Raw genomic sequence first — 72,089 nt, 5'->3', positions numbered from 1 at the left:
GTGTGTGTGTGTGCGTGTGTGCGCAACTATTTGAAGATCAAAGTCCCACTTTGACACACATACCCAGTCCTTTGACATGATACATTTTCTTGTGACATTAGCTGCAAACTGAGGCCGCCCCTTTTGTCCAAATAACTGCCAACAAGTGAGCCTGATCATAGTCAAAACATCCCACTAAGTGTTCCTCCTTCCTCTAGCCACACACCAGAGGCCTGGGCTCCTCCTGCCCCACAGACGCCCCCACCCCCCTCAACCGGGCCCCTCTCTGCCTGCGCCACAAAGCCAAAGGACGCGTGGGGGCCTTTTGTCTGAACGGTGTGGGGGGCCCGCAGATGTCGTTCCCCGGAGATGTGGCGGAGGTTAATGATCTCACAGCCTGTGCTAAAATAAATAAATCATTTCCAGTCAGGAGTCTGCATAAATCTTCACTCAAACGGCGATTTGCTGGAGCAAAGCACCACCAGTTGCTAATGATTGTGTGTGTTTTTTTTCTCCTCATTGATTGCCCGAGGGGATAGGCTATGACACAGATGAGTTCTTTCCCTCACTCTCTCTCTCACTCCTCCCCTTCCCCTCCCTCAATACCCCCCTCTCTCTCTCTCTCTCTCTCTCTCTCTCTCTCTCTGCTGCTATTCTAATTCACTGTGTGTTTTGTCAGGGGACATTAGGTTGTTGACAGGCGTCTGCTTTGGGTGGGGGCTGCATTTGTATTGACGGGGTTAGTTGTTTCTTGTTACTATGAACAGAGTTCATAGTGACAGACGTGCATATGTGTGTGGTGGGAGTGTCACAAACACACAAACCAACATGTCACACAATACAGCACAACACAACATTATTAATGTCTCACGTAATAAAAATAATATAGATTTCTAAGTTTGATTTTCATTCAAACATGAATATAGAATACCCTGATTATAGCATAAATAAATACAGATGGAGGCATGTGCTATGCTATGGTATGAACAGTAAAATCGGAGCTTCATACATTTAATGTGTTGGGAAGTTACTCTAAATTCAGCATATATGTTTTATGTATGCCGTTAAAAATCAAGTCTACGAATGCATTTTAAAATACATGTACTGTACACAGCCTACAATATTGGCCATAATATTATTGAGTTAGGTTGTGATTCATGTATTTCGGTCGCTTCACTTGTCTAAATTACTTCTATTCCATAGGGGTTTGGATTAGTCGGATTCTATTGTACTTTAAATTGACATTAATGCATTAACTAATGAGCGGATATCACCACCTGATGATTTCCAACCCCACAGTGGTGTGTACACTCCCCGAAATGAATAGGGAATATATTTGTATTCCTAAATCAAAGGCGGTAAACACAGCAACAACTGCATGGCATCTGAATAATTCTAGATGAGTGAATGTCAATAACCAGAGAACAGGCTGGTTTTACATGCAAGCCTCTTAATTAGGATCTAATAGTTCAGCCAATAATCAATTAAACCATTCAGAGGTAATTAAGCAATAGATAACTGAGAAGATGGAGTGCTGATGGTGGCTTTTGGGCAATAGCTTATTTAGCTGAATTCAAGTAATGTAAAAAATTTAAGATTTTTTTATTGTGTTGGCTTATTTTTTGTGCATTGATAGTCAACATGTCGTATGATTCGCATATGCCAAAAATAGCAGCATTGTATGGCGAGTATGAATCAGGGTTATGAGTTAGAAAAAGCCCTGGTCATTTAGCCCCTGTACTGGAGTCTCCTATCCTATAATTTCATTTTAGATTTTTTTTTTTGTGTGCAGTATATACTGTAGGGTGGTATATAGGGCCGTAGGGCAGGGCTTAAATGGTTAGCAGTGCTAAGAGAATGTGCATGGAACCTGCCAGTGTGCATTGGCAATGATGTGAACTGTGTGTACCATTAATGTCCTTGCATACAGGTTCAGAGACTAAAGGGATGGTGGTGTTTCGGTTGGAGCTATGGTACAATGCCGTGTCAAAGAAAATGGGTGCCATGGATCTTCATTTCAAGGTGAGAGAGAAGTCAAACGCAATAACAAAGTCTACTGTAGATCAAATCATAAATATATTGACTGGTGAGGTGGTGGTGGTGGTGGTGGAGGAGGGTGGGGGATGTAGGGGAAAAAAACAGCTCACAAAGTAAATAAATAAAGTCATTACCACAGCTTAGAACAGAGGCGGACGATTTTCCCTTTTATCCCACGACAACAAAAAGGAAAAGGAGACAGAGAAGGAAGGAATAACAGAAAAAAAGGAGAAAGGGAGAAAGAATTGCACAGAAGCTTTTCTTTTCTTTAAAATGCTGCATTAGGTCTTTTCCTGCAGTCAGTTTTCATAGTTCAAAGCTGGCAGTTCAATAAATAGCTGGAACTGGCACATCTCTGTTCTTGCAAAAAGAAATCAATGTTAATCCTATTACCGGCAGTTATCACCTAGCCCAGAAACGGTGGCAAGTAAGAAAAAAGAAAAAAAAAACTGAGATGTCAAAGCAGGAAAGGGAGAGAGAGGTGGGGGAAGAGAGAGAGAGAGAGAGAGAGAGGGGGGGAGCGAGTCACCCTTCATTCACTTTCAAACACAGTTTTGATAATTTACTTCTGTAGAAAAGGGGGGGGGGGGGTGGCGGGTAGTGAGCCTCTGTCTCCAGAAGGTGTGTGTGTGTGTGTGTGTGTGTGTGTGTGCGTGCACGCTCGCTCGCTTGTGCGTATACAATGGCTTCCCTACACATGCATGCATGGCTGTGTGGGTGGGTGTGCGTGCGTGCATTCTTGTCTGTACATATACATTTGCTTACCTGCGCATGCCTGCATGGCTGGCTGTGTGTGTGTGAGTGAGTGTGCGTGTGCGTGCACGTGAGTCTTTATGCCTGTGGAGAGTGGAGAGGGGGTGTGTATGGGTGGGGGGAAGGGGTTCCGGGGCTACTGATGTATTCGTACATAATGCTTGGATCAGACCCTGCTGCTGTAAGCAAGATGTTTGAGGCACAAAACATCATTTTTGAGAAATGTTCACAGCGCTTAGCAATCCTCTTCCTGGAGCGCCCTGACATCTGGCCTTTCTCCTGCCTCCCCTTCTCCCTCCGCTGCCACTCCATCCTCTTTGCTTCTCAGTTGGGGGGTCGAGGAGGGCTGCTTCTTGTGGGACATATATATATAGTGACAGGAAATGACCACCGTGCGCTAAATGTGTAGATGCTTTCGTTCTCTCGTGGTATCTTTAAAATGTTCTTCTTTTTTATCAACTGTATATCTTGTTGCACGCCAAATAGTGGGAATAGCCGATCCTCGAGCTTGCTTGCAGATAGGCTATTTCCACTTTTTCTTTTAATTATTTGGAAACTGTTAAGGTCCTTGCAGATTTATTTTTATTTTTACGCAGCAGTGTGCAGGGACCTTTAACCCTAGAATTTAGAATTTTTGGACATGCCCAAAATAGGGGCACTGGAAGGGGTTAAAAGGGGAGGGTTACAGACGTAAAGGGTGTTCAATTGCACTGATTTATGCAAAATAATTGAAAACCTCAAAAATGGACAGCAACCATATGATACCATATCATAGCACATCACAAAAACGTAAACCATCAGTAAAAACGATTTGTGTAAAGCAAAGGAATATTCTGCAGTTAAAATGGTAATAGTAATGCCAGGTATAAAAAACTCAAAGTAATATTTAGTCCCTCCCAAAAAGAAAAAACTCTCACAAAACAAAACACGCTGCCATTGAGAAGTGCGTTTCTCAACATGAACACACCCAAACCCCTAGATTAGGCCTAATCACTGTCACCAGGAAGCAGAATCCGGTCCTCTCACTGGCGGATTAAGTCTTCTGTTGTTGTTGTCCTCATTGTTACCGCTCAGCAATAATTACAGCCCAATCTCGTCAAAGCCAATTCAACTCTTGGCAGGACTGTGCCCTTTTTTCTCCTTCTTTCTTTCTGTCTTTATTCCACAGACAAGAACCTGAGTTTGTGCACTGCATGCAAGTAAAGATTAGGGCAGTGGTACAGCATACTGTATACGGCACACACAGCGCCAGTATGGGGATACACAGTTGATCATGATGTCGGAGGAAAGACTTATTGCTTTCAAACACTCTTGTTCCGAAGGATGACAAAATGCATCTTGCTGACACAGGGTTTCACCTTGACTTGACTGACTTTATATGAATTTATTTTCCTGTGCCGTCGTGAATGCAAGTGACCCCATTCCAGCTCGCCCCATTCTATATTCTTATAATAAATTAGATGGCGACGGAGGGGCTTTAACATGTAAAATAGTGGTGACATGCTAAATAATGAGGCAGGCCAGAATTATGTAGCGCTGGTGTGCAGGCTCTGGGGTATTCCCAGGCCTCGGAGTTGCCTGGGCCTCCGTTGTGCCTGCTGCTCCAGTGGAGCAGAGGGCTGAGAACGAGGGGGTAGGGCACTGAATATGGAAATGGAATTAATATACCAACGCCCAAAGGTAGATTACACTGTGGCAACCCTGCTGGCCATGGCTGCCCCTGTTTGGGACTAACAAAAAAAAAAGAGAAACGTATCTTTTTTTAATTCATCATGGAAATTGGTATTTTTTTTATTGTGCCCCTTGTGGAATTTCAGCTGTTCTATGTTGTCGGTGTTGTTCTTTGTTTGACGTAGTAGGTCAATTCAACCCAGTGAATTCTACGATATAGTCATGTCTATGAGGCTGCCTTGCCCACGCCTGCAGGACAATTCTTTGCACGGTTTCGGATTCTGTGCAATGGAACGTAATAAATGTTATTTCTCTTTCTTATAAAGACTGCAGAGGCATTGTCACGGCGTGGCCGTGGCGACTGAATTCTAGCTGGAATATAACAATCTAATACTAATGTGCTCATTTCAGAAGCAACAGCAATTTTTTTCTTCTTTTGAACAGTTCTGGGTATTTGGCTGTTGGAGTCTGTGCAACCTTCAAGGTCTGTGATAAATGATGCTGTGCTGCCTTTGTTGCAGCAGAAGCAAGGTTTTACCAGCTTTAATACAGGCATTTTGAGACTGCAACAAATATCCTTGTAAACCTGCTTTACAACCCCCATGGCTTTTTGTCCAGAGGGGGATTAACTGATGAGCGTTGCTTGTCCTTCAGGTGACATACTAGACATTGCAATCCAAACTCACATCAGAGTTTATTGCCGTCTCAATACATACATGAGCAGAGCCCGACCTATGCCAGATGTTTGGTTCTGATGCTGATCCTGATTTTAAAGAGTCCTAGACCAATAGTTTGTTTTGTTTTGAGAATTTATACGGTATGCAAAAAGGTACAAAAATGATGTTCATAAATATTTAATCTACAAGCTCACAATGCGTGCTTGTAGATCTACTAGTTAGAAAAAGTCCTACTGCTATCATGATATGCAAAATATGGATGCCATGTGGAAAGTGATACAAAATTGGTACAAATCGGCTGCATAATTTCCAATACCGTGACAAACAAATAATAACATCAAATAATGGTCGATATATCAGTACCGTTATATGAGTCTAGCTTTAATAAATACACAAGTAACTGATAACTTGTTAGTTTGTTACTAAATTTGCCAGAGTAATCTCTGTCAGCATCTGAAACACAAGCCACGGACATTCTCTTAAAATATCGCTGATGAGAAAATGAGAGAGTGATAAAAGCATGGGACGACTTGGGACTTGTTACAGGGATAAAATATGACCTCATCTTCTCTGATTTCTTTTCACTTTGACCAAACTTTGCTGTCCGCCTCAGACTGTCCCTCTTATAATGGCTGATCTGTTATATGTGCTCACGGCAGCTGGATTACATTTTTAATGGCTCCAAGGGTAGTCGCACAGGCCGTAAAAAAAGAAGGAAAAAAAGTGCTGCAATAGTATGAGAAAGGGTTATTGCGAATGCATTTCTGTTCTCCTCAGCGGCGATCGTCAAACACCTGGACAGCAACAGTTTCACTCGTCTTCCAAGATAAGGGCACAAATTAGAGTGCTGTCTGTTTGAGCTCAGGATCAGCAGAGCAAAAGTTGCATCGGTGCGAGAGATAAATGGAGCGATAAGAGGTCAATCAGTATTCAGGGGGCGATGTTATGAAGTAGAAGCTCACTTAAACGGTGACATGAGTTATGTTCGCTGATTGTCAGGCAACATTATGCACACTGTTTGAGGCTAAATAACCCAGTGTTGTGAATCATAAACTGTTCCTCTAGCATGCCACCTTGAAGTGAGGGAGGCACCCCCTTCATAAACAACTCTGTCATTTTAAGTAAGTATCGGCCTGCTTACCCGGCACCTTTCGCTTGTGAGCTGCACCTAATTTAGAAGCTTTTAAATCTTTCGTGTTGTTGTGAGAAATGCCTGGTTGCAAATGTCTTTTATTGAATGCTGACTCTGTAGTATTACAGGCTTGCAGATATGCCTGGTGTAATATGTCCCATAGGTTTATCTTGTAATAGTAAAGTGTATTAATTTTCCTGGACTGGAAGAGTGTGTGAAGGGTTAGAATTGACTCTATTTGGGATTGGAGCTACTTGCCACCGACTCCAAACGTGGTTTTCACGCAAGGGCTGCAAAAGATGAAGTGTGGTGAAAAAAAATACATCCTTTCATTTGCTAGATTTCCTAAGTAGGCCTACTGGTTTATCACAATCCATCACAAGAAGAGGAATCCCAGTAATTAAAGACTTCTCCAAGAGTGGCATTCTTGAAATTGGAACTGAAAGTCTGCCATGCCGTTTCCACTGTACATGTTGGTAGCTGCTTCCTAGAGTAGAATCCAACCATTTAACTACTGAATGAAGCTACAGTTTAACGCTTTGGTATCATGTCTGATTTATTGTATAATGTGAGTGCGTTGTCATGGAGGTCGGGAACTATTCACATGCTATCAGTCAGGCGTTTAAGCTACAGCCATGGTATCAGGGAAACTGATACCATGGATCTCATCTGTTATGAGACAGAGGAGTCAGCCTGTTGGCATCTTCACAGGTAATGCCATTATTTATTAGATGGATCTGTGATTTGTTAACATACAGCAGTGAAAGCAGATTTTCTGACTAACTCTAATGTAGCCTACTCTATATTTGTATATAATTGATATGATGTTTACCCAGAGTTTATTTACAAAATTCATGGGAACAATACTGTACAGTAGCATCATTTACTCAAACCTTTATGACACTGCCTGGACAGCATGCAAAAAAGAGAGTATCTGTCAATAATAAGCCAAGTTGGAATGTCATTATTGACAGCCTATTAAAATCATCAAAATGTAAAATTAGGGTCTATAGAGGTTTCAAAATGCCTTTGCTGTCATTCTGCATTATGAAAACCCTTTTGTCGCTATCTAAATGTTATGAGTTCTGAACGTTTTCATTTTTCTCCAGCAAACCTCCATTCCAAGGGGATTTGGATAAACAAGCATTCACTTTATCTACAAATTGTGTTACAGTATGTACAGTAATTCTTATACGAAGGCTTTTTCAAAACCCTCGTAAAATCATGCTGACTAAAAACTCTTTATGTTCGTTCAGATAAAAAAAAACACTATACGCCGCTCTCAAAGCTGTGAGGGAAATGGCAAAATGGAGAAGACTACTGGTGGACTCCCAAGTTTGTACAGCAGTGCCTCCTGATAATGCCACACATTCGGGTCTCTGCTTTCAGTAGCCTTCGCACGAGTGCTCCAGTCTCACACGGCACTTAAGTGTGATTAATAAGGTGCAGTCTCTGTGTGTGTGTGTGTGTGTGTGTGTGTGTGTGTGTGTGTGTAGGAGGGAAGGGGGGTGGGGAGGGGGGGGAGTTTATGTCAAGATAAACGTGGAAATGACCTAGCAGTCACCAGCTTTTTCCTTTCGGCAACCGCACAGTGCCTTAGCTCGAGAGCAGGGGAGCCTGGGTTTTTTATCAAGCCAAGGGCTCAGACCACCAGAGGCTCTTGTGAAGGAAGGAAATTACCGGGTGCAAACATTCACAATACCCCAACTCAACCCCCCACCCTCCCTCCCTCCCTGCCCCCCTCCTCTCTCTCTTTTCCTTCTCTCTCTGACTTCCACTCTCCTGTCCCTATGTTTATCAGGTTTTGGGGCACTGTATTTTGATGTCAATAAGCAATTTTTCTTGCCTGGTCTCCTGCCTGACCCCTTTAATCCATCAATATATTATTAGAGATAAAGTTTTGTGGACGCCTCCTGCAGTCACAAGATAAATGACATCTCTGAAGTCACGCATTAAAGACTAGATTAAGGCCTTGTGACTGTGTCTTCAGTGCTCATCTGTGCGCCTCTGTCCAACCTATCACACTAAGTGACAAGAAAGAAAAATAATGAACTGAGGCAGAAAAAGCAAAGAGATATTTCTTACACACACAAACCGGCGTCTGTCTTCAGCCAGGATTAGGGCGCATTAGAAGCATGCTGGAGAAGGCGAGCGCGGCAGAAAAGGGAGCGTGGCTGTTTGTGTATGTCAAGGCCAAAAGAAAGGGGGATTTCAACTCTACTCCGTTTAAGGAAAAGGAAGAAAATAAAATAAGCAGTTACTGTTTCAGGCATCTATATTTTTGCAGGCAGATGCACCTGAAGGACGGATTTTAACATAAAAAAAAGCATGTGTAAGTAAGTTGAGCTACATACAGTACATGAATCTTATGTAATTCCTTATTATATGGATATCACTGCTATAAAAGCTTTAGGGACACTCCATGGATCAGTAGACTGAGGCACGTATACAGTACAATGAGCTCAGAACATTATATATAGATATAATACACACTGTATAGGGCTGCATGTATATATGTGTATATGGATAGATAGATATTACAGATAGCAAAATCTAATATATAGATTGATAGCGAAATAATATGTATAGTATATACTGCATATACTGTATACTGAAACACGCAAAGTGCAAACATGTCCGTTACAGTTTTACACAGTCCAAGTTCAATTAACACTTGGATTTGATCTGTACAATCATAGTGATTCAGTTCAATCACTATGATTGATTATGAGACTAAGAGAGATCATGAAACTGATCATCATGTACAGTGCATAGATACAGGTAAGCACACTTTATAAACATCATACTATGCGATAATAATTTATTGTTATATTTAATTCTGGGTCTGGGGGCCAATTAGGAGAGATGTTTTTTTTTTTACTATCAGCTAACTTAGGAGGTTCTCAAAATGAATTTGCACTACTTAATTTACACTTTATTTATAAACAAGAGGTTTTATGCAAAATTATCCATCTGCTTATAAGCTAAACACTTGGTCATAAAGTAGAGGCCATCATCACGTTAAACCCTTTTTCATTCAAGGTTATTCTGCGTCATCATTTGAATTACTATCGCTTGACCCCAAAGTGGGAAGAGAGCACGGAAGCTGTAATGCTGTTCAAGGAGAAATGATAAAGGGACCTACTGTACAGTAAATGATCCTCACCACTCGCTCTTAGTGACAGTGTTAACCTAACAACTGGACCCCTTAAACCTCAGACTAATAGACAGGATTACAGAAATGAAATGGCAGTATTATGGCTTGAAGTCCTGACTAGCAGGACTAGGAAGGAGATATTAAAGGCATATCTGGTAGCACTTAGTGTTAAGTGGTACCGAGTGCTTATTAAGTTTCCGATGCTCTAAGTCCGTGTCTGTTCTGGCCTCGGCTGATACGAGTTGCTCTCCAGGCCACGGTGAATGAACGCGGGGTGGGATTTGTGCTGGACTTACGCCTGGTTATCTGCAGTCCTCAGTTAATACGGCACGGCGGTGACAATGTCACGAATACGCGGCGATCTGCAATATTAGAATTTTCCATTTAGCTGCGCCTTCTGCTTGTGTTTCCATGTGGAACGTTTCCAGCTGGATGGCCCCACTTCACCCCCTCCAAAGACACTGCCTACTGTATATATTGTACAGTAGTACACACACACACACACACACACACACACACACACACACACACACACACACACACACACCGTTTACCAGGTAGAGAATGGCATTGCAGTCTGAGAATGCCTGGATATTAAGGATGATGACTTATGCTTAGTTTATTTAGTTACAAGCTCATTGTTGACATGTAGATCTATTTTCTGTGCATGACGAACCTGGTATAAATCTTCTAGTTGTTTACTTTAGTGGCATGCAACCTTTTGGATTTTCGCCCGCTGAACTTTGTCAACATGGGCCTTTCAGAAGCATGCATCACATCAGAACTTGGCTGTAATTTAGAACGTGTACAACATTCTATGTTTTGCTCTGGAGACATCCATCAGCAGATATGGCCTCTAAAATCAATCAAAGCCTATTCACATAACACTGAAGAAGGAGATTGGACAGTGGAGGTAAATTTGAAACAGACGAGCCCTCGTAATTCAAAGTGGATCTTTCATTCAGCTTGCTTTTAGAGACTCAAGGTCTTACGATTAGTGGGAAATTATGTTGTTCCTCATTAACCTCAATCATCGTCAAGTTGGGGTTGAGTTTTGGCTAGCAATACCCTATGCACTCCCATCTCCTCCTTGAATCCTTTCCAAGGAAATGTTTTTTGGCAGGTATAAGAATTCCATCTATTAATTAAGACCTAAGTCCTCTGCCATTATTAAATAGCAAATGTTCAGCTTCATGAGATTGATATGCTCCGTAATGACAAACCTCATCTTTTTAATACAATTCTAAATAGAGCTTGAGTTGAATATTTACCGTAACACTTTACATGAACTCACCTTATAAAGCACCCACCCCGAGTCATGATTACACGCTATTAGTCTATTAGTCTACTTCACTTTTTTTTTAATGATTTTCATGCGTCTAAAGTTACATCAATCCCGTTCCTGTTCTGTCACTCTGTACAAGGACTCTCACTCTTAATTACTGTACATTTCTTTATCCATTGTTATCTTTATTTGGACTGCACATTACTGTCACCACCAGTTCTCTTGAAAAAGTGAGCATGCACAGTACACTTTATTCACTTGGTTCTAGTGAAATATGTCAGACTCTATTCAATCTTGACAATATACAATTATTGTAACACTGTTATAATTTGTAACACATTATTATTGTAATACACATTTTCAGTTTGTTGCTCTGCCTGGTTAAAGTGTCCCTTTGGAACATTGAATGTTGTTTTTGTAATGTTTAAGTTAATATGAGTAAGCTATACCCAGACCTGCCTCAAGTGCTGTCAGATGGCACCGTTGAATCACTTTGACCTATTTTCAAACGTTTGTGACGATGCAAGCTTGTCTATATCGTCTATATTCGCCACATACACCATCGTACGACTAAGTATGAAACAGGCTACAGCTTGTGTTTAAAACCATAGGAGCTCTGAGTCTGGCTTTCAGACATGATGTCATGTGGCAGCCAAGTCTACGGACTTGGTTTGTCTTATTCAAGGGAAAACCAAAAAACACAGGACCCTTGAAAATCAGCATGCCCCTGTGACGTCATGTGGCAGCCACACTGGGCACCCCTCACTTCACATGAGTGTGATTTTTTTCTGCTCTCACACTAGCCGTGTCTGTATAGCTTCCCCCACCTCCAGCAGGGCTACTCTCGCTCGGGTTCAAACTGTTGTTAACTCTTTGAGAGTTTCAAGTCAAATCAATGTAGTTGTTAGACTTCTCTATGGGAGAATTGCGTTTTTGACTGATTTATTGAAAAGTCTCTGTTGTGACTGTGCAACAACGAAAGACCTTCAGAGAAAGTTTGACTTGTCTGCTTCCAGGAAAAGAATGAACTGAGTTGATAATAATAATGATGTTAGTAATGTTTAGTTTTTTTGTTGGAAGCCATTTAAAAGAGCCTGCATTTACACTGTGTAGTGTTTCTAGGACAACAAAAAAAGTTATGGCCGGTTGAAGTTTTATTTTCCAAATAACTTTTTGTTAGCCAGATGTTTTTGTTAGCCACGTCGATCACTAGTAGTACCGATCCTTGTTATATATTCTCGGACTATGCCTGTCACGATGACTAAGCCAGTTAGATCTATCCATATGGTTCTACCACATCTATCTGATATCAGCACTAGGTTGGCTCGGGCCAAATATATTTTGACTTTCCGTTTTTTTTTTTTTTTTTGAATGTTGCCACTACTGTTGGAGCAGCCATAAACTACACAGGTTCATCCCGATGTTCTGGGCATCTTTGTAGTGTTAGTGTTAGTGTTAGTAAAAAGCAGGTAAAAGAGTAACGTTTGAGGCAGACTAACATCAGTCACTTTTCCATTCACTGTAGTAGAAGGAGGTGCGGGGAAACCGCAGATATGTCGTCTCCGCCTACAGGAAATACGTTGCCTTGAGCATGCCATGAGCCCCGTTTCTGAATGGGTCAATTGGGAAGGGTAGATGTTTAGCCTGTTTAAAAAAACAGTAACATAAAACGGCAATGGTTGGCATTCATCAGGTGTCACCTGTTGCCAAGCGGCCGATCTACCCCTGAGCCACTGCCGTCCGCCTAAAGCAGCTTTGATATAACTACAGTAACATAATTGACCTATAATATCGCTACATATTTCTAGTTTTCTCCAAACTAAAGAGAGAGGCTATAGCTGGTGCAAACCTACTGTAGCCAGATTTATTTAAAAAAAAGATCTCGTTTGATAAGTACAGAAAACACAGCGAGAGCACTCTGTCTCTGTCTCGTCTGGTGCGACAGCAATAAAATAAAAAGGTTGTCCAGGTGCCCAGTCGTCCAGGTGCCCACTTACAGTAATGCTGTGCAATGTCATGCAAATGCAAACTGAAAGGTGAATTATGCAAGTTGGAAGCATGATATGTAGTGTGTTGTTTCCTATGGCATGCATTAAGAGATGTGTGCAAACAGAGTGGTTTGGTAGAAGAAGAAGTTGTGATTTGCATCACTGTTTATATTGTAATGCATAATGAAAGAAAGATAGCTCAACTTTGTTTTGTTAGCAGTCGTTAGCTGAATGACATTTATTTCTTAAGATTATATGAATTCAGCTTCAGTTGAAGACAAATGAAATGATTTCCATTCACTACAGTACTGGGAGACTCATTGTACTGTACAGTGTGCTCATTTCTTTATCCCTCTATCCGGTCACACGTGACTTTTCTTATTCTATCCTTAAATGTGGAGGAAATGAAAATGAGGAGGGGGGTAGGAGGGGGGTTGGCGGTGGTGGCTCTGGGGAGTTACTTCTTCCTTACAAATGAATGTGATGACATATTAATAGCTGGGTGTTCTCAGGCATAGACATACAATTGCTGCTCATTGAGTGCAGTGGGCTGGGGCCAGTGGCACGGTGAGTTATGTGCCCCCACCCCCCCATAAGAACAAACCAAAATGCTGTCGGGTGGAATACTTGTATCTCGATCCTTTTCAACTTTTTTTTTAATGGTGCAACCACTCCAAGAAACAGCAATGTGTGTCCCTTTGTGCGTGTATGTCTGTTTAGAGTACCAACAGGTGACAAAGTGGCGTTGTTGAGCTTCACACTGCACAGGTGCATGATGGGAAGCTGAGTTTTTAGCAGCCATGTGGCGCTGTTGAACTTCAAGTTTACACTGCACAGCTGCATGATGGGAAGCTGAGTTTTTAGCAGCCATTATATTAGGTGATTTTCCCTGTGGGTCTGGCAGTTCCGGGGACTCCCGGGGGACCCCCACGCGTTGTTGCACCATTCACTTCACACGGGTGTGATTTTTGTAAATGAATGCCCTACTTCGTTGTACTATAACTATAGGGTAGTAAAAGTGTAAATGTAGGCCAATTACAATAGTTGTATGTTGGAAGCTTCCAGAATAGAGGAATGCTACTTTCGCTATCCTGAACATTTCTGACAGTGGAAGTGGTTAAGCCTGTCTATGAGTTTTATAAATACATTAATAAAGACTGTGTGTGTGTGTGTGTGTGTGTGTGTGTGTGTGTGTGTGTGTGTGTGTGTGTGTGTGTGTGTGTGTGAAGGAAGAGCTTGTGACTAAATAACTAGATTGAATGCATTGGAACACAGGTTTTTTTTTTCCATATCGTGGAAAGTAATGGTTTTGGACGTAAAAGGTTTCCTTCCACCCGACCCCGACAGGGACGATATATCTGTAGATTGCCTTTCTGAGCATCACAAGTGTTTATCCTCACCGCAGCACAGCGTCAGGAGCGTGATGAATCTGCGGTGATCAGTTAAAACCACATTGATGATAAACTAATGAATCAGGAGCGACATTAATCAAACGGGGGGCCCGCACAGCAAGATGAATGGAAATGCAAAAGTTCCCTGCTAATGATGAAGTGCTAACAATTTGGTGGCGGACAAGGAGAGAGGGAAAATTACGCACCAGGGTTTCATGCATAATCTCGGAAGATATTAATATTTCAACCTCCCCTGCTCAACATTGCTTGCGTTTAGAGGCATAATCAAATTTCATTACCCACCAAACCGACATGATTAAACAGAACAGACTCTGGGTTCAGAGGCTCACACTGCGGCACACGTTGGCTGCCACTCACCCACGTCTCCACCCCTTTTATCACTCACCCCCCTCGCCCCCCAGTGGAACCCACCGGCACACAGATCCAAATCTGTGTTTTGTGACCAGTCTTGCATCTTTGACCACGCGTTTTAGCCTGCTTGTGCCTTCATCTGTCAGTCATGTGAGCCCTCTGGGACCACCTTGTCTTTCACAGCCTGCATGGCCCGTGGACGGCTGCTTCGTCTTGGTCACCATCTTGTTTTCAGACAATCCACTGTTATGGTCCTACTGTTAAATACCAGATTCTGTATTTCTTTCTGTATGGAAATGGATCGTTATAGCCCCAAAACAAATATATAAACGTCATGTAAAAAAAGGTATATAGTGCATATATAAATACTGAAAATAGGCCCGTTGGAATGAACACATTGTTTCCATATTTGAACATCTGTCCTCAAGCTTGTGGTAAAACCATATACAGTACATTGTTGACTGCAGGGTCTCCCACGACTCTGTACTTTTCCCCTTACACCAAATCTCTTTGCAGAAATATAGTAGAGTTGAGACTTGTGAGCTATAGATATGGGGCTCCATCGTATGCCATTCTTTAAGTAATAAACATTGGGGAGCAGCATAACTTAGCTGTGTTGGTCGTGGAGTGGTTGGCAGAATAGTCAGATACTGGACACATAACAACCCTCTGTATCTAAAATAAATGTATTCCAGGCAGCAGCACTGTTGCTCTTCCATAAGGCAAGATCTAGGGCATAATGGATTATGGATAATAGATCTCTTAAAGGGAATGGAACCTGGCACACTGGTTGGATTAAATTGCGTAACGCCCAAACCACACCTATGCATAATGTAATGAGTAGCAGAGGTGTTTTAAGGATTTAGGTGGTGGCACAAGATAGCATTTTTTACGGGGGAACGCCTCTTACACAATACTAAATCCCAAAATGAAGGAGATAGGGCTGCTGGGCCGAGATGGAGCCCATGGTCTCTTTGCTGAATGTTGGCACTGGAATGTGATGTCCACCGTATATGGACAGAAGGGTTCATGTGGTTATTATAACACCTTAATGTTATCATTTTTTGGTCAGCTGTGTCACTGATGTTAAAGTCTCTACGTAGCGGCACACTGTTTTGTCCTGGTCTTGTTCGTTCACCAGTGGTGGAATATAAATACATTTACTTAAGTACTGTACAAGTACAATTTTGAGGTACCGTATTTGTACTTTACTTGACTATGTCCAATTCCCAAAACTTTTACTTCTACTTCTACTCCACTACATTGATCTAACTGATCATTATTACAAAACATAGTAACCACACAGTAACCCCTTCAGCCCTATATATACAGTACATTTCGACCATTTGATCTGCTATTTTCAAAAGATTGTTTTATACATTTGAAAACTTGAAATGCGACATTCTGCATAATGACTACTTTTGCTTTTATTACTTAAATAACATTTCGATGCCAATACCTTTTGTACATTTTGAATGTACATTTGTAGTACTTTTTCCACCACTGTCCTTCACCCTCTCACTCACAGCATTACAAATATTTATAACCGGGTCCACCATTTTCAATTCATCTGAACATTTAGAGTCGTACAAATATACACTTCTATTAAAAAACACACAAAGCTGCGTAAGGAAGTGGTTGCACCACTTAAAAAACAGGAAATCATCATATAAAGAAAGTAACAAAGGAAAATAAACATGTACAGTATGGGGAGAAAGGGATGGGGAGGAGCTCAGACTTAATTTAAAGGGGACAGTTTCGAATTGCAGCCGTTAAGAACGGTTTTGAAGGAGTCAAGGGATGTCTTTGGGCGTTCCACATTTCAGTGTTATGGTTTTTGTTCTTGCTTACTGTACTCTGGATTAAGAGCGTCTGCTAAATGCCTAAATAGTAAATTGTCAGGCTGGTGGGCCGAGAGGGCAAGCAGAGAGAAGCCTGGTTTGGGGGCTGGCTTCCAATCTGTTCTTCTGCTCCTGTGACCTCTCCAGTTGCCCATAATCTCCACATCATGCTTCTTCAGAATAACTGCGCCGACGACCCCATCCTCTGTTCCTCTCTGTCGCCTTCTCAGTCTTTATTTATTTATTAACTTTTATTCCTTTATTTTTCTTTATTCAGGATCATACGTGTACCCCTCCTGTGAACGTGTATGATGGGGAATGAAAGGGATATTATATATTTTTTGTATCTGTCATTTTCTTTTCTATCTCCCATATGACTTCTTAATCCATCTGAATGCATAGTAGATAATGTTTTGGGCGAAATAACATAAGAGGAAAGATAGACTCCCAAGGACCGATATCTTTATTGCTTGGAGGATAAACGGATTATGTCAGCCATTTTCTGCTGCTGACAGCTTTTCTTATTAACCGATTTTATTTTTAATCTGCCAAGGAAGAAATGCGGTTTTATGTCACAATAAAACGCTGGTCACATCTAATACTGCCCTCAAACAAACAGATTTCTCAAAGCCTTGCTGAGGAAATTTGAAATAACTTTAAAGAGGGTTTTTAGGAAAAGGAGGGGGGCGGGGGTTGTCCACAAGCTTGTTCAACTGAGGAGTAAAATATATTTTTAAAGTCCTTCACAGTTGTATTCTTCCCTTAAATATTTATTTCTTGATTTTGATGATCTCTGGTTGGGGGGGGGGATAAATGCCTCCATCACAAAATAAATTCCTTGTGTGTGGGCAGTTTGTTGTGTGTGCATGGCTTGAATAAGGATTAAAAAAAAGAATAACATGAGAGCCTCGCTTAACAACCAATAAATGCAATGGTGAGGAGATGGCTGCACTGTTCAGGGAAAACAATGCATGTTTCTGTTCACGGACATCGCAATGACAACAGCACAATTTAACTTTTGTTTCTTTACTCTAATCGGGTATTTGTTTTTTTTATCTCAGGTGGGCCCTTTTCTTGTCTGAGTGTGTGGATTCAGGTGCTGGTGGGGGATCATCTAAAATGAATCCATTTGGACAGATTAAAGCCTGATTTATAGGCCATTTCGTCCTATGACGGCGCCGAGCACGGAAAATAGCCGATGTACAAGCTCACAACGCGTTGCTTCTGCGACGCCATGTGAGCTTGTATGTCGGCGTGCGGTTCCATCATACGACGAAGCATAAATTAGGCATTATAAGAAAGGGGGTGTTGGCTATATGTGTGCCAGGCAGTTATCATTAACCCTAGGGCTTTAGCTCTCCCTGCTCTCTCATTTCATGCTCGTGATCTGAGGGTGTGAATTAGCCATTGCCCCAGGCAGCCCAACTTAGTTACCGGCTGGACAACATGAAAGCAATACACAGAGCTGCATAAAGAATCCTCTCAAAGCCCCCCTGTCCACCCCCCACACACCCAGGCCGGCATCCCCTTCCTCTTCCTGGGGGACCATGGAGGGATACCCGTGTCATGTCTATAATGGACAAGTGGCAGGTTCACCTTTGCCTGGACCGAGCGAGGAGCTTATATGGGGTGGAAATAGGCTATGATCTGCCTGGTGATACATGTATACCATTACACCATTCACGTATGTTAAAGCATGCTTACAGTAAGTTGGTGAGCATACATGTACTGTAAGTAAGGTAATGTAATGGTTATTGTCGTGGAAAAATGACACTAAAAGGCATCTTATTTAGTCAGAAATGATTCATATAGCACACCTATCAGAATAGTCCTATATGTACTGTACTGTACTGTACTGTACTGTATACCGGATTACCGGTACTATGGACAGTTAATTCAAACACACACACACACACACACACACACACACACACACACACACACACACACACACACACACGTTGGGGTATTATAAACATTTACATAACCCTCCTGATATAGGCATTTTTAATATTTTATTCAATCTGATTTAAATACTCAGTGCAGTGCAGATACTGCATTACTGATGTATTGTTCTGATTGGCTGTTTTGTGGGCACAGAATATGTATCTATATAGCATATATTACATAGTGTGATGTACGATTATATATACTGTATAATATATAGATAGATATATGGAGATGTAGAGTAGACATATAACTACATTCACTTATTGCCTTTCACCAAACTGGGAAATGGAATACTATATCCTATAAGTCAGTATATTTTTGTGTACATATATGGGGATATTAAATGGATTTGGTTTTGTACACATGCTGTACTAGCTGATGGAATAACAACACCGTTTATTCAGGATTGAATGATTGAGCTATAGATACTGTGTATTCCGTTGGTGGGGTAATACTGACACCAGTACAGATATGGAGCCAGACACCTGAACCAAACCACATGTCATTAAGGGATCCATATTCTTCTCCAAATATCCATGACTCCACGCTGACACACTGGGTTGCAGGCAACAGCTTCCCTTGAGAAGAGGCAATATGAGCTACCATTTAAATTACCGCTGGAATTCGGCACATTTGTGCAGGCAAAATGGAGCGTATAACTAGAAAAGATAACTTGCACATAAAGTGAACACCACACAGTTCAAGGCTTGTCAATTGGCAAGTTTTCCTTCCCATGCTCAAATGTCTCAACTTCATGTTGAATGAATTCCCATCAAACGAAGTCAAGTAATTACTGGCAACATTTCCAAATTGTCAGTGCAGCGTATCCTTATGCACCGATACGCTACAGTACATCAGATTGCTGGTTTATTTTATTTCACTTTTCTATCGGCATCACAGAACGGGATGCTTCCTGTGATGTTTAATAGTTTTTGCATCCTTTTTTCCTTCTCGTTCATTAATTTCAGCCTTGTCATTAGCTTTGATTGTGTGCTTTTGAATTTTGAATGCAATGCGGCGTGTGTGTGTGTGTGTGTGTGTGTGTGTGTGTGTGTGTGTGTGTGTGCGCGTGCATGCATGATCACATCACTGTTTGCTTCTATCTGTATGCATGCTGCGGTGCTTCCACACGCCTGTGTGTTGTGTCTATCTGTGTGTGTGTGTGTGTGTGTGTGTGTGGTCATTTTTAATTCATACACCGTTGTACAGTGAAGTCTAAATCAGGCGTTCCTTCTCTCTGATGTCTCCTCCAGCCACACTGGGGTGGTTCCTTTATGAGGGAGCACCAGAATGGACTAATATGCAAATCAGCTGGTGAATCCAAGGGTTGGCCTTTATAAGTATTTACAGCAGTGGTTTTCTAACTTTTTGGTGCCGAATGCAGGCACACCATTAGGCAAAGAGCGAAAAACGCCTGTGTACGACGACGAGGGATGACAAATCTATACAAGAAACACCATGTCGCAACACGTTGAGTGCTTGTAGATCGTCTTTGTTCGCTTTTTTTTTTTAATGTGACTGAATTATTATAAAGTTGTGGCCTATAATGACATGGCCAAGATAGGGACGGCAGGTTGAAAGTGGTTCCGATATTTGGGGGGGGGGGGAGATATAGAATTGGAAATTACTACGCACAAATAATGTATAATATATTAAATAAAATAAGTCTACTTTTTGTACAGGTGTAAAAATCCCAAGGCACACTTGGACTTGTCTTACCATTTGGGAACCACTGAATTGCAGAATATTCCCTCTCATTTATTTACTTTTACTGGGGTATATATAGAGTAGACCGCTGCAAGGGATCTCTAGAACTTTCTGTAATGGCGTTCTTTTCTATCTCTGCCTGGAGATCCTGCCACCTTGACCAGGTGCTTTTTGGCCGGCCTCTTTTCCACTTCTCCAAGTTGAGGGCTCCAAGTCAGAGTCTGCATGCTGGTGTGTTTGACATGTTTTTCATTTTGTGTTCGGTCTGCTGCTGCGAGTTGCTTTGTTCTCTGTCCTTCATGTCATGTCATCAGATATTATGTATGGCATGTATGCTGTGACACTGTAGTGTATATTATGAATGGCATGTATGCTGTGACACTGTAGTGTATATTATGTATGGCATGTATGCTGTGACACTGTGGGGCCGTTGTGTGCATTGAGTCTTAGCACCGCCATAGAAGAGGAAATGTGCATGCCGCTTGTAAACACCATTTGACAGAAAAAAGGAACGTGTCAATGTTCCGGTCATGAAGACCTTCCATCTTTTCTATGAATACAGTATGTCCAATCTATTCATGAGAGTTGCTGAATGCCTCTCTTTCCCAGTGGTGGAAAGTAACTACTGTATAAGTACATTTTACTCAAGTATTGTGCTTAAGTTTACTTTACTTAAAGGAGCACTTCGCCCATAATATGGTACAATTTTTGTTTACTCAGTCAAGGCTCCATCTTGCGCCATGCGCCCTTATCCCTTATCACTAAACTTATTTGCCATTTTTACTAATTTGAAGTTTGAAGACATTTTGAACTAGCCGATCTACATCGAGACATTGTGAGCTTGTAGATCGGAAGATATGGCCCTGTGTATCAGAGGAGGGTTGTGGACAGTTAAGAAAGAAACCTACCTACCAGTGACATCATCGCTGGAAGTGAGGGGCGCTAATATATTAAAGTCTAACTCATGTTGATTAGGTGATGTAATGGTGATGTAAAACAAACAGTGCAAACACAATCATTAAACGCCATTAACAATAAAGAGACAATATGATGTAAATCACACATTATGGCGTAAGTTTTCCCTTCAAACATGCTATAATGGAAGCAAGCCATTGTTCTCGCATTAATAAAAACATCTCATGTGAAGTGAAGGGCGATCTTATCATCGTACATCATCGTGTGTGTGTGTGTGTGTGTGTGTGTGTGTGTGGGGGGGGGGGGGGTGTGTTTGCACAGAGCTAATCTCCCAAACCACTGGACCGATCATCATTAAGTATCTTGTCCATGATGCCAGTAGGACAAGAAATAACATATTTTTCACATTTTATGCTTTTTAAATGTATTTTTAAAACAAATCATTAGAGGTCGGCTTTGGCTGAAACCTTTTCATGAGCACATTTTATTTATTCTGTTGTTGTTGGTTGTCATGCCTACGAGTTTCCACCTGATGTTGTGTGGAAGTTCTGATTGGTCCACACCGTACTGAATAACTGCTAATGTCTTAAACAGGTCATCCGCGGTAGTGTCATCTCCTTTCTTTCCTCCAAAGAGGATGATACGATCTCCCACAATGCACATACTATGCATTGCACGTGGTGCTTTCCCCTTGGACTCAACCTTCTTCCAGAATATGGTCTCTGGACTGAATTTCCACAGATCATTGAAATTCTGGGTGTGCGTATATTTGCAGCCACCAAATATGTACAGCTCTCTAGGTAAAGACTGAATGACCCCAGTGTCTTTCTGGAAGAAGTTGTGCAGTCATTTGTTGGTCTCTAATGCTTTTTGTATACCCCCTGGTACCAGTACCCATAGTTCCTCTGGTGTTAATTAAAGACCAGACCTTGTGCTGGTGTCCAACTTGTACATGTCAGTGTATCGAGTCAGCTTGATGTATCCTCCATAGATAAACATGACCTTCCCCAAGACACAGGCTAAGTGGCTAAGCAAGCAAAAATATGTCTCCCAATTTTTGTCCCGAACGGAAGGGCTTTACATACGAGCTTATATTATTATTATTATATTTTGAAAGAAATCCCGGTGCTGATTGTGTTAAGGTTCATGTTGTGGTTAAAGGTTCGTTGCAGAGTAAGATGCAAACCAAAGAACTATGGAGATAAAATGAGCCAGTGATTCAATGATTCTCAAACTCATTTCAAGTATACAGTAGACCTATAGTACGCATTAAGTCCACAGACCTCCATAGATAGTTGTGGTCTTATGGAGGTCCAAATGGAACACCGTTTGGTTGCGTTTGTACACTCAGAGTTACCATTCATTCAGGAACCCCCTCAAGACCCCACTTTGAGAACCACTGCTTTATGTGATACAATAGTTCTGAAATGTCTTTGGTGTTTATGTAACATTGTTCTGCTCATTTATTGTATGTTTGAGTCAAAGGAGGAATGAAGAGGCGTTGTTTGCTAACATATCTGAAGATAACATTGATTGTTCTTGCTCTGAAATTATAAGGAAGCATAATTGGAGTGAATTGGTTTACCGTACTCAGATCAGAATATCTCAGTGGTAATTATCCAATTAACATGAATAACTGAAAATAACACCCTGCATATGACGATTATCAAGTTGGCTGGGTCAATGTCATCTATAGTATTAATTTATTTTATTCCCTGGCATTTTGCCTGTTTACACTGTAGGAAAATAGTAAGTGATACCGATCAGTCTTGTTTTTTTAATTGGTGAAGTTTGATTAAACCCAGCCCCTAGTGTTATGTGGCATTAGGCAGCACCATATGTTTGGTTATATGCAGATATACATTTCCATATTCATCGTCTGTTTGAGGGAGTCGTCGTTTGATTGCATCTGCCCCAACTTAAACTACGCCTTGTGAGTTTTGCTGTGACCTTTAATCTACAACTTACAGAACGCTCCCATCTATCATGGTTGTCAGTTTGAAATTTCTAATCTCTTCTGAAAAGTCTTTACAAGTGTAGCTGGATTACTCCGTGATAATTAATCATATTCAGATGCATGAAAACAAATTTTGTTTACATATTAGTGATCACTTCAAATGGGAGTCGGGGGTGGTACATGACGCTCGATTAGTTAGGTAAGGTGTGCATTTGCATGGTATGTAGTCAAGCCACCAAGTGAAGAAGAATTTGTCTCAGCGATGGCGGAAGTATCATTTTTATGACCATTTGTCTTGTCTATGACTGGGACACTTTACCTTAAAATATGTATAATGTAATATAACAGTTATTAAAACATATTGGTATTGTTCACTGTTGTGACATTATATTAATCGTTTGGTTTGCCAGGAAGTTTTAGTTTGAGAAAAAAACATGTGAAGAAGTCATAGCAGCGATTTAATTTCCTCTGCACTTTCACAGTTGATTATGTTTATTGGTTGAATCACAAAGATGCTGCATGGTGTTACATCAACACCAAAGACAGGCATTCAATATACATGACATTACACCATATGTGGCAAAACCACCTCTTTGTGATCTATCAGGTGATCAGAATGTCCTATTCTGTTTTGATCAAAACAACCATTTTCTCCCAAGATAGTCAGAGTTTATCTTACCTTAATTATATTAAAGTTAAGTTTTTATTATTGAGTCATTGACTTATTCTATGCTTGTGTTATTCTAATTAGCAGCCTGTAATAAGATGTAAAAGCAATGGTGGTATTCACTGTCTGGTACTGGGAGATCACGGCAGGGCAGCCTTGGAAAATGTGAAAAGTGATTATGTGTCTGAAAAGGTTTCCCATCAATACCAGACGTGGAATATCAAATCAGTGGTTCTTTCATGTCAACGACCTCCAAATTGATATGTACCTGCCCGCAGACCGCCCATCTGAAATGCTTTGGTGCCAGGGACCCCTAGAAGAGAAGATCTGGATTGGTTATTTTTTAATAGACAAAGAATAAAATATGGTCAAAGTGATGAAAGTGATTGTGATGCATTGTGCTGGGGGGACCTTCTGGAACCCCTTCAGGTATCCCTGGGGTCCCTAGACCTCACGTTGAGAACTACTGATATAAAGCAACTGGAGGCTCACTTGGTAATCCCCTTAGTTCTTGCTTGCATTTTACACATTACCCTGAAATTAACCTTTACACATGGTGACCATTCAGCGTAACAGAACTATTTGCTGAATAATAAATGCACATTTCTCTCTTCTCTCCATGCCTTTCTACAGTTGCAACCAAACTGTGTGCCCGTGTTATCAGGAATCATATAATGACTAAATGCTTGTACATTGAGATGTTGACTTTGTACTAAATGTGAGGTCCCCTTAAGCTCCTAAGCTAGTTGTCAGAAATATATAGTATTATCATGTATTGTTGTCAATGATAGATGATCGATAATGATATGATATGAAGATATTAATCAAAAGGTATAATATACTGGGTCACCTATACTTATTCCCCTCTACACAAAATCACTTCTCAAAAGACAGCTGATCTACAAACTCACAGCACGTTGCAAGCTTGGAGATCTGCAATTTTCGCCTATTCAATGAAAGAGGATGGATATCTTTGTAGACGTTCTATGCTGCGGACATTCTTATAAAGTGTCTTTCTTCAGCAGCAGCGAGTGCTGGCTGTGTTTTTCCTTTGAAAAGGACACATTCTTTTCTAAAGAGGAAGGGAGAAAAAAAAACCATTTCACTTTTCAATTACCCCCAGCTCCTTCACCTCCTCTATCCACCCAAGGTCGAGTTTCCAATGAGAGAGAAGAAGAGAGGGGATGCTTTTCAGTTGCGTGGCCGTGGCAGCACCCCCTCCCTCTCATTTCCTCCCTATCATTCTGCCCACCACTTTTATGCATGAAACACAGAGGCAGATTGAAAGCATTCACCGGCCATTCAGACAATGAAGAAAGGAGATCCTCAGAGCTTTATTAGATATGAAGATCTACAATAAAAATCAATTTCTGCCCTCTTTATGCAGTTTAAATGACAAAGCGCCAACCCATTCAGCCATTGTGTGCCGGAAAGTAATTCTGCGGCACTGGGCGAGACAAGAGTGCGGTATACTTTCTGACCTGCGATTGCAGATTCTAATATGATACAGACCTACGGAGATAATGGGAGGCACTTAATATCATCTGTTGTGGAAGAAGAAAAGTTATCTCATATCTTTTGCGAGGATAAAGGGGGTGGGGGGATGGGTTAAAACTGTTTCATGGGTGGAATACTAAGAGGACGTAGATGGACAGCTGAACATTTGGCAAGCCACTATCATCCTCATCACTGTTCCAGAGATGTTCTTCTACATTTGGAAACATAGAGGCCTGAACAACATCAACCATAGTGTCCCTATTCCCTAGGCCTATACCGTATGTTCATTGTAGTATCCTAGTTTCTATTCCCGCCTAGGCCTATTGACCTGTTTCCTATGGCAGTCTTTGCGTTTTATGTGTGCATAATTTCCTCTTGCTGTGTTGCCAGATTTTTCAAGAAAACATGTGGCCAGGTCTATGAAAACAATTACAAATTAAAATAGATCTACAAGCTCACAGCGTTGTACATTTGTTATTTAAAAAGATATTGAGAAGAAATTGAAATATTCTGAATAAGTTTTAAACATTTGTACAATTTGACGTGAAGAAATGTGGGAATCACTGGTTTAAACAACATTAGCACGGAGCCCACCAGAACCATAGTAACCATAGGATTAAATTAATCGTCTAGCCTGCCAGAACCGTAGGCTACGTTTTCCGAGGCTTATATTCTTTAATCCATGTTTTGATCCGATCGAATCGTTAGCTGCCGCTCGTTAGCATAACAGTCAAAGTGGGACAGTGGCCGCGGCCATTTTGAAGATGCGCACGCATCCACTTTCACTCTATGTGCTGCTTTCAAAGGCCTGTATCTCCAAATCAGCGCAATGAAAAACAAGGTGAGGCCGACAGCAGGCACAGAACAACAACCGGTCAAGACACCACAAACAGCATTTTGTCATTGTAACATCCGGTTACGTATATTTGGCTCTTCAAAATAAGGGTTGCACGCGATAAAACCTTGGCAATGCGCGATAGATAGATTAATTAATCCTGGGGTCAAACGGTTAGGAAACAAGCCCAAATAAGCAACTACTGTACACTTTAGAAACAAGCCCCAAAAAACACAACCAGCAACTACCAATAATTTATTTACAAGTGACTTTACAGAAAAACAAGTCAAAGATTGCTGCAGACATGGCAACACTGGCTGAAGGAAGTGAAACACACACACAGGTGAATATGTTCATTGTAGTATCCTAGTTTCTATTCCCTAGACCTATAGGTTCATTGTGGTATCCTAGTTTATTTGAGGCACTTCATTGTTCTCTAATTACCTTGTTTATTGACTAGAGTTCACTCGTGCTTATTCTGATCTCGCACTTGTAAATCACTCAGGAATAGAGCATCTGCAAAACGCCTACATTGTAATTGGTTATTCTGGGCATGTCATAATCATAATAGGTGAAAATGGCAGATCTCCAAGCTTGCGACACGTTGTGAGTTGTAGAGCAGCTGTCTTTTGCGAACTGATTTTGTGTAGAAGGAAAAAAGGAGGTGAAGTATAAACCCTAGAGTCCTAGACCCTTGGGGGACTCCGGTCAAAGTATATAGGGTTTAAGCGGTTAAAGGAACACAAAGCGCAATTAATGCTCTTAGTGTGTGTGCATGTGGCCTGTGTGTGCGTGGGTACAGTATACTGTGTGTGAAATCGTGACGCGTGTGAGCTTGTGGATTGGCTTGGTGAAGAGATTTGGTGTACTGTAGAGGGTACAAAGGTGGTGACCGTGTATAGACCCTCGGGGGACACCGGTTTAAGTGGTTAAGATTAAGCGTAAAGCAGATGATGCTTCTAAATTCTAGAAAGACCATCTTGTTACCTCAAGTATCTGGATCAGCCATTAGCTAAACATTATTTTACCTCAAGTATCTGGATCAGCCATTAGCTAAACATTATTTCTGCACATCTACACATTGAGGTTTACCATATTTATAGTGACACATCTAACATTAAATATAATAAAAGAATAAATGAAGTATAGCATTGTTTTCACATTTAGATTGACTCTTTTCTAGGATCTTCCTGCCTGAGATTTCAACATTGCGATCTCTGTTTCAACAGAAACCTTAGGACAGATGACGTTCTGCGACACACAGAGAGATAAATGATCCATGGGGCTGTAATGAAAATTACTTTTGCCATGCTTTCATTCTTACCTGATGGAGACATGGATGAATTGGATGATCGTACCACATCTCCAAGGGCAGGGAGATAAATATTATGCCTGACTGCTCCCCGACCTGTCACCTCGAGTCTGGTTAGCCTCCGAAAAGCAATTGTTTTATTCCCAAAGTCTTGACTCCAAGACACGCACTATTTCAAATTAAACTTTCAAGGTCCCAAAAGTGATTTATCTGTGTCAAAAAGGAGGCAGAATAGAATTCCGAGTGACAACAATAAATCCACTATGGATGTAAGAAGTCACAATAACTTTTCAGAGTGTCTTACGGGCGTGTGTTGTTTGTGTGCAGGGTAGAATAATATCCGGAATGCAGGTCTCCTTTCAAGGCTTTAACACGTGTAACTAATCCCCCCAGAAAAGACTAGTACCTCAGCCCATTGTCTTTGGTTCAGTCTACCCAAGGTATTAGAGCCACTAACAAGTGTGTCCGCCGGGGAAAGTGTTTGAATGTGACTGTCCTCCCTTACCTCCTGTACTGTAATCTGACTGTAATGCCTAATTTATGCTTCATCGGATGGCGGTGTCACGCGCCGAACACAGCAGACCTATAAGATCTCTATGCGTCGCAGAGGTGGCACGTAGAGGGCTTGTAGACCCGCGATGTTCGGGTGCACGACACTATTATTACAACAACGTATAAATTGGACTTAACATGGAAGAGTAGGCCCTGATTCACTGATAGGAGGGAGAGAAGCCTTCTTGGAGTGTCTTGAGGAGTGTGGACCTTCAGAAAAAAACAGCTTTGCCAAAAAGAATCCTCTTGTGGCCCCAGAGACCACGGCACAGTGCTGCAGTGAAAACAAAGATGTTATAAGCTAGCTTAGCTATTATCGCGCCTTTGCACTACATCTCCCCCGACACCGCTTTCAAATCAGTGTCTATTTATTTGGGGTTTTATTTATTTAATATAGCATTTTTCTTCCCTTTTGCAAGAAAAAAAAATGCTAAAAGGATTACTTGTGGAATAAGAAAAAATAATTAGCAATGCTCATGCATTTTAATTTCGGTAAACTTAAGTTGAGTTTTCCTTTGCATCCAAACAGGGCTGTCGACATGTAGCTGCTGCACTGTGACTGCTGTGAAAAGCATGAAGGGTTTTGAGGCTGAGAAACTGCTAGACGAGAGGAGCTTGATTTGAAGGTTAGACGCAATTTACAACTGATGAGTTCAGCCAGCACTAAATAAAATAGAATGAAATATGAATATCACATTAATCTAAAATGTGGCTCTATAACCACTTCAGCTATACTCACAACATTGCATAGCCTAATGACATACCCAAAATATGGACATTAAAAATGGTAAAGAATGAAGAAGAAAATGTGATTGAGCTACAAAATAGCGCATAATTTTGTTTGGGATGTCCTTTGTGTTTGTTTCTGAGAATGTGAGTTGAATTATGCATTAATATTAGGTGAGTGTGACTACAGTTTGCCGTGCTTCACCAAAGTGCAGGTTGAACAAACAGCAATGAACTGTTGGTGCGCCTGCTGCAGTGCTGCATGCCAATACAGTAGATCCTTTTCACAGCAGCTGAAGGTAATATAACATATAAATTCTGGGTATATGTTTCATTTAGCTGTCACTGTACTGTATGCCAGCACAGTCAACACCGGTACACTTACAGTATAAGAAACACCAAAATGAAACAGACCCAGAGTTTATTCTGTTAGCTTCAGCTGCATTTATGACACGTCAAAATGTCTGCTGTGAATATACAGTAGTCCATGAGCTTCAATGTCCACCCGGTTCAATTTCAGAAATATCACTCCAAGCATCATGAACCTAAACAAACCTCAGCTTCTCAACAGAATCCATGTTTAGGAGTCCTTGTAGCTAAACCCCACCATTAATCGTCAGTAAGAAACTGTTTTCGGTCCAATCAATCACTACAGTAGGGGGTCTTCAACATTTTTCATGATCAAACTGCCAAAAATAAGTAATCAGTTGGTTATCTGAGCTTTTTTCAAGCCAGCCATATCTTCCAGTGAATTTGTTTTAAGGAATACAATGTGAATGTATATGTGAGTGAGTCACATTTACATGCAAACAACAATTAATTGCTTGCATACAAAAACAATCTTATGTGTGAAAACCAGCTGTTTCTTTAGAGTTGTCTGAATGGACCGATAAATCCTCATTTGTAATCCTTGACAATGGTTGTGATCTTGCAATTAGACACTTAATTGATGTCCTAATGTCTGGAAGACGAAGTGTAGCACAAAAAAAATATTTAGAGCATTGCAAAGACCATCAGATCATCTGTATAGGCCTCGCACCATGTTACCAAGATGAATTACATGCATTTAATATACAAGACACTATAAATGACATTGTTTCACATTCAATATATGTATTGATTATGGATTTAGCTAATTGGACAGAAATTGTACTAGTTGTAGCCACTGTGGGACCACTGTGTCATCATACCCCCTCAGAGGGGTAGAATGATTATAACTACTAGTCCTTACCCGTTCTGAATATATGAACAGCAAATGATGTTCAGTGTGGGTAATGTGTCCAGGCTTTCAGTGTGCATGTAGCCTATGGCACAGTGGTTGAGGAGGGAGCAGACAGTGGTGTCGAAACAGCGCGTGTATTCACGTTAACATTCCCCCGTCCAACTGTCAGAGCTGGCTTTCAGGTGCCTGTGCCACGCAACCCGCACGTTGGCCGCGATGCTTCCCCAAAGAAGAAGTTAAGACTTCTTCTGACGCAAGAGTAGCTAGTAGTATCAGGGTCCGAGTTGTTTTCCCCGTGTGGGTCTGTTGCGTGGAAAAGTGTGTCCCAGTATTAATCTGTGTCATTCCCAACATGCATTTCACTGCAGGTGACACGTGATTTGCGGGGAGATGATTTGTTTTTTACGCAAATTAATTTAATTAAGATGAATGTTAGCATGTTTGGCGTGTGTAATGCAGGGCAGATTGAGGTTGGAGGACAGGGCTGTGCGGCGCTAGGTTCTGTGAGGCGGTCCGTGCATCGTGGCGTTGTGAGGAGGCGCTGGAAGTGAGCAGCTGTCTTGTTCTATGCTAAGGAAGTGCGATCGCAAAATTATTGCCATTATAGCCATTAATGTATTAGTACACACTACTACGCGGCCCACACATCTAAGTCGCACAGCCGATGGGGGCTTTGTTAGCATAATATATTAACCAGGTAACACTGCTGTGCATTAACACAAAGACCGCCATTGGCGTTGATCTACTTCAATTAATAAATGTTACGCTTAGCGCCAATTCCGTAGATGTACGGCAATTGCTGTTTTATAGTGCTTTTGATTGATTAAGTTGTAATGCTACCTACGTTAGCATTGGGTTGCTAGCTGGTGGTGTCAATAACACTGGATTGCGCCATCTTGATCTGTCGTGCCCATACACACCCACTCTGTTTCTTTCTAAATTAGATTTGTCAACTGTCTGGGCACCTAGGCTGCTGAGCCAGCCTGGCGCCTTTGCCGCGTGTGTCTTCCCCCCATCTCTCTCCCCAAAAAGATATCGTTCAAATATATATAATGTATACTATATCTTATCTTCCTCAATGAAGCTGAGGTTTTGTTCATAGGTTTAAAATGTATTATTTTTCAGAGAGATCATTTGTATTCCGTCTTATGTTCTGTTTTTTGCACCTTGGGAGATAAATAAATAAACTGGACTTGATTTGCGGCCCTCTGTGCTAAGGCAGATAAGAGCGGCAGGTGTAAGGACATTACTGTGCCATTATGGCAGCACTATGAACTGTGGTTATGTAAATGATTTTTGACGACAGTTGAGAGGGTGATAGCTGTGTAAAAGCTAAACACCACATCTGTAAGCGGTATAGTCGACAGAGTTATGGCAAGCTCCCGTGTGCATCGCAACTGTTCAAAGTAATCGTCAATATACTAAACCACTTAAACCCAATATACTTTGTTGACCAGTGTCCCACAGGGGTCCGCACTTGGTCCTCTTCTTGTTTCCCTCTACACCAAAGATCTTTCTTTATTTTCGCCAAATGTTCGCCTATATGATGACATGCTCAGAGGTGCTATGGTTTATAGGAAGGTCAAGGAATGTAAACTTCCAAGTCTTTGGCGCGAAGTGAGATTCTGTATAATTCACTTAATTTACCATGCTACTTTCTTGCCACTCTTCTGCACCACCGTCTAACCTTGTTGCATGTGGGGATATGTTTTACCACTGCTCCTGTTCATACTGAATTAAATATTGTGCATTTGGTAAAGATAGTCTGATGTTTGATATTTATCTTTGACAATGTCACAATTTAACGTTAATGTGTATGTCAATCACATTAACATATGTGTCCCTATATTTGCAGCTTTTTCATTATATATTTTTTAAATAGCCAATGTACAAGCTAACAATGCGTTGCGTTGCCTTGTGAGTTATTTGCGTACGACGAAGTATATAGGGCTTAGGCTTACTGTAAGTGGTTAAGAAAATGTCCCCCTTTCTGTTTTCCTTATACGAATGGAACCCTGGATAGGAGTTGATGGGTCTTGGCCTGATAGTAGCCAGCTCTGTCTGCCACTACTACCGCACCAGTCCTCAGCCTCGCCTCTCCATGCTGCTGCAGAAGAAGAAGAGGGGGAAAAAAAATCAAAGAGGGTATTAGGCAGCAGGGTTATTCCCGACACTTTGCTGGAGGCTGGCGTTAATCTGTGCGTTTTGGAGAAACGAGGTTAGTTAAGCATTTTAATGGCCCTAGCCCTGTGATAATTAGGCCTGCCCTGGAGGGAGCTCCAGTTGAGCCACTTGGGCCTTGAAATGGAGCCAGGGAACTAAAGCCCTTTGCGCACACAATGATCCTGAACTAATTCCCTGAGTAAACATTTTCTCCCGTTCACTCCACAGCCTCATTCTCTTTAAAGTTGTCAAAGACCTGCTTCTCTTTTTCCTCTCACAACGCTTTATAGCCTCCCTTCAGCTGGAGATATTTTTGGATGGAGGCCCTTGGAGCAATTTTACGATTACATTTCTTTCTTTCTTTCTTTCTGTCTCTTTCTTTCTCTCTTTCTTTTTTTTCTTTCTTTCTTTCTTTCCTGAACACGTAATGGCATAGGCCTATACAAATAATGTGGTGATTTGTTATAGCCCTGTGTATTCAAATTAAACACTTTGAGACAGGGCCCCTCTGTTGTGTTGAGTCTTGTCTGACTGGTGTTGCCTTCCTTGCCTGTCTCTGGGCCCACAGAGGGGCTCCTGACTGACTGATCCCCTATTCCGAAAGGGGCTCATGCAGCATTGTTTAGAACCTTCCCTTCCTGCCTATGGCTTGGGGGTCCCACAACACCAAGAAGCCCCTGGGCTGTGGCTGCCATTGTTTCTCTGGATAAAAGAGGGACGTCACATTGAGAGTGCTGTGTATCTTCTGGAAACTCACATTAGTCATACTCAAAACATCATTTAACGTCTACGTCTTTGGCTCATGTGATTCAAAGACTATTTTCACTTGATATTTTTGACCAATTACTTTGGTATCGATATTGGGAATATATCGTATTTTTCAAAAATGGCAAAGAATTGCTGATCTACAAGCCCACAATGCATTGTGTCTTTGATGCGTTGAGGGCTTGATGATCTGCTATTTTATTTAAGTTTAAAATTACCAGTAAAGGTTGGGAAGTGGGAACCGCTGCAAAAATGAAGTATAAAATAGGACTTAAGTGATTAAAACCAGGAAAAGACCACACATATTTCACAATACCGATATCGCCAAAAAAGTTGCAATGCATCATATCGTATCATGATTGGATTGTCTTTGGACAGCGATGGCAGCCTTTCGACCTCGCAAATGATGATGCAGGCATGATATGGATGGAGAAATACTTGTGCATATACGAGCCTGCCATGAAGTTGTAGCTTAATTCTGTAAGTTTGTGGCTTAAGCTGCGGTGGTGTCAGCTTCCAGAGCTGTTGTTTGGACGTTGTTTTGACTGACACGTGGCCCTAAGGCAACAGAAGTCAGCTTTCCTGGATTCCCAGGGACAATAAAGTACTTGTTTGGCTGCAGCTCCCTTTGTGAGAAGGGATCTTCATCTCACTGCTGCTCATCCGGGCCTGTTTCTCCAGGCCATGGTGTCAGGCGTCATTTATCTTTGACATTGGAGCTGCCTTGTGTGTGTTTGTGTGAGTATGTGGACCGGTGTGTTTGTGTGTAGTCAGTGCAGTGGACTTGTTGTGTGTGCGAGGGTGTGCGTGTCCACATCCTGTCAGTGTTCTCTGTGTGTCTGTGTCACTGTCATGAGGTCTTATGGCAGCGGAACCCCAACCGTCTCTGGCTCAGTCCCCACTTCCCCATCTCCAAGGCTTTCACACATCTGACCACTTGTTTATTTGAATGAGCAATCAGCTCTTGGATTAAAGGAACTAGCATGTGTTATACGTTAAATTCCTATTTGTAGTTATCACAATGAAAACACACTTTTCAAGGTTTTAAAGAAGTCTAAGGGCCGATTCATACTCCTATTTTAGAGCCGAATAAAAGTCGGTTCGGCTCTGTAGAGCCTACAATTTGACGTCATTTGAGGTTCGGGGGGGCGGGTACCGTCCTAAAGTCGGCTCTTCGGTGCTACTGAAAATTTCTGACGAGCCGAAATCATTTCGGCACTACAGCGCCGGAACAGGAGTATGAATCGGCCCTTAGTGTTATGAAAGTCTTTGTGGGCCCCCAATTAATTGGCATCCAAATGACAAAGTGAACGACCGGCTGTGGTTCTGTGCAGAGAATACAAACTTACAGAACATCATTAAAGCTACCTGGAGTCCTGAACTCACTTTGATGGATTTACCAAATCACAGCGGTCAGATGTTAACTTAACACCTACAAATTGCGGTGATTTAAATATGTTATCAACGCGCCACAGTCGATCAGTGCCACGCAGGTGTAATTTAGGAAGTATGCAATTTTTCACTGTACAGTCATTAGAATATCTTCATTGCAAAACATATTTTAAAGATGTAGGGAAATTAATTATATATTTTTTTATAGTATATCCGTGGTCATCCATGGGCATACATAACAATAGATTCCAAAACAAACATTTAGTCCATAACAATCTAATTTTAATTACTTCCTTTGAATGAAAACGTGCTGCTTAATAACATGTCGAGGCCCGAAAGAATCTTGATTTCATTCATCTGTTTGATTCCCATTGCTGCACGTTCCTTCAAACATAGCTTATTTTGATTACGTTTTAATCTCATTCAAGATGACATCCAGACAGACTTATTCATTTTAAACTTAATCAGCACACCAAAATATGAATGTGAAAACATTATAGGTTAGAAATAAGCCACGTATATAGTAGCACACTGCACCGTCTCTCAGATTCTAACTTGTAAACAAAGAGACTAGACACGGATATAGCTAACGTCCCATAGCCTGAAGGGATGCTCTGATTGGTTCAGAAACACAGAGGGTTCCGTTTCAGACTGAAACTAGAAGAAGTGCCCCTCGGGGCGCAGGTCTCCACCAGGCCAGGTCAGGTCGTGGCCTCCTGGTGGCGTTATAATAGGCCAATGTGAAAAGGATGCCATTTCTTCTTATACCTTTGATGGCAATTGGATGAAATGCCCCAAAAAGCCATTGCACCCCCACTTTAAGTGAACTGGCATTCAAGTGCCGTTGTCTCTCGCCATCAGACCAATTCCAGTTATGCTACGAAGTAGCCTCGGAAATCCAGACGTTTTTATTTCCAGGGAGAAAAAAGAGTCCACTTCAATTCGACATACAATAGTGCAAACGTTGCTCTCTCTCTGCTGATTTCTGACCGTCTGCACCTTTGTTAACTTGTTAACTTATTAGTCTCATGTCCTACAGCTGCGTCTAGTTTCTATGCCAAAGAAAGCATAGGTGAGTTCCAGTCTACTGTAGCTACCAAGTGACTCGGACCTCTCTCGTGCGTCCAGCGCTATGTACAGCTGGGACAAACAAAGCGACGTCCTGCAACTGCATTGTGTATTTTGTTATTATGGTCCTCATTACACCCTGCGCTGTGCGCTTCCTCCCTTTGTCCTCTCCAATCCCCTGCATTGCTCCCGCCGTGTCCTCCCCGCCCGAGTCTTTGTCCCGTCTCAACACCGAGGCCGGGGCGTGGGCCGGGGGCCTGAGCTCCCCGCAGCACCCGCTGACCCTTTGTGCCACCTTTATCACAGGCTTCTTAACCGTGGGGCTACTTAACCACGCCGCTAACTGCAGGTCCTGCGGGTCTGTGTGATTGTGCTCTGCATTGAGCAGAGAGATGAGGATTAACACCGACACTCGATAAAGGGGTCAGAGGTGTGCAGTGATTATTTGTCTGTGTGAGAGAGAGAGAGATAGAGAGAGGGAAGAAGGAGAGTGTGTGTGTGTGTGTGTGTGTGTGTGTGTGTGTGTTTGTGTGGGGGGCTCTCACAGAGTAGAGGACTAAAGGTGGAAGGGGGGTGGGGGGTTCGGGACATGGCTGCAAGGTTGAGGTGGAAGCGATGGATAAGGTTAGCTGAGTTATCAGACAGCGGCATCACAATCAAGCTGTCAGCTCAATGCCTCCCTCTCTCTGGTCTCTCCTTCTTCTTCTTCTCCTTCTTTTTTTTGATAAACAGAGGAATAGGATTACAATTTGGACCGGTCCCGGGGCGGCGAGGAAGCTTGCCTTGCCTTTGAGCGCCATTCTCTGCTCGATGAAAGGGCCACAAGAAAGGCACAAATCTGCCGGGGCAGGGCTTTCTCTGAATCTTTGTGTGAAGAGTGGAGAGGGCTATCTTTGGGTCGCAAAGAGGGAAAAGGTGCAGAATTTGGATTGTGCACCTTTAGGCATTTAGAAATATGCAAGTTGTTGAATCTTTTTCTTTAAATGAGAGCAAAAGAAAAAATTGAAAAAACAAATCATCCTCATATGAGCCCCACATTAATGTATCAGAGACTCTAATAGTCCACATTTTTAATTAAGGCGATGCTAATATGGAGAGTGCAACTGGACACCTAAGAGTCCATTTTTACACTCTCTAAATTAGCACGGCCTTTAATAATTCATTTTTGTAGTTAAAATTTGTTTTGTCCAGACTCCAGGCGAACAAAAGCCTCACAATCCTCGCCACTAATGCCCCCACCTCCCTTGTGCCCCATCGAGGAGATTTCTTAACGCTAAACCTGTGGAGAGCCGAGGAAATAATGTTGGGACGGCTGCGAGGGGCGGCGAGGCAATTAAGACATATTAATTATGGAAGATGGCGTGTGAGCGGATCCCAACTATGGCGCCAGGCCACAGTGGTCTCAGGCCAGGCGCTCGCCTATCCACTATCTCATTATCTACAAGAAAAGAAGAAACCCATGTGGTGACCCTTGACTGAAAAGGGACTCCGGGCCTTTTCTTTCACTTCAGTAAAAGTAATAGCGGACCTGCGCCGGTATGCCTCTCGTTGAATGCACGGCTGAACAGAAATTAAAGCTGTGCTCCCTTTTCGCTCCCTTCGCCGGGTCTGTATGGTGAAAGATGGGACCATTGCACTCGTTGACCTATCTCCCGTTCAGTCTCATCTTCATGAACATAAATTCACCTCTTCCTACTGAGGATTGCTCGCAGAAATATCTATTATTCTTCCCTCTGTTCCCCTCCACCGTATTCATTAGCGCTGGCGTCCAGGGAGTTCCCTGACATTCCTCTTAACTCAGCCTCATCTGGAGCACGGTAGACCGATCACACCGACACTTTACCCACTCTAGAGCTGTGGCTTTAGAGCAACAGAAACCATTAGTCATATCATTTTCACAATAATCTGGTAATGTAAGGTGTTTTGTCTTCTGCTTTCGAGATAGTGTATCGTGCTATTCAGGGCCGGTTGGGCACTAGGTGGCGCTACAAGCGACATCCGTAGAGCATGTGCTTAATTGTGTGTGCTTAATTTTTTCGGTTATCTCCGGTTATATAGTCGAATTCTAGGACATCTGGCACGGTTTTGGCACAGTTCTAACCGTTCTATACCAATCTATCCAGAGGATTTAATACATTTTATTTTAACTTACCATTTTTTTGAGTGGCACGGTTTTGGCACAGTTCTAAATCTAACCGCTCTATACCCATCTATCCTCGTGGAGGATTTAATACATTTTTTTTTTAATTTACCATTTTTTGTTGAGCGATGCTTGGAGTTGGACGCCTTATGCTTTTGCAGGCAGTCTGCAGAATTAAAAAGTAGAAGCCACGCTGGATCGCCGGACGCACTTTAATTGAATTAATTCCACCCGGCCGGCACCCTGAAAATACTTTGTGTAAAGATTCCTGGACGTCTGGTCCTGCCGTCCTGCCAACCAAGTAAAAGTATAGACCTCTGCTTCACCACACAGCATCATCATCCCCTCCGTTATTATTATTAGTCCTTTTGCAAACAACTCGAACGAAGTGTGTCCATCTTTTTCCCGAGACTCCGAGAGTAGTTCAAACGTCTTCAAACGTCCACACTAATCCTCATCGCTAACGAAGCTTGTCTTTTCATTAATTTATTAAGTAAGCCACACAGCTGTCCTCTCACAAACATCTCATAAACATAAACATAACATTACGTTACATAACATTGTGTGTCTCTACACAATTATGTCCCCTGTTACCTGTTTCTGGTCATGTGGCCCAAGCAACCAATACACGACAGTTATTACAGGAATTAACACGGCATTTTGGGGGGTTGCCAGTTTAAAGTGTGTGACGATATCCCCCACTTCAAGCAAATTAAGCATTGTTGTGAGGAGTAGAACAGGGGAGCAAAGTGTATTTTTATTCTTGTATATTTGTTCAATGGGGAGGGGGCGCATAGTCACCCACCAGAGATTTTATTTTATTCCATTTAATTTCATTATTTCAAAAATATATATTTTTGGAGTGCTTCAGCGGCGCTCCTAAGGACCTGGCGCCCCAGGCGGCTGCTTGGCACGCTTGCCGTTTGGGCCGCCCCTGGTGCTATTCATAGCTTCATGTGTTTCGATTTCACGAATGTGTGTTAAGGTGGGAGTTTAAAGAGTGAGAGTCAATTTTGGATTATTGGGTGAAGGGATGCTTAGTGAGTTGATGATAGCTGTCCCTATTCCTTCTAACACATACACACAACATCAAAGAGGAATCTGGGTTGTCCCGGCACTCTAAACAAACACAAAATTGTCCGTGTTTGCACGTGGGACGCCAGCAGAGGAAGATGTTCTCTGTCGTTGCAATATAGACTTCTACAGGTTGGTCGATGTTCATCAGAGAGTGGAATGGCATGTTCTTCTACCTGCGTTGCAAACTTGTAACCTCCTGGCCCCTCACTGTCGGATGAAAGGAGCGGCTTTATATCAGAGGAGACATGTGGTTGTTACACCCTCCCCAAGACAGGTGCTATATTCATGAAGCGATTTGGCATAACGACTAAAGAATCTAAAATAGTTGATTAAAAAAAGGAAAAAAATAAGAATGTTCAATAGAGTAGCCCATAATTATTCCATTCCATATAGCTTCTCCCTGTTTGAATTTGTAAAACAATCATAACACAACAAATCAATTAGCAATGTAGTGGTACAGTAGCTTTAGGTAATCTCATGCATGTTTCCTTTTGTTCCTGGGAATTGAAAACTTGTTTGGCAGAGCTAAGTTGAAGCAGCTATAATTGTTTAATTCAAATAGGATCAGGAAAAGACGAGAATCGCGAACACCTCCTCTGTCTATTTCCATCTTATCATAAGCTCAGACAACAACAGAAAACATCCCCTAAAAACCTGAATGAGCAGAGACACTGACACGTTTCGGTCTATTCTTTTGTTAAAAAAAACAAGCACATAAATCCCTCTTTCGCTCCTCTCTCACTCATAATATGGCTTTCAAGCGAGGTCCAGCCAGAAATCTTCGCGTCGAAGGCCGTGAAATACAGGAGGTGCCGCCATGCCGGTCTATGCCAGTGAATAAAGCCAAAGCAAATTGCTAAGGGAGAGTTTGGTCCAATTGGATGCCATCCCTTGGTATGTAATTCCCATGGCACGACGTTGGCAATGGCGTTGTACGCCTCAATCAGGTGTGGGCCTGGAGGAGGCTCTAACTCATTTGCATGTCCAAGTATGAGGGGATTCCTCTTAGGAAGGAGCCAGGCTTTGATGTGGGCATTCCCACTTGGATTAGGGGACGAAAATAGACAGCAGTGGATCTGTGAAGTCATTCATCACCAGTGTGTAGCCTGCCTGCTCCTCCTTCACCTCCTAAACCATGCTTGGCTTCAGAGAGAGCCATCCATTCAGCTCCCTATGCCAGGACACCTAGCATAGTGCAGACCAATGCAAATGAGATGTCCTCATTGGCCCGGAAGTGCTGAAATTAATCAGAGATTAATCTGATCACCCATTAGCATTGTATGGGCCACTTCCGCGTGTTGGACAAAGGATAAGCTCGTCTTGGAACCTGTGCTAATGCCATAATTGCAAATAAGCTTCCTGATACACAGGAAGAATACATCTTGACTGGCATTCAGTACAGTACATAGCCGGCTTTTATATTTGTTATAGCTGCTGTTAATCTAACAAGGCACATAACTGTCAATGACGAAGGATAAATATAGATAATTATAGATAAATATAGATAATTAATTTCCTTACTCATCAGACATAGTTTGACTCAGTTTCTCCTAGCATTAAGAAAAATGTTTTGAAAAGATTTTGATTCAGTTGTTGATCTGGCCTTTATTTTGACATTACAAATACAAATTGACCCAAATATGTGTTCAAAATAAGCATAGCGATGGGTCATGTTTTGAGCTTGCACTATATTGCACAACAAATAAAATAGGTGGTTGATCAGAAAAAAACGATTTAGTTGATTAGAAACAATATATTAGAAATCAGATATGTTAATTTGTATATAATATAACCCCCCCTCCCCAATCTCAATAATTCAATTAATTTAAAAAGCAATCATTAGAATAATTGTTTGTGGCTCTTTCGGAGCGGGAACTTTGGGGGGTGGGTAACATAGTAAACATACTCTTTTTTTGTATGCTTTTTTTTTTACCCATGTGTGATTTTTAAAATATTGATAGACACTTTGAACAAAAGAATCATTACTAAAAAGATAATTGATAGTTGCAGGCAGCCCTAAAATGTAACAGTTGGGCTAAAATAACTCTGAGGATTTGACAGTGCAGGCAGCGTAATATATGTCGGGGGTCATGGTCGGCTGACATGTAGACTGCCATCCATTTAACTTGTCTCTCACACACCCCCGGCATCCATCCGGCTTTATCACACAGGGCTCGTTCGCTCACATCCACCGTGCGACACTTGGGACACATAGGGGACGGTCTGCGATTGGGGGGATGTGACATTTCCCTGTCTGTTGTTTTAATGATTTAGGTGACAAGTGCTAAGGGGCCTCGCATGTTCGTCTGATAAGCTAACACACGCGCTGTGGAGTGTGGTACTCACCACCATCAACGAGCATGCTGTTACAAGAGGATGACGGATGTTTGCTCAAATTCAAAGAAATCACGTGTTGTTCATACGATGTAACAATGTTTAAACAGTCATTGTTCCCGCTCCCTTTATGCGTCCGATGACCCCAGTGGTTTGCTGTGTCACTGCCTATTGGGGGGGGGGGTATATTCTAGCTTCGCACATCTGCAGCCAAAGGAGTTTTTTTATTTTATTACTAAAGCCAAGAGTTGAACCACAACAGGTAAACTGAGAGAGGACAGTTGTTGAAGAATGAAGCAGGCGGTGAGCCTCGAGAATAGAAAGATAAACAGTTTGACCTTCTGTTTCTGCCAATTTCCACTGGTTGTCCTTCTCCTTGCCCTCCCCTCTCCCCCTTTGGCCCTCAGCCCTGTGTCGGACCAATCCTTTTTAGAAGGATAAATAGCATTGCTGCGCTTTGATAGCCCCAGTCCCAAACAGCAGCTACTGATAAATAAAAGGAACTTTCTCCATTTATCTCTGTGAGAAAGAAGTTCCTATTAGGGTCCCTATAGCCACAGGGCCCTTCCCTCCTTCACCGCACAGCTTTGTAGATTGCCTGCTTGGTTTAAGGTGCTATTGAGTGCTCACCAGGACAATTACATGCCAGGACCCCCCTCCGGAAACGTCCCTCCCCTCCACTTCCCTCACCCATCCTGCACCTCTGTGCCAATGTTGCACGAGATGCTATCCATGATACGGCTGGATGGGAATAGTGTGTGTGGTGCGTTGTGTAATTGTGTGTGTGTGTGTGTGTGTGTGTGTGTGTGTGATCTCTCTGCTGGAAGTGGGGACAGAGGGGGTAGAGCGATAATGGCCCTCTGAATGCTATGGAATAAAGTATCATTGCTCAGTGCCTGGAGTCAGACAGTGATGCTAATGCAAATGGTTCTTGCCCCCACCTATCCGTCTGGTATAATGTTGGCCCCACAAACAGTATGTATGAAGAAACAGAGCGAGGCGGATATATAAATAAAAATAGCACACACCTCACTGGAAATGACTTTTCGTTGCCTTCGGGGAACATAAGACACCACCTTTACAACCCCCCACCACCCACTACCACCAACCTCTTCTTGCACCTTGTGGGCCTCCTCTATTTCCTGCTTCTCTTGATAATACATATATATATATATATATATATATATATATATATATATATATATATATATATATTTGTATTATTATTATTATCATTTGATAACACACAAAGTAGAAATTTCTAGGGGAGAAATATAGCTGTGGGAAAAAAGGAAATGTTGCCCAGTTTCAAAAAAGACTTGGCCCGAGACCTTGCATGTCAATCTCATTTCATACAGCTTCGCAAAATCAAGGTGTTTTTCAATGCGTAAAATTAGATGTGTGCATTGGTTCTGGGGGTGTAGAAGTCCAAGGTTGCGCTTCAAGAAGATACTGATATTTTGCAGCATATTGTCAATTGCGTGACTGGTGTACTTTACAGAATTCAGCCTCCATTCTTGGTGAAGGAATGTTCAGTGGCGCGGAGAAAAAGGGGAGAGTCCAAAGCCATTGTTTGTCTTTCAGCTGCAGCGTGCGTCTCCATGGACGGTATCTTTGCTATCACAAGTGTGGGCAGTTTGAACCGGAGCAGATGCAGAAGAAGAGAGAGCGAAAGTGATTCCATAAATCTCCGACCACAGAGGAGAGAGAGAGAGAGAGAGACAGGGAGGGAGGTAGGGAGTGGACGCCGGTCCAGGATCGGGCCGAGGATCTCAGATTCTGGAGTGTAGACGCGAAGAATGCGTCTATCAGAGAGAGGACAGACTCAGCACTGATCCTGTGCATCTCTGCAGCTGCAGTGCTGTGGCAATGCACTGGAGAACGGGCCCATGCAGCGGTGCTGGCTATAGCAGCGTCATGGCCCCCAGCACCACCAGAGGAGCAGAGACCTGCTGCTGAGAGGTTGCAGAGAGACAGCCAGTCTCTGAGCTGATAGAGAGGGCTGGCTAATCGAGGAGCCTGCAGGCCTTTATGTGCTCACGCGAGCGCCCCATCCTCCGTCTCTTCTATCTATTTCTTTCACTCAGTTTTGCTCTCAGAAACTAAGCTCCTTCCATTTCATGGTGTCAGTTTGCAAAGGCTTGTCTTTTGTCTTCTGAAAAGCTGCGCGACTTAGCCCCTCCACTACTTATTGTTGAATTGTTGAAATTGTCTCTAGAATAGAGAGCACAATCATTGGGCAATTCATCAGTGAAACAAATAATTATAGTGCGGTACAGTTGGTGTCATTCTTGTATTGTCTATTTACATTCTCCAATGAAATGGTAAAAAATAAATAACAGTATGCACTGTAGCTAGGCTACTCAGTAGGCAGATGCAATGGCCCTCTATGTCTGTTTAAAGGCCAATGAAACTATTTCAACTGGAAGCTGGGGCGGCCGCTAGCCTCATATAAATACTATAAATGGTCACCCCTTTCACAATGCCTTTGTAATATATCGTTTGGCTTCACAGTGTCCTAATATCTGGGTAAAGTTTCATAAGGGTGCCTTTTGGCGGCCCGAGCTAAGTGGTCTTAGCTGCCTCTGATAGGCCTGTGTGCTGAGCAGGTTCCAGAGATAGCAGCTCTCTGGTGGCATGGCTTCTCTCATAGGTCCCTCCCTGGCAGAAAGCAAAAGAAAGGGAGAGAAAGAGGGTCTGGGAGAGAAAGGAAAAGAGGCAGGAGGGAATTGACACAGAGCTTGGCGAGGAGCCAGAGCCGGCCTCCTCGCGTCTAATGTACAAACGGGGATTTATTTAAACAGTGAGAAGAGAGGACGGCTTCACAGTGCCAGATTAATTCCGCTTTTTATTCAGAAAATAAAAGAGACTTTGAATTATTAAGAGATAGCGGGATTAGAGGCCTCTCTTTCCAACCCCAATCTACGCTCCTTTTAATTTCCACTTTATTAGAATTCTTTTTGAAGTATTTTAATGTGGACAAAAGGAGAAGAAGGGAGAGAAAGCAGAAAATATTAAATATCAGTTAAACTGTATTAAACATAAGCCTGTGCCTCCAGTTTTTTTTCTTTCTTCACAGTCCCATTGATCCCGCTCTTTCACTTCTCAATTATCAACTTTTATTGTAGGTTCAGGCAAGTGCAGAGGGCCCATTCTGAAATGAAACGGCTTCTATCTTCTATTCATCCTCGGGGCTATGGGGCTGCTGTGGGGTTTCTCACTCCGGCACACTCATTCTTCACAACCCTTCCTTAAAGCCCACTCAAAATGTGTCAGTGAGGGCCCGGGCGATTGTGTGGCACTCGGAGAGGAGGCAGGGTTTTTTTCTTTTCTCTCCATTTTTGTGGCCCCGGTCAGGGCGGAGGGTCAGAGGGGTGGATCAACAGGAGAGGACGGGCAGAAGTTCAACTGTCATCAAGTACACACTTCGATGGATACAATGTCAAATACAGTTCTGTGACAACTGTTCTGTTAGGTTAACTGGTTTCTTTAAAAGCCAATATCTGTTTTTAACCATTTAATATACTTTGTTGACCCCATTACCTACTTTTTCCCCCTACTGCTGAAACCAGATTTGTCACATTAAGTGTCACATTAAGACGCATTGTGAGCTTGTAGATCTCCTATTTTTGCCAAATGTTCACACCCAGCATAGGGACGGTATAGGGTTCACGTGGTTAAATTAACATGCACTCTGTGATATATTTGCCACTTATAGGGAATAGCGTTGCCCTCAGATGACTGGCGAGCTGAGCAGTGTGGCATTGTGCCCTCTACAAATCTCAGCAGCCATAGGAATTTGATTGTGCCGGAGGATTCTCTCTGTCAGACAACCGGCCCATAATCTCTAGCAATTCTTTGTGAAGGAGGATTACCACTGAAAGTGTTACCACATATTTACAACTCCACCACTAACTCTCAACAGGCTCTCCTGCACCCAGCCCAGCCACAGCTAAGCCACAGTTAACATAGGAAATCAAGCTGAGATTTAGGACATCTCTGTTCTGAATCGAAGTGTGGTGCTGTATCTAGTGCACATAATAAGACACGGGTGTTTGGAGTGCCGGAGTTGAGCCACAGATTTAACCTAAAGGATTACCTGTGTAAAGAGGAACACCGCCTGTTTGTTTATGTGTAAAGCTACTTGACATAGTCGTCCCTGGGGAGGCATCCGGGCCCCACGGTAAACACACCAAGCATTAGTGGCAAAATCACTCAATCGCTGTAATTAATGCTGAGGTGGCCATGCATACAGGTTCATACAACCGTGATGTTATGGCTTGTATTGTTGTGATCGGGGTGTTATGCAGTTTGAAAATAAATAAATAAATATTCAATTACAAATTATTGTATTCTTAATTTAATATTAAGAATATAATAAAAGAAAATACATGATAAAAAAAAGCATCTATTATGCGTTATATTTGTTCATACATGCTATTGTGGGCACTAGATAATAAAGCAAACGGAGGTTAAGAGGCCGTTTCAGCGGTCTTCCTGTTTAGCATCTGTGTCTTATCAGTCCATCAGAGTCCAAGTGTTTTATTCAAAGTCTGACTAGATAGGCCTTGTGTCTGGCTGTTGTTATTGAAATAAACTGGGGCTGTGTTACCACCCCAGTCTCCCCCTTCTTGCCCCTGTCTATTCTGAACAAGTGTATCTTCAGAAACACGCCAGCTTGTTATGGTAATGACCTGCATGCCCCCCCTTCCTCTGCGTGTGTGGGGCGTGAGGCGTTGGGCGTGGTGTGTGTGTGTGTGTGCGTGCGTGTGATTTGTGTTGGGGGAGTTGCTTTAGGGTTTTAGACAGCACCCCGACATGTCATGAAAGATCAGTTAGAAGGGGGACAATGGCAAAACAAGGTTTTCTTTCACTATAATACATAACTAATCACAGAAACTATTCTTCTTTACAGTTTTCTTTTACAGATAAAATGTTAAAAGGTTTTTTTTTTGTATCAGAATATTTATGTGTTAGGTGTTGCTTTTTTCGTAACAGTTTTTGTTTTTGCTAGGTTTCAGTGTAGCCCTGCATATTTAGATAATATCCCACTAAATGGTAGGCTATACGTTAAAACAAATTATAAATGACATATCCTAAAATGTCCATGATTCCCTGCATCACTCACATGCACACACTCTCACGTGCATGCTGGGTGAGTAAGTGTGTGTGAGAGCCAGCGAGTGTGCGTCATTGTACACACACACACACACACACACACACACACACACACACACACACATGCACGCACGCACGCACGCATGCACAAACAGACATGCACACAACCAAACTATTATGTCAGCTAGAATCATGGCACATACATACTGCATGTGAGATCTTATTTCCATCATTACAAAAATGCCGGGCACAAACTGACAACCATAACCTAAGCACTAAATGGAAATCATTCAATATCTGATGCTAACAACAGCCAACAGTAAGGGAAAAGTGTCGTCTCTTTGACAAGAGAAATCCCTGGCAAATAATCCGCTGGAATGTTGACTGGATAGATTTAGGGAGTAAAGCCAGACTACAACAACTGCAGCTGCATGGGCAGCTAGTCTGTCCTGCTTTAGTATAGCAGGCAGCTATAATTAAAATGGCAATGAATTCAACTCCCGCCCAGTATACCTCTTTAAAAGGCAATAGTAGGGCTTAGATAGCACACAAAAAAAGATTTGTGAGCAAAGAAAAATAAACAGAGAACAATGTCTAACCCAGCGTTGAAAGAATGCCGATAAAAATCACCCATTTAAACAAACCTAATGCTTGACTGCCTGTTGTGAGCTACATTTCATACATAAAATATGTTCTGTCACTGATACTGCCCCCTTATCTAAAGGGAGAGAGGCAGACAAAATTTGCAGCCTGTGTGCGAGCGTAGGGCTGTTTGTGGAGGGTGATAGAGCCCCAGAGCTGGAGATGCACGGGAGATAGCATCTGTCTGTCTGTCAGGCGTGCAGGCGGGCTAGAGCAGCAGAGAGGGAGAGAGAGAGAGGGAGGGAGAGAGAGAGAGAGAGAGAGAGAGAGAGGAGGGGGCAGTGGAGGGAGTGGACGGGGGTGCACCAACACACCACAAGGCCCTTCCTAGGTGAGTCCCAACACACGGTCTCCTCCTCCCACGTCATACAAGCCCTGTTAAATGCCATTTCACTTGTCGTGTATATTCCCAACGGAGCGCCGCAACAAAGAGGCGAGGGTAAACAATGCACAAGCTGCCAGTGTTATGGTGCTGCAGGAAACATAACAGCATCGGGGGGATTCAACCGTAGAGGGTCGTGTTCAGTCAAAGCCACAAGGTTGTGTGTGCAATAGGACATTTTGTGAATGGAACACAGAGAGGTGGTGCTCTTTTGAACTGACCGTCCGCCAGACTCCGATCCAATCAGAGCTTTGCTTTTTTATCTTGCTGACCCCCTCATTATGTGACTGACCTTGGTGTTAGCGGTACGCTCATGATGAATTAGCCTGGTAAACCGGGAACGTGACGTTGCAGGCAAAGTCAAGGCTACATAGCGTTGGGCCTGTGGCCAGGGCTTGGGGCCAGATGCAATAGGACACAGAGCTATGGAGGTCTGCTGACCACTCAGCCCTGACCTCTCACACCACATTAATCTCACCAACACCCCTTTTCATCAAACAGCAGAAAAGGTGTTCTTTTGTTAAATATGTTGTATTTATTTTGTTGCTGCGTGTGTGTTCAAGTACAAGACAGACGTGCGTGCGTGCATGCGTGAGTGTGTGCGCACACAAACATGTTCAAAGGCAACCAGTGGCCTCTCCTCCTGCCCAGGTTGTATAAACCAGCCTGGGTATTTAACAGGATTATCTGCTGGAATAAGGTCTGAGATGCAAGATGCCACCGGGCTGAAATTTTCCATTTGTCAGATCACTGACTTTCATGAATACTTAAGAATGGGAGGGGGTTGTGGGTTGTGAACTGCTGACTCTCACAGACTAATTACACAAAATTGCACAGCGTGGTGCAAGGGGAAACAAAAATATTAACTTAATTTACAGAGAAACACTTGGAATTCAAATAGCATAGTGCATATATGCAGGATCATAGCACTATCTGGTGCTAAACACAGGGGTGAATGGTGGAGCGGTACGGATTACCACGATATGCCACATCTCGGGTGACTGACCTGGGGATGAGCACTGCTCCACTTCCCGTCAGCTACAATTTGCACGTCCCCGAAAAACTATTAGCAGAACTCCACTGAGCAGTGAGAATGATAGGGGATCACTATTTGATTTGTATAACAAGTGAAGTGGAACACCTTTTACCTGTCAATATGCAAAACATAGTGCTGGATCTGCACAGGCGAGTGCAGTCAGTGTCAGACATGTTGTCCTGTCAATTTGGGGCTATGGGGTAAATTGGTATGTGCCATTGTTTCACTCCATTCGTAAAATCACAATAGCTGATCAATAGCTGAACTGATCAATATATCCCACACTGGTGTTTATGTCTGTGTCAACATTTCTGGGTGAACAGATATTTCTTCTTTGGCTCCCATTTTAGTATGTTGTGCCTCTGTTCATATCCAGCCAGAGTGATGCAGTCCCCCACACATTCTGAAAGTTGCTACTGTTGGCATTCAATATATCATTAAACATTGATCAGTCCTTGCAATGACATTCATGCATTTTTATGCGACGTGAACGTGTGGACTTCAATCTTCCAGTGAAGCCTCTCTCAGGTTATTAAGATCAGATATGACAGTAATGCAAACAACTGCCTTAAAATCGATGGCATTCCTAAGCTCCAGAGAGTAATTACAGTATATCTGTGATTACTATTGATCAAGAGTGAGGCTCTGTCAAGTCTCCATTCTATGGGTAGAACAGTGCTGAGACACTTGGCACATCTCTAGAGACGATTGTGTCGACAAACAAGAGCTGTTTTCAATAAAGTCAGACCATGAAGCATGCTCTGTGGACTACTACTTTCTCGCCAGTGCGCTGGGTGTAAACACAGCTATTCCAGTCAATTGATTAGAAGTTCAAGTTTGAACCATCATCTCCTTTACATGTTAAAAGGCACGGTTTATAGACGAGACAAGATTTTATATTCCTATAGTCATTTTGTTTCTTACATTCTCTTTTTGTACAACTGTGTGTGTCACTGTGTGCGTGTGTGTGTGTGTGCGTGTGTGTGTGTGCGTGTGTGTGTGTGTGTGTGTGTGTGTGTGTGTGTACAGCACGTTCACACACACAAACACACACACAGTTATCCATTCCCATTTCCCCTTTCCACTCCACACAGCGATGCTACGGGGAGAAGGGGGCTAGATCAGTAAGACAAGTGAGTGATCTATAGTTTTTTCCTGAGACAGATTGTCTGGAAGGTTGCAGAGATTAGTCACATCTGGGGCTTTTAAGAATGCTGCAAATTGTGGCCTTTCTTTAACGCGGGCGATAAGGCATTAAATGAAGGGAGCCGCCTTATCAGCCCGCTGCTACCCATAAATCACAATTGCCTGCTCTGCTCCTGTACCCCTCGTGGTTTCTATCTGCATCCTGGGGCTGGTGAGATCCCACCACCACCAACACCATCACACAATAATCACACTTGCTTCCTAATTCACCCTCTACAGGCAGCGCATCAGAAGCAGTCTTCCATTATGTTTCCCTCTCGTCTCTTTTTCACTGTCTGTCTGTCTCTCTCTTTCTCTCTCCAGTCGGTCTTTCGTTGCGTGTATTCACAAGTCTTCAAAGAGGGAATCATTCTTCCTTCGAGTGCTATCAGACTTTAATCCAGAGGCAGGAGGAAAAAACACAGACACTTACCAATTCAAATGAATTGGATGTGGAAAAACACCATTTAATGGGATATTGTTCCCCTTTTGTTTAATTCAGACCAAAAGAAGTACAAGAAATACAGTAGACTGAATAAGCTTTAATGAGCTGATTGATGAATTGCTTTCCCCCTCTCCTTCAATTATGTGGTAGTGTTGAAATGTTTGTTCTGTAGGTTTTATGTCCATTGTCTCTTTCCAGAAGGTAATTGCAACAATATCTGAACTACAGCAAATATGGCTGTGCGTGTCCGATTTCAAATAACTTTGTTGACATTGTCAACGAGTTGGTGAGCTACGCGTCATACCCGACACACCAAGGTCTAAATCTCTCTCAATGGAAGAGAAGCCTCCAACCACTGCAAATGTCTTAGTTGTATTAACATCTCTACCATACAAATGTGTTAAAATAAGTTCTAGATTGAAGCTTTAACCTAAGAGACAAAACTCTGTGACAATTCTGCTGATGTTCCAGAGACTAAAATGACTCTCTGTGTTGTTTGGGGAATCACACCAGTGATGGAAACAAATCAATAATGAGCTCAGTGATAAGCTGAGTGCTCCTCTTTGATTGTGAAAATTACAGTCTCCGTCACAAATTAAACAGAGGATCAGCAACACAGAAGGTCTCCTGTTACTTTGGAAGTTGTTTTGCTAAGCCATTGCAGAAGTCTCGCAGGTGTGCTCAGTCACACATGTATTTAAAAAATCACACCCGTGTGAAGTGAGGGGCGCTCTTATCATCGTACATCATCATATATCATCTCATTCCGGCCAAACACAATTTGAGACGTAAAATAGACACTATGATGTAACATTGTCCATTCATTGTCAATGGGAATTTAATGTTTGTGTAGGATAATCTTTGCGCACATACATGTACACCAAAAGCTGGACATAGAAGCCCCTCGAAATACACAAAAAACATCAGTCATAATTAAGAAATTGTACACGAGAGCGGGCTGCCTACAGAACTCGACAATCTAAGGTTTGAACCAAAATAAATTGCAATAGTAATCGTTCAAGGTTTTTTATTATCATTAGGGTCATCCAAATAACATATTAAAAATTGTCAGCTAAATAATTAGTGGATCATGGTAAATTCAGGGGTTGAAAGTTGGGGTACCGTTAACACAATCACGCCGGGATTTCTTTCAAAATAGCAGATCGGGGTGCCGCGCAGATATGTCAGCTTTTACTCTGAAAGCCCCCCCCCCCCTTCCGTTCTGTACAAAAACCGGGAGGAATAATGTTGCTTGCTTACCTCACTATGATTACGATAAAGTCGCTGAATAATCCCTTCCATTCATATTTTGAACGAGAGGCATGTTGAAGTCAGAAATGAAGAGCTTAGTTAGTATATCCATCTGGTCAAAACCACGTAGAGCTCCCTAGATTAGGAGATACGAGGCATTCTTTCTGAGCCGTAAACAAGGAAGTGAACGAGAATGTGCAAACAGCAAGGAGTATGGTGCAGAAGGAGAGGCCAATGAATGAGTGGATCATTTACCATGATCCACTAATTATTTAATTTACAATTCTTTATGTTTTTTGAATGATCATAAAAAACCTTGAATGATTACTATTGCAATTTATTTTGGGTCACACTCCTTTTTAGCTTAGATTGAATGGGCTACTGCAGCCAGGCATGTGTTAATGACGGTAAAGCTGTCGTATAATACTATGTTCCTCGTGCTGTATAGACACTTAAAAGTTTCAAGCTAAACTGCCTGTAAACCAGCAAGCTATTTCTGTTAAAAGAAATACAGACGACACAAATGAAAGCAGACATCTGTATTGATGGATCATGGCTACAGAATGACAAGGACATCTGGTTATTTGGTCTCAGATTGAATGGAATTCCTACTCACAGTGGAAAGCAATGTGACTTTGCTTTTCATATTTCATACCAGGATGTATGCATTGAACAACGATCTGAATGGTCTGTAACATGATAGGCAAAAATAAATACTCAAGTCAAGGAAACCTTGCATTATTACGACACAAGCTTGTAGATTGGCTATTTTAGAAAGATTTTGAACGATACGATGCCAGTACTTATATGACGTATGTGCTTCCTTGAATACAAGACCTAGGCATACAGCCTAGGTGAACATAAGTGAAACATTCAGGGAACAATCTTGTAGACAGGCTATTCTCGGAGAAAACACGTAAGATAACAACCGAACTTATGATATATAAGCCCCGAGCTGAATTAAAACAGTTGCACTGTTTAAAAAAAAGCTGATTTGCTCAGACACATGCCCATTCGTACTTATCCTTTCATTGTCAATGGAATTTAATATGTTTGTTGACACAAAAAGCCAATTTGCTCAGACACATATGACGTAAATTCTCCTTGTCAATGGCATATGTGACATGAGTTGTGACGAAAAGCTGTATAGAAGGAGCCCAGGAGAGACCCCTGGGGACAACTAGTACGGTACACCTAGTCCAGGGGTCTGCAACAGGTGGCTATAGAGCCAATACACTAGTGGCTCCCTGTAGCATTCCAAAAGAATCGATGAAAATGTATAGTTATTTTTTCACATTTTTATTTTTCATTTATGGTTTCTGTAGGAGGCCAAACGTGACAAACTCTCTTAAGTTTTGTAAAAATGTGTAGAATAAATATTAAGTTTCAACACATACTGTATGTCAACTAAAATTTGCGTCATAGCATTCGACTCACTTGGTTCCGCGCTAACCTCGCCTCACCAGGCTGTCCACCACCTCGGAGGAAAGCCTGGTCTCTGTTTCAAAAGTCCGTATGATCCTGTCGGGAGCGGATGATATCGTTACGTCATGTTGTAGTATTGTTTTGTAGTCGACAGGCAGGAACAACAGGCGGCGGCAACTTCCTTTTCCCTCTCAATAAAAGCTCTAGTAGCCTGTAGCTTTTATTGAGAGGGAAAAGGAAGTTGTCAATGTTTCTATATATAGCTCATTGTGCATATTTCGTATACCTTTTTTCTTTATGGCTTGACCCTGTCTTATCGCTGCCTGCAGCTATATTTATTATTATTTAATATTATTCTTTGAATTCTGGTGAATATTGAAAACCAAGACATTTAATGTTTTATATATTTTGACAGGACAGGAACCCCAGCTTGAATCCAGGACAATCCCAGACAAACATGCATTGGACGTCCTGTTCACCGTAGTCAAGTAGAGGTAGCCCCGCTTGGCGAAGGCAGGGTGGATTGGGGGGGGGGGGGGGGGGGCAGAGTGGGGGTTAAAAGGCTTGGGCCAGTGCAGTGCTGTGTTGCTGGAGACCAAACTGGAGACAGATTAAGGAATGTGCATTTATCTCTGCTTGTAAATGAGCGACTGGCCAGTGTTGTTACTGCCAGACCAGGGTATTGGAACAAGAGGCTTAAGATGCTATCAGAGAATCCAGGGCCTGCAGGCACTCTGAAGATTATAGGGCATGGAAGGAAAAGACAGTGGGAAAAGTGTTGACAAACAACCAGGGGTTATTAAGCATTAATTATATGCTAAGCTAACTCTCTCTCTGACCCATCAACACCGAGATTATGAGACCTTGGGGGTTCAGCGTCCCTTTATCAAGGTCAAAAGTCATCAGTTCATTCTGCTTGGCTCTGGGGTTACTGTGTTAATAGAGCATGCATAGACAGACTTTGCTTCCTTTGTGTCGCCCCCTGTTCACAACTGAAAGACACAAACAAACTTCTTTGTTTTTTTCTTTCACCTAATCCAAACTTTGTGTCGCAGATACTGTTGAAGCTTAAAGGGAAACCTCAGTAATGTTCATCCTAAATCATGTTATTGTACATATATGTCACACACACAGCCATATCACGGCCAAGGTGTAAACGGTACTTCCGCATACTCCACATACATCACAGTCTATAATACCGTAAAGGTTTGACTTTTCCACAAAAATGTATAAATAAAATAAAATAACTTACAAAAGATAACCTTTAAATGTTTTTACAGTTTCCCCAAAAAACTAACAATCACTATAGGATCAAATAGGATGGTGAGGACACTGACATCTGAAAGGGATTTTCAGATACTTTTTCAAATGTAAGAGCAAAGAAGAAGATAAGGGAACTAAAGATGGCAAAGAAAGCCAAGGAATCCCAGGATAGGTGTTTTTGTTGTGAACTTCACGATAAACTTTACTAACTTGAGTTATGGGGGGGAAAAGTAAGGCTTTTTGGTACTATAGACATGATTTGACTTGTGATCACTTGGCATGGTGGTTTCAAATGATCCTCCCATGTTTCAGGTATTGGATTGTTTGTTGTGATCCTTTGTTAAGAAAGAAATGTGGACTTATACTAACTGCACTCATCAGCCTCATACCTCTGCAGTTAAACTCTGCACATCACCCTTGTTCTTGAAAACCCGAACCAGAGTCACACCTACATCGCACTGCCGAGGTGACCAATATACCCATATATGGAGATCCCTGTATCTGTCAGTCCTTGTCCCTTTTATGATTGCATATCATATCAGCATATGCCTATATATGGGCATGTCCCCCTGTGTGCCCATATGTTGAGCTGACCGATTTGTTTGTGCCTGATGCCAAGGCGACGTAACCTTAGAGTATATATACTCTAAGGACGTAACCTGACAAGTTAATTAGTTGCTTTACGCATAAAGTTCAGCCTAGTTCAGTCCAAAGATTCGCTACAACACAAAACTGTTTTAAGCCTGATTTATTCTTCATGGTACATTGTCACAGTGTGCAACCTCACAACGCATCTCAACACGCATGCAGTGCATAAAGCACTTGTAGATCTGCTGTTTTCGGAGTGCAACGCGGGTGTATGGCGGAACATCATTTAAGCAATAGAAGGAATCACAGCGATCTGGAATATGGCTTTACAAATTGCTTTATCAATTTACTATATATGTGACAATTGAATAAATAATGTAGTAATTGTAGGCCTACTGTAAAACAGATCACTGTAAAGATCCTAAATGTGGTTACCGGTATGTTCTACAAGGCAAGTTGTATGCCTACTCTTAACCCATTTAGGCCCGACCTCCAAATCCTCCAGTTTTCTGAAGTAAATATTTTCACAATTTTTCAAAAATGCAAGCTCGTAGCTCGCCCCTCGGTGGCGCGCTATGAGCTTGTAGATCTGCTATTTTTCAATAGCTAAATTATAACATAATGTTTAAAACACCAAAAGGGGTTCCCGCCCAGAATAGGTTAAGCATATAGTTACCGTACCTTGATTTGATAGGTTTTCTATGGAGTTTGACGTGACAGTATTATGTTCGCCTCGCAAGTACAGTAGCTCCGAGCGTTAATTTGTCTTACCAAATATCTGCAATGTATTTCATCTAGCTTTGTCAATAGGCCTAACCTGAAAGCTTGCTGTGCGGATTAGCCTATAACTAACTAACAGATTATAATGTGATAAATTGGGGGCATTATAGCTTATGATATCAATAGCTACAGTATTAGCATAAAAGCTAATTATGGCTCGCTTAACAGTTCTCTCTGTTCTCCCCCCACAACCCCACCCACCCATTTCAACAATGATTACATGTAAATAGCTGAATTGGGGCTATATCAGTAAATATTTTACTTGATAATGTAATAATACTAGTCCTTTACCCGTTCTGAATATATGAACAGCAAATGATGTTCGCCAGATGGGGCAGTAGAGAGTACTCTCTACTGCCCCATCTGGCGGAGTCAGGTTAATATAAGGAAGTGTAGGGTAGGCTACAGAGTACAGACAGACAGAATGACTGAGTGACAGACATTTTTCGGTGCATTAATAGATACCGTAGATAAATTGAGAGGAGGTTTAGCATAAAATAAGAGGGGGTGTGTTGAAACATTCCACTTGAAATCAGTTCTAAATCAGTGCAGTATCCCCTTGTGCCTCACTGCTACCCGTAGCAGCGGAGCCTTTAATTTTGAAAACCCCAAAATTCACTTCCCAAAAAGTCATGAAGCAAATGAAATCACCTAAGCTAATGTGGTTACCATCTTTTTAAAGGTCACCAGAAGAGTTACTATGTAACTGTTTAGTAATGAGCACCTAACATCAACGTTCTGTTCAAACTGTTTCTGTGAGAAACGATTCAGAGAAAAAAGCTACAGTATTTTATATATGTTTCTTTTTGTGGTTTTCATTCTGAGGGGGGGGGGGTTACTGTCTGTGGCCATTTAGAACCTTCTAAACTCAAGTTATTTATACATTCTTTAAGATTCATTGTTGCCATTTTATGCTCTTTTTTTCAGTGGGACAGGAAAGGTGTGTGTGAGAGAGAGGAAGGATGACATCTAATGAAGTCCCTCGGGTCATATTCCAACCCAGGTCACCTGTGGTAAGGCCTTATGTCGGAAGCACTCTAACTCAGTGAGTCAGCAGGGCTCCTGGACTGAATTTGTTTTTGGTAAACATTACACTTTTGACAGTGAGCTCAGGCTGAATAGAGCGCATTATTTTAATACCGAAAGAAGAAAGGATGACATCCACATGGTCACTCACAGCGTCCTGAACATTGATGTATTGGATATTACCATTTCAAAATAAGACCCAGCATGTGGCCAAAGCCTCCCTCCTAACTACTGTCTCACAAGACAACTGTAGCATAGCATATGACTTCAGATATAGATTCATCATGACATAGAATATGACCCTGGTTTTCAGGCAAAATCCCAGTACAGCCCAACCTTTAGCTACTGTTAGCAACGTCCAGCCTTATTTTCTTTCTCCCCTTTTCTCCGGAGCGAGATGAAACAAACCAAGGAGCAAGCAATTTTATTGTTCAGTGATATCTTTAATTGTGATGAAAAAGGATTATGTAGATTTCTGTAAGCCTCCCTGACAAGACATATTTCAAAGTGAATAGGCCATAGAACAGGCATATGTGTCACTGGTGGGGGCTTAGTGCAACGTCTCCTCAATAATAGGGTAATCCCTGAGTCTAGGGATCCCTCATTTACCCTCTCTGCCAAGAGACAATGTATATACTGGCCTGCTGTTTTAGCCATATTAACCCTGGGGTCCCGACTGTCAAATGTAAAGTTCTCAAAAAGTCAAATGTTTTCAAAAATAAGGAAAATCTACAAGCTCTGTTGTGAGCTTTTAGATTGGTTATTTAATGCTATTTGGTGTAGAGGGGGAAAGAACTAAAGGAGGGGTCTAGTACAGACCCTGGGAGGTCTAAAAGAGACAATGGGAGGGGTATTGAGATTGTGCTGCCTCATGCAAGTTTCCTATGTTTGTCACTATAAAGGAATTATTATTATTATTACTTCTACAATACTAGCAGGATTTGTATTCCGTTTAATAATAACTATAGTCCATACCCGTTTGGGATATAATATACCCAAAGTATGTGCAGAGTTTGGGTTGTGTGTACATGCATTGCATTTGTATTTGGTCTGGCACTCCTCAGTTTGAATTACATTTCACTCACTCCAGAGTTCTGGGTGACCAATCAGAGCCCACTATTCAAAGTGAGACTTTTTTGCTGCGTCATTGGAATCCGTTTGTAAACAGCCCCTTGGAAATAAATCTTCCACAACAAAGTTCCAGACTAATATCTACGCAGTGATATTATTCTGGCCATGCCAGGATATACATTTGTATTGCTGAACATCCCAAAGTCGTAGTAGCAACTATTAGCACTATTCAGGTGAATGATTTTTACTTTTATTATTTATTTAACACTTTTTTGCCCTCATATGATTGGACACAATTGTACTTTAGTCTCACGCGAATCAGAAGTCAACATGTTCTGGTTTTGCCAGAGAAAAAGTTAGGCAAGCTTCTGATTGGCTGGGCTGTAACAGACATCCATGGTTGGTCTAAGGTTCATCTACGGAGGTTCAGATCCATGTGTATTATGAGAGTTATATTGCCTATAGGCAACCACTCTCCACAGTATTGCGTTGTCAATGCCTGTGTGAAAATTCAGATTCATTGCTCCAGCCACTGAGGAGAAGGGGGCAATCTCGTGTAGAGTTTTGAGCAGTGTCTCATGTCGCAGTTTTGGCAGTGCTGTCGTTTTCCACGACATTCGGCCATATGGTAGAGGGTCGTGGCAATCGGCAAAGACCTGAAGCTCAGTAATTTGTCAAAGGATCTATGACCGTTACATCTCCCAATTAATTAATTATATGATCTGATATCCACTCCGCCTGGTTAACCACTCCCCTTGAAATCGCATTCATTTGTGTGTAGTCTGGACCCTGCTAAGCTAATGCATGGTTGGTTGCGGGAGTACAGCGTTGACAGACAATCTCTTCAGCCAATCACCCTGCTAATGCATGGTTGCATTTGTGGGCGTGACAAAAACATTAACGTCACTCCTGATTTGATTTTTATTTAGCACAGTATGAAAATAATACAATAAAACATACAAAAAGAACGAGAGAAAGTGCTAGGATGAGGCAAGAAGCCCAAGGGGCTTACGAAGCCTTATATGTAAATATTTGGAACATGATCAACAAGGAATATAGAATTTACAAAAAACGTGATTTCAGAATTAAAAAACATGATTAGAATACTTGGTTATCTAAGCGACATGATTAGAGAAAACACAACACCATCACCATCGGTCACCATTGTGCATATTGCATATAGCTTTGACCCCGTCTTACTGCTGCTTCCAGCTATATTTATTATTATTATTATTATTATTATTATTATTATTACCTGGAATAAAGAGTCGGATGACCTGAAAATCTGCAATCATTGGGGTTTAAAATGTAAATTATATTTTAGTCCTGTCGAGCTATGTTTTTGTAAAATTCCCATACAGCAAAAATGTTTTTGATTTTGCCTACAGTATATGATACATTTACACAGTTGTAAATTTAAGTGTTGCATTTCTTTTCTTTTTCATCACTTCAAAATATTGCTTGCCTTGACATTAGCACCATGAAATGGGTTTTTAGCAAACACAAATTAACATTTTAACTCATGAATCACAGACCTCGGCTGTTATTACTAGAACATATAGTACTTTATTGGTGAGATGGCTGCTGTTCATCACATAAATGTCAACTGAAACTAGTGCAATCAGCATATGTTGAGATGCTACCATACTTGAGATGTTCCAAAGACCCTGCCATTTGACTTGGATGAACCAAAGGCTAATGGGAAAAAGGAGCCTGTGTGATTTCTGTATTGGATAAACAAAGACTAAAACTAATTACTGCATTCCAAATGCATACCGGTACTCAAAACTGGCGGGGTGTTGCACTAAATTTATAGCAGTCACACTTATTTAACAAGCTGAATGGGCAATTTCGCACTGGATCTGCTGAGAATGGGGACATGAAAAGTTGTGAAGAATTGATGATGGACTCCTTGAGAGTGAGCAAAATAAAATTGACCATGAAATCTGGAGCTCGGAATTAAATTGGTTGGAAGAGGGGAAGGTGCGAGGTGTGACACACGTGTCTTTGTGAAAATGCCAAGGTTAATTTGCACATCAGTTAAATAGATAATTAGATGAGAGGCGATCTGCTTGGACAAAGAGAGCACCAATAAGTATAATAAAGCTTTTGCTCATTAAGGAGGCTGGTTCACAACCTGTAGTTAAAATATGTAAATGCTTCAATCACTTATAGAAGAGTGGTATATGTTTGTTCTTTGACAGAAGATCCATCAGATAAGGCATGGCAAGGCATGCAAGGCAAGATTTTTCGTATAGCACATTTTATGCACAATTGCAATTTTTCACACTAATAGCTTCCATTCCTCTGCTCCCCAACTTAAATACAGATGTAATGCCTTCTGATGTGTACTATGAGAGTTCTCTGTTACTGTCCTTCACTGTGTGATTATTATCCAGTAAGGTTTCCACTGAATCCCATACATACAGTGCCTTGAGGATGCTTCAAGCTCACTTTGGAAATGAAATTTACTACATAATCGAGAGTAATGAGTGTGACTCATGATCATTCGTGGCACGCTCAAATTGGCAGGTTACATATGATTTCATTTGAAATCCTCAAGGCTCACTTCGTGCCGATATCATGATGGCTGCACTACAGATGATTTACCCCTGAAATGTCAAATACTTGGTAGTGAGACAGAGGCTTATATGATATCAGGGTCTGCTGGACTAAATAAATAGCCTTCAGGAGCTTTTGTCCAAAACGGTATAACCTCACAACATGTCGCATCAACAACGCATTGTGATGGGCTATCTTTGGTCTGCAATGATTTATATGAAATATATAAATTGTACTTTAGTCTCACGCAAATCAGAAGTCAACATGTTCTGGTTTTGCCAGAGAAAAAGTTAGGCAAGCTTCTGATTGGCTGGGCTGTAACAGACATCCATGGTTGGTCTAAGGTTCATCTACGGAGGTTCAGATCCATGTGTCTGTCATGTTTTTCTTCTGCCAGTCCCAGGTGACGAGGGAACACAACAATGTCAAAACATTGTGAAAATAGGTGGAATTAAAGAAGTGTAATGCTTTACTTGAAAGCTAGACCCAACCACTAACCATGAACCACATGAACCCTATATGTCTGGGTTTCCGAGGCTACATGAAACCTAAATGGCACGATATAATATCGATATATCGCCCAGCCCTAACATGAAAGAGTCTCGGTAGTATTGGACTTGGTTACGATCCACTGCCCTGGGAGATATACACCATGGTAATAGACAACAAAGGAGGCCAAAACCTTATGCTATTCAAATAGATTCACCAAAACCAATTGTAGTATATTAGCTCAGGAGCGACACACAGGAACTGATGAGGCGTTTTTTAACAGCCTCATACCATGAAATTTGTATACTTGATACTTGGCAACTAAGAAAACAATTCTTGCTGGTACACTGAGCAGCCGTTCCTATTTTCATAGGGAGAGCGATGCTGGGGGTGTGTGAGGGACTGTGAAGCCTCTTTAATTGCCTTCGGTCACCCACAACGCTGAACCGGGGCGCCACGCAGCTTAGAAAGGGAACCGGGCAGAGGGGTCTGATAGATATTTTATCGCCCAAGTTAACGGTTAATGAATTCCCAAAGTGAAATCTGTCACTTCAAAAATAAAGAGGGAGGCAAATTAAAGGACGATAGAGAGAGACAGGCGAAGAATGCCACTGAAGAGGGACACACAGTTTTAAAATGCACTATCTTTTGGCCATCCCCGGTTTTTGAATGGAATAAAGAAAACTCACCCTCTTTCTTCTCTTCTCTTTCTCCCCCCCACACACATCTCCCTCCCATCCTCCTATCTCTCACTCTGCTTTTCTTTGAGAAAAAAAACTCTCATGAATGATTTATATGTGTCTCGTTATCAGCAATGATTTCTATAGACCCCAACGCATTCACCAAGACATTTGTGGCGTAATTGTTAATTTTAATGCCATAATGGCTTCAGATGGGAGCTCTGATTAGACATTTATTACACAATTAAATGAAACATACTCAAGAATCACAAAAGCCTTCCGTAATTATTTCAGGCCATTAATAAAATGGGCATTAAATTATATTGGACACAAAAGAGAAGTGAAATAGATTTCCATTAGAGCAATAGAGGCAGAGAGGGCGTAATAGATCCTGCCTGAATTCACTCTGAAATTAATTGTTGCCCAGCCTATTTCCACACACAGTGGAATAAATGAATGAGAAGAGAGAGGAAGAGAAGAACGGGTTGGTGGCGAGAGAGAGAGAGGGGGGGGGGGGGGGGTTACATTAAGAGTCTCTGATAAAAAACCTTTTGTTTGACATTCTACAATGGACCCTCAATTCAAGAGAGAGAGAGAGAGCAGAGAGGGGAGTTTTCAGACCAATTTCAGTCATTTCGGTCCATCCTGCCAGACTTCTAGAGTGCTCAGATCCGCTTTTAACCACTTAAACGCTATATACTTGACCAGGGTCCCCCAGGGGTCTATGCTTGGTCCCGTCTTTTTATCCCTCTACAACAAATCTCATTGCTGAAAATAGCCGATCTACAAGATGCACCACGATGTGACGGATGTCTGCCTATTATTTCACGGCCAGGATTGGGATGCTAGGGTTCATGTGGTTAAAGTTCTGCTTAACCCATTCTGACCTGAGATCAGATTCTAAAAATGTCTTCTATATCCTGACAGTTTTCTGAAAAGGCTATGTTTCTACGTCAGTCGTTCGATTTTTCAAAAATAGCAGACCTACAAGCTCGTAGCTCGACACTCGGTGACGCGCTATGAGCTTGTAGATCTGCTATTTTTCAATAGCTAAAGCATAGCATAATGCTAACACCAAAAAGGGGTTCCAGCTGCCCAAAACGGGTTAAACATCTCTCAGAGACCCACCTGGTCAGAATTATTAATGACAAACAACACATGGGCCATAAAACAAATGACAGCCCAGAACAGCTGGAATTAGATTAGAGGTGTGATCAACACATATCAGGACTCAGGAGAATAGACCATCTGAATACTGCTGAAGGCTTGCAAAGGTCAAGTGACATACTGTAGATAAAAATGAGTTTTGAGATAAAGAGCTTCATATTTCTCCACATTATATAATCTAATTATAGATGCAAGTCATACAGCCATTTCCATTTTGTATTGTATTGTTTAACACCTGTATGTATTGCCCTATAAACAACATACCTAACATTAAGTTGATATGATAACATTGACCTACCTTATTTTGGTCAAAACTCTTACCATAACAGGTTGAAATTTATTTTTTACATTGTTGCCTATAGGCTAATACATGACCAAAACAGGCCCAGTACATCAATAATGCATTTTTTTATCATAGAGAGAAGGGTTGTTAGACTGGGAAATGTGCCCCGCCGAAAATGGATTCTATTTGATCAATTCACTTCCTTGTTTTCCGACTGGGCAGACACCGGCCGGCGTGACACTTATGGAATACTTTCATTACATCAAGCAAGGAAATATCTCGTTTTGTTGAGTTTTGGGTAAATGTATTAATTTATGTATTAAGTAGCCATGTAATAAGCGGGATAATATCAGGTGGTCATTGTCGGGATTTAACAGCTATGACCATATATGGTCATGCCTCGTGACATCACAAGTCATCATCAGGGATGGAGATCCCTGATGTATGGAGAAGATCCCTGATGTCATCAATAATAAGCCCATATGGAGATTCCTGATATCATCAATATTGGCCAGCAACTCTACATCTGACCTCAAACCTCAATTAGATCTCCATATGGAGTTGAGCTGTTCTGACATTCCATATGTTGATCCTTCCCCATTCCATCCATTCGATGTCTCCATTTTGACTGCCTGTCCATTTAAACTCTATAGACGGTTATTAGTGCAGCCTCACCCGGCAGCCGGCGAAAACTAGAGTTCTCAACAGGCCCGAAAATGAAGGCCTACCTTGGGCCCTCATCAAACCCTGTACACTCAAGACACTGCCCCCGCTGCCACCCTTAGATCTCCATATATGGAGCTGACCTGTTCTGACATGTTTATCTGACCTAATCAAACCCTGTACACTCAAGACACGCTCCATATATGGCCAGTACAGAATTAATTCCATATGTTGATCTGACCCCCCATGCCAAAACGCCAGCGCTCGCCCAGCAGTCTGCTGTCACCCATGAGGCGTATATGTTGATCTGACCCCCCATTACAAAGTGCCAGCGTCCGCCCAGTATTCTGCTGTCACCCAGGGGGATTTAAAGTAGCTATGTAAGCAATAATATGTCAACAATGTTATGAACTTTATTTTTTTTGCATTCAGTCAGCCAGCAATGGGTTAAAGGCTCCCAAAAAAATGTGTCTCTGTGACACCTCTAGGGGCCGCAGTCGGACATGTTCATGATGGAAATGCCTCTTGGAGTGAGTTCCCTCCCCAGTTTTACCCATTATACCTGAGGCGGATTTTTTTTCTTATTTTTTTTTCTTTTTGTGTCAAGGACCCCAAAATTGATGTCCACGGAACCCCCCCATTTTCACCCGGACAATTATATTTTTGCCATTTTTATAATGTTGCTGATGTCTGAGGTGGGTTGGTGACATCATAGAAGGTAGGATTGTTTCCCTGCCCACATTGGTTTTTTCTACAGGCAGGTGTTTGGCTATGGTAAATGGTAAATGGTAAATGGTGCATTTATATAGCGCCTTTATCCAAGGCGCTTTACATAGATTGTGCATTACATTCACCCATTCACACACCGATGGCAGCGGAAACCATGCAAGGCACCAACTAGCACATCGGGAGCAATTAGTGGGATGGTATGTGACAAAGTTTATGTTTAGTGTTCTTAAGACCAACAAGTCTTGCAGTAGACAGGACTTAACTGTCTATTGTATGTACCAACAACCAAGATCAAAATGCATTTGATTTGCAGAGTTGGACAATATTTATGTCAGAAGAATGGATTTAACTACGTTCTCCATTCAAGTCATCCACCAAAATAAATAATAACACATCTCGCTGCTAGAGTGCTCAGCTTACCATGACATCTGGTCCACACACACACACACACACACACATACACACCCCACACACACACACACACACACACACACACACGTGTGTGCGAATGCACGCACGCACACACACACACACACACACACACACACACACACACACACACACACACACACGCTGCAAATAAACTAATCTAATACTATAGTGAAGATGGTTGGATGTTACACTATATAGTCAAACATTCTGTCCATCTCATAGACCTATATGTACAGTAACTTCACAGAGGGCGAAAGTGTAAAATGGAATGTTAATGAACATGGTTACATTTTTGTCTTTCCAGTTTGGTGATAATTGAAGACTGAACCAGGTCAGTGTAATCAGGACGGGGGCAGAAAGAGATTGTGTCTACAATGATTGATTTTGAAATGAATTGGTGCATTTGCAGAACTTGGTGCAGTATAGAAGCACAGCCCTTTGGCCAACGAGCTGTGCTGTGATTGGCTTGCAGTGTAATGCATTACTTCTGATTGGTGGAGCTGATTCAGTGCCGTAGATACCTATACGCGCAATACGCACTGAGAGTATAGGGCAACACGCCGAGGGAGGCAACAAAATGTGCCAAAAGGTGCCTAGCCGACCCTCAAAATAACAAATTTCTCTGCGGCTCTGCCGCGTAATAATGAGTGGCTGTATGTGCGTCCTCACGAACAGCGAAAATAGCTGATCTGGATGAGGAATATACTCGCTCTCGTCGGGAGGGGGGGCAGCACAAATATCCTACGAGTAGGGCAATCAAATGGTCAGCTACGTCCCTGCTGATTGAATGCAGTAATCTTCAATTGGGGGACCCAGGGGTGGTTCCAGGGGGTCCCGAGCAAAATGTCATAATACACTATCACACATTTTAACCACTTTATGCATTTCTATGTTGGCTATATTCAAAAATAGATCTATAAGCTCACAGCACGTCACTTAATGCCGCGCCGCAAGCTTGTACTGTACATACTGTATTTTGAAAATATTTTGAAAATGTTTGGAAGATTTTTAATAATTTGGAAAATCAATTCAAATACATAACTTTGGGGGTTTATGAGTTTGAAACCCACTGCTGTAGTGGTCCCCTCCCCTTGTCTGCCATCATGAAAGTCAGCTAATGAAACGCACTCACTTAATTCTGACAGGAAAAGAACGAAAGAAAGATTATTGTACAGTATATTAATTTTAGGATACCAGTGTCTTTGCACCAGCACTGGCAGGCTAAACGGCATCATCACATTAACCAGTTTATGGTGTGACACGTTGTGAGCTTGTAGATTTACTTTTCAGGGAAGAGATTGGTGTAGAGGGAAAAGGAGGGAGTATAGGCCCCAGGGGGTATACCGAAGTACGGTGGGTTGAAGTGGTTAAATGGTCATTGCCTTCGCATTGTCCACTGAATTGGATCAACTTGTTGGCTAGCGTGTGTAACAATTTTCTTTTAAGGTCAGTCATGATATAATCAGCCAACAAATGGCTCAGTATAGCTTGTGTAGACTGACCAAGTGGATGGCTGGTGCTTCTCCAACGGGATTATAGCAAAAAAATGGAAATTACATTGATAATAATATCAGAACCCCTTAACCACATGAGTGTTCTGGACATATATGCAAAAATCGGTTCGGTTTCGAGCTTGTAGATCGGCTATTTATGCTATTTGACACACAAAAAAACGTATATAGGGTTTAATGTTCAGTTATTGAATGTATGCATTGGGTAGTGTGCGATGGATCATTTCAGTTTGAGGCACCCTTGCAGTCATGGGTAGGTTTCCATGCAGCCAATCATATTGTTGTGTTTGAAGTAACAATTGTGTAATTGTTTATTAGCAGAGCAAAGGCTCCTTTTATGCTGCCCAAATCTTATCTAGTCAGTCACAGTCTCATGGCTCCTCAGATTCCCCTGCAAGGAAGGCCAGCTCTAAATGAGATTTTTTTCCCTCTCTTAATGAAGGTCAGAAGAGAGTCACATCTTTTCCTTTTGTGATAATTTATCCCTATCTGCTGTTATCTCCATTTTGCCCCTTTAATCCTAATTGTATTGTATAATTGTGTGATGTGGACCTCTTGGTCTTTGATGTGGTGCCCCTATCCGTTCATTATAACCTGATGCCTTGAACCTTTGTTCATTTTTTATGCTGCTCTATTTTATTCCGAAATTCTGTCTACTTTTTCCAGCACTGTGAGCTAAGGCTCAGCCGCTTTGAAAGATTGTATTTTTGCTCCAATGTTGCTGAGAAAGTGGTGTGACTGTGAAGATTTATTAAACGTATAGCGACAGATCCCATGTTGGCCATATACATCTGCTCAACAATGTTTTCATTATTTCCCAGTGTATGGAATGATACTTAAGGTACATTTGGATGAGATGTTTCCCATCGATGGACTGAACTAAGTATTGTTTTTTACCATTTGATAATGCGTGGGGTGTGTGGTTTTGTGTTACTGTAATTATCACTGAACACCTAATGTATTTTATTTTTTTTACATTTTCCAGGATCCATTGTGAACTAAAATTAGCACACAACCAATATGCCTTGCTCATAAAACTCCCACAAGAATCGTAATGTATTAAATAATAGATGGAGCACAAGAATATTCATGCAAGAAGAGGGTATTTTTGTAGCTCTACTGAACTGCCCCGCTTGCCAATTGCATCCTATTTGTATCACAGCCTGAGAGAGAGAGAGAGAGAGAGAGAGAGACAGTGAGTGAGTGAGTGAGTGAGTGAGTGTGTGTGTGTGTGTGTGTGTGTGTGTGTGTGTGTGTGTGTGTGTGTGTGTGTGTGTGTGTGTGTGTGTGTGTGTGTGTGTGTGTGTGTGTGTGTGACAGACAGACAGACAGACAGACAGACATTGAGTGAGCAATAGAGTGATTGAGGTTCATCCCTTCCCCTGTGAGTCCACTTTTGTCATCTATTGCCTCAAACAATGTCCATCATCCTTATGCCTCCATTCATCCATAAATAAGCCCTTGATGCCAGAGCTGTCATGGCCTATTTTGGGGGACAAAACCCTAATGTATCCGTTGTCCGTGTTTGGATTTATTTTGTAATTTTAGCTCCAAATAGTGACTGGTGCTTCTCGCCAAGTCTGTGGAGTTATGTTAAAACTCCAGAACATTTTTGATATCAAGTTATGAAGGTGGCACTTCATCCAAAACTTCCTTTCTAATGTTTGTGTAGGGGGGGGGGGGGGGGTTGTTTGTTTTTTTTTGCACAGAGAAGAGAACCATCCCTAAAATGGATGTAAATAGAATGAAAGGCATTGAAATGTCAACCCTAGCTTTTAAGAGTTTGGAGGGAGGACGCAAGTTTGCAGTAAAGAAAGCCACTTACCGTTTCAGCACCATGGACAGTTACGGTAGTGGAGCTTACCTCAGTGCTCTCCACGGGAGCCCAGGTTGGCTAATAGGCTCTCAGAATAGAGGTTCTGTCCCATTCACTTTTTAAGGCAAGATAGATGGACATGTGTCCTATATGATAATCCTGGTTTTATGAGCGTGTGTGTGTGTGTGTGTGTGTGTGTGTGTGTGTGTGTGAGAGTGAGAGTGTGTGTGAGAGTGCATGTGTGTGCGTGTGCGTGTGGGAGAGATTGTAATGTATCTTTTAGTATATAGGGAAAATGTTAAAACACATGTACAGTAATTCCCTGTATTACAATTATATTGTGATACAAATATCACTCACTGCCACATGGTGTTCAAGACATTTTCCAAAAGGTAGCCTAATTTAAAGTAGACGATACAGTATTTATTTAATTTTTCATCGTCGATTATAATAATTTGCAATTTCCGACCAATTAAGTATAGCACCAAATCTGGTGCTATGGTCGACAAAATCTGAATAGCATATTGAGAGGAATGAAGCTTTCAACGTGAGAGTAAAAAAAATCAATATACGAATTTAATTAAAATCAATAGACTGTCGTTAAAATCTGCGATATTTATCCTATATTTTTCCCGTTTCAATTTAAAAAAGAAAAGGCTCGAAATGTACAATGAAAAAAAGGAAAGAAATCGAGGTTGAAAAGAACACAAGCGGCAGCCCAAAACTAATCAAACCCTATTGCATTGCTCATTATCCGGCTAAATTGTCAAGGGAACTTTCAAGCCTGAATTTATTAGACAATCAGTTTTTGAATAAGAAACATAGCTTACCTCTCCCCCGTGAATAGGAGGTGCAGCCGTCAAATAATTTCCAGTTATCTAACTCATTGATCTCAAATGCATAAGCTGGCTTGGGTATATGCTATACTGCAGCATGCATGTCTCATTGCATACACTGGTTAGTGGATAATAACACAATTCTAAAGTTTTTAAATATGCATAAACGTACCGTATATATAGTTGCGGATCAATATAGCTTTAGCGATTCTGAGGAGGAGTTTTATGTTTCTCTTTCGGGAGTCGAATCTGCGCTTGCAATTCTGTCTGTCTGATGATGCAACATATTGTTCGTTACTGAAGCAAAGATGAACATCGTCTATACATTTTTTTTGTATTTATCGAACATTTTCATATCGTTTAAGATTACAAAATATGTCGATCTCGCTGTTAGAGGCTTTCACTTTACGCATGCGTATGAGAGAGAGAGAGAGAGAGAGAGAGAGAGACGTATGATGTGAAAAAATGAGTAGGTGTGTATATGGGTTAGACTAGGCATAAACTCAATTTGGGGGGTGGGGGAGACATGATCCCCTTTCATTTTTAAGCCTATACATAATATTGCAACAGCTTGTTATTTTCTCAGGATTACAGTTTGTTTTGTCACAAATTTGCACCTTAAACCGCAAAGTGACATCATTAAAAGTTTTTATTTATTCATTTATTTATTTATGTATTTGCAACTTTACTATATCTTTTCGTATACGAGTTCATCAGAAATAGTGTGTGTGTGTGTGTGTGTGTGTGTGTGTGTGTGTGTGTGTGTGTGTGTGTGTGTGTGTGTGTTACGTTTGAAATCAGAGCGTTTCACGGCAGATATTACAACAGTGGAGAAACCACAAGGCTGCGTTCCGTTTAATAATCACAACTGAAGGAATCATATATCACGCGTATTAGCCCGAGGGTTATTAAGCAGCGGTCCTCATTCAAAGCTATTTGCATATTAAAACTATCACTCGGTGCCTCTTGCAATCTCGGCTGTCAAATTGTTGTGAGCTAATGTAACAATTATGGGCTGACAATGACTATTTTAAAATGTGCTAAGCTGACATTACATTTCCTTCATGGTGTTTGTAATTTTTATTAATGCTCATATAGCGGGGTCTATACGTTGTGTGTGGTGGTGGCAGCTGGACTCACACATGGTCAAGGATATGTCATTCCCATGCTACAGGACGTCACGCGCCTGGAACGGTTTAGTTAAACGGTGTGTGTGTGTGTGTGTGTGTGTGTGTGTGTGTGTGTGTGTGTGTGTGTGTGTGTGTGTGTGTGTGTGTGTGTGTGTGTGTGTGTGTGTGTGTGTGTGTGTGTGTGTGTGTGTGTGTGTGTGTGTGTGTGTGTGCGTGCGCGCGTGTACAGAGACATGTAAGTATTAGTATGTGCAGATAGTGGTGTGAAGGGTCGTCAGAATTTTAAATTTAGATGGTGAATACACCATGAACTTGCCTGCTCTCAGGAATGGGTTGATAGAGTGTAATATGGTTTACTCTGACCTACAACAAATATTAAAATTAAAAGTCGATATTTTACACTAGCCTTATTAAAAATGTTGCTGTAAATCAGTTAAGAAATTATATATATATATATATATATATATATATATATATATATAATCTACACGCTTTGTATTTGTTGTCATAAGGTCCCAAAAGCAAAGAATTCCTGAACAAGGCTCAATATACACCTCTTTGGATTGGAGTCAGCTTTTTACTGGAAAGAGGTTGAAGGTCTATGTTTGTTGCGATTCATTAAACGGATTCGGGGAGGGATCCTGAATAACCTCCCTCTTTTTTTCTTTTTCTTTTTTATCCCTCGCCGCTCTTTGTTTATGTTGTAATGTACATATTTACTCCGTGAAGGTATTATATTGGGTCTGTGTGCTGATTGGGCGCTCAGGTTGGCGAGTGAACGCCCTGCGATTATGTCAGATTGCGTGCAGACCAAACCAGCCCAGCCTTTGAACTTCACCGCTTTTGGCTCATATTCACTCGCTTCCCCTCATTTCCACGCCAGGTGCTTTCTACACGACGAGAAACTTCAGAGAGAGAGAGAAAAAAACACACGCACACACTGCACAACACTTTACGGCTCCTCGTTTGCGGAACATTGCTTTCACCTGTGTGGATCTTTTCGCGTGCATTTTGGGATGGGAAGAGAGTGACCAGGACATAAAACCAAAACAGCGTTTAAACTGTGGGAATTTGGGAATCGGATTTTGTTTCCCCACCGGTGGTGATTTTTCTTCTTCTTTCTGATCCATTCCCAAGCACCCTACGAAGTGGCATGATTTATATCGGGCTTCTAGACAGCTGAATAGTTTCCTTTCATTTCGTAAAGAACTTTTCCTCGTTAGTATAATAGACCAATTGAGGATTAAAGCAAGAAAAGAAAGGAGAACAAAAAACTGTTCACTTTCAACATGTCAAAGCCTGTCGATCACATTAAGAGACCCATGAACGCGTTCATGGTCTGGTCCCGGGGCCAGCGGCGGAAAATGGCCCAGGAGAATCCCAAAATGCACAACTCGGAGATCAGCAAGCGGCTCGGCGCCGAGTGGAAGTTGTTGTCCGAGTCCGAGAAGAGACCCTACATCGACGAGGCGAAGCGGCTGCGGGCGCAGCACATGAAAGAGCACCCCGACTACAAGTACAGACCGCGGCGCAAGCCCAAGAACCTGCTGAAGAAGGACCGCTACGTCTTCCCACTGCCTTACCTCGGGGACTCGGACCACATGAAGGCGCTCTCCGTCTCGGACTCCCTGCTGAGCTCCGCGGAGAAAGCCCGCGCGTTCCTGCCGCCGTCGGCGCCGTACTCCTTCCTGGACCCGAGTCAGTTCAGCTCCAGCGCTCTCCAGAAGATGACGGAGATGCCGCACTCGTTGAGCGGCACTTTGCCATACTCCTCTTTGGGATATCAGAACGGCGCGTTCGGCAGCCTCGGCTGCCCCAGCCAGCACACCCACACCCACCCGTCGCCCACGAACCCCGGCTACGTGGTCCCGTGTAACTGTAGCGCCTGGTCCACGTCCAGTTTACAGCCCCCCGTGGCCTACATACTTTTCCCAGGTATGACCAAGGCTGGCTTAGACCCATATTCATCAGCGCACGCTGCTGCTATGTAACCCACACACAAGACTGCTTTCTCTTTATAATTTAACTTGAATACTGAAAATGCATGTATATAATGGACAGTCCAGTGCGCCAAAAAGAGGCACGAACAGTTGTAATTGCCTTGGACTTGTTATGGCAAAAGAAAAAAGGAGGAGGGGAAAAAAATAAACTTTTCAAGAGCTCGACGTTCCTAAACCTCAGCATGGAACTCGGAATAGATGTAAGGAGGTGCCCTGTGATCTGTAAGAATTGTAAATGTTATAACTTTTATGGCAACCAGAAAAAGGAGGCCTTTAACTTTATTTATTGTGTACATTTCGATGCTATGGTAATTTTGTGTTGACTATTGATATAGGCTATTTCATTTTGAAATTTGGCTTGCACAACTTAACAACTTGCATTCTTATTTCCTGTATAAGCTTAAGTTTTAGTATACATTTTGGCACTCGTAATTTTACGATGTTAATGAATTAGGGTCGTAATTGGGACCTATAGGTTGGATATACGGGTCATATTGTTTATATTTATCAAACTGACACATAAAACCAGACGGTCTATTTAAGATGACAAGACAAAACCATCCAATGTTTATTTTTATTTTTGTTCGTAAGTGCTAGTCACACATTTTTTTTAAGTTGTGTATTTTCTATTTAAGGTGGCAATTTAAAACCTGTCATGTTATGGAAAGGTATAATGTATTTAGAAGGTTGATACCTCTGCTCTTTGTTCAATTGCTGAGCAAAGACGTTTCGAATAAAGACAATCTGTCTTCAACAATTTACAATTTCCTGTATGGCTATTTGGACACTTGTGAAGAAACTAACTTATTTTTTGGGGCACATTTAACCTGTGGCTGATCACGTATTATTTTTAATGGTGCTTAATTGTCAAGATATTTACAGTAGGAGATTTTATTTAATGCTGATCACTGAGATAACGTATATCGTCTTGTCATGGACCTGCATTTTCATTAGATCCAAACAAAATAATCTTCAACCATCATTAAAAGGTCTTCGTTTAAAAGTTTACAGTGAGTC

General features: G+C 41.8%; 1 protein-coding gene across 1 annotated transcript in view; it reads left to right on the top strand.

Annotated features, from left to right (window-relative positions):
• The first annotated feature begins 70,056 nt into the window (after nt 1-70,056).
• sox14 (SRY-box transcription factor 14) overlaps nt 70,057-72,089 on the top strand; it is a 2,277-nt gene continuing 244 nt past the window's right edge. The window contains exon 1 of the mRNA XM_080770090.1: nt 70,057-72,089. This exon is cut by the window's right edge and continues 244 nt beyond it. Coding sequence (XP_080626216.1) covers nt 70,362-71,063 — 702 coding nt within the window. The 5' untranslated portion in view covers nt 70,057-70,361 and the 3' untranslated portion in view covers nt 71,064-72,089.

Source organism: Protomyctophum bolini (assembly GCF_963924005.1).
Source record: "Protomyctophum bolini genome assembly, chromosome: 8".
In the NCBI taxonomy this organism is placed as follows: Eukaryota; Metazoa; Chordata; class Actinopteri; order Myctophiformes; family Myctophidae; genus Protomyctophum; species Protomyctophum bolini.
The sequence above is the reverse complement of the archived record's forward strand: the minus strand, read 5'-3'. Positions and strand labels throughout refer to the sequence as shown.